General features: G+C 58.1%; 5 protein-coding genes across 5 annotated transcripts in view; 2 read left to right on the top strand and 3 right to left on the bottom strand.

Annotated features, from left to right (window-relative positions):
- The window catches only part of Klk14 (kallikrein related peptidase 14), a 4,114-nt gene extending 1,026 nt beyond the window's left edge, over window positions 1-3,088 (bottom strand). The window contains exons 1-3 of the mRNA XM_026406221.2: window positions 3,008-3,088; window positions 2,093-2,264; window positions 1-158 (exon numbers count right to left, since the gene is read on the bottom strand). The exon at window positions 1-158 is cut by the window's left edge and continues 96 nt beyond it. Coding sequence (XP_026262006.1) covers window positions 1-158; window positions 2,093-2,264; window positions 3,008-3,047 — 370 coding nt within the window. The 5' untranslated portion in view covers window positions 3,048-3,088. The remainder of the gene's footprint in view (window positions 159-2,092; window positions 2,265-3,007) is intronic.
- A 9,657-nt stretch (window positions 3,089-12,745) lies between these two features.
- Ctu1 (cytosolic thiouridylase subunit 1) lies at window positions 12,746-19,446 on the bottom strand. The gene is made up of 3 exons (XM_026406350.2): window positions 19,391-19,446; window positions 16,338-16,862; window positions 12,746-13,348 (listed from the first exon to the last, which is right to left on the bottom strand). Exons 2-3 carry the CDS (start codon window positions 16,843-16,845, stop codon window positions 12,822-12,824), a joined length of 1,035 nt encoding a protein of 344 aa, XP_026262135.2. The 5' UTR covers window positions 16,846-16,862; window positions 19,391-19,446; the 3' UTR covers window positions 12,746-12,821.
- A 10,941-nt stretch (window positions 19,447-30,387) lies between these two features.
- On the top strand, window positions 30,388-39,265 carry LOC144250504 (sialic acid-binding Ig-like lectin 9). The gene is made up of 7 exons (XM_077793336.1): window positions 30,388-30,823; window positions 31,009-31,287; window positions 31,505-31,552; window positions 32,421-32,678; window positions 33,275-33,371; window positions 33,725-33,806; window positions 39,077-39,265. Exons 1-7 carry the CDS (start codon window positions 30,388-30,390, stop codon window positions 39,263-39,265), a joined length of 1,389 nt encoding a protein of 462 aa, XP_077649462.1.
- An 8,431-nt stretch (window positions 39,266-47,696) lies between these two features.
- LOC144250503 (cell adhesion molecule CEACAM18-like) lies at window positions 47,697-51,607 on the bottom strand. The gene is made up of 4 exons (XM_077793335.1): window positions 51,511-51,607; window positions 50,102-50,461; window positions 48,616-48,897; window positions 47,697-48,028 (listed from the first exon to the last, which is right to left on the bottom strand). The coding sequence occupies exons 1-4, from the start codon at window positions 51,605-51,607 to the stop codon at window positions 47,697-47,699; spliced, it is 1,071 nt and encodes a 356-aa protein (XP_077649461.1).
- A 7,466-nt stretch (window positions 51,608-59,073) lies between these two features.
- Window positions 59,074-60,011, top strand: LOC144250502 (sialic acid-binding Ig-like lectin 9). Its single transcript, XM_077793334.1, has 2 exons — window positions 59,074-59,539; window positions 59,725-60,011. The coding sequence occupies exons 1-2, from the start codon at window positions 59,074-59,076 to the stop codon at window positions 60,009-60,011; spliced, it is 753 nt and encodes a 250-aa protein (XP_077649460.1).
- The last annotated feature ends 7,606 nt before the right edge of the window (window positions 60,012-67,617 follow it).

Genomic DNA, 67,617 nt, shown 5'->3' with positions numbered 1-67,617 from the left:
CGAGCCTGGCGGGCTTCTCTAGCCTCAGCAGCATCAGGTCATTCTCGTGGGTCCGGGAGCGGTAGCCAGGGTGTGGCACCTGGCGCGTCACGCGCAGCACCTGCTGGGTAGCCTCCCACCTCCTCAGGTTGTGCTTGCCCAGGGACACCTGAAGGATCCTGGCCCGTGACCCCCCAGAGTAAGGCAGCTTACGGTGGGCCTCGGCCTCCTCCTGCCTCCAGCCCACCCCACCCAGGTGACGTTTTCCCTAAGTCTAACTTGCTCCCCTCTAACTGCAGGCGGAACATTTTCTTATCCTTTTTCTTGGTTTGGGCATTCCCCCGCCCTCTCTCTTTGGGTAGCAGGCGCTGAACCCAGGTGCGTTCAACCACCGAGCCTCATCCTCAGCCTCCTTTATTTTCTATTTTGAGACAAGGTCTCCCTAAGTTGCTTAGGGCCTCACTAAGTTGCTGAGGCTGGCCTTGAACCTGTGATCCTCCTGCCTTAGCCTCCTGAGTTGCTGGGATTACAGGCGTGCACTACCTTGCCCAGACCCCGGCATCTCTTTTAGGCCATCCTCACTTGCCCTCCCTCTTCCCCTGAGCTGTGCTCTGGCTCTTGGCTTGGGTCTAAGGTGGTGACTGGAGTTCCCGGCTCTGTCCCAGGGTCTGTGCAGAGTTCTACGCTTTGAGGCCTTGATGAGACCCCAGGTCATGGCTCTGGGCTCTAAGTCAGGATGGATATGCTGGAGCAGGTTCATCCTAATCCAGCCGGGACTCTGGGGTCCTGAGAGCTTAGTTTTTGACTCTGGCCTACGATCAGGATTCTGCATCAATTCTGAAGATGGCACACTTTCCAGGTTCTGATGTGAGCTTTTGGGCTGCGGGTTCCATGTTTAGCAATGTTCCCTGAGCTAACAGATTCTGAACTCTGGTTTGAGTGCTGGGTTCTGGGTTAAGCTCTTGTTCACGACTGAGTTTTAAACGACCACTTGAGCTCCATGCTCTGCTGGGGCTCAGGGTTCTAAATATTGGTCTGAACTTTTTATTTTTTTAGTACTAGGGATGGAACCCAGGCTCTTGTGCATGCTAGTCAAGCTCTCTACCACTGAGCCACATCCTCAGGCTGCTCTGAACCCTAGAATCTAGGCCAGGCTCTGAATGACAGATTATAGCCTGGGCCTTTGCTTGTAGATTTGGCCTGAGCCGTCCACCTCATGAGGGGCTCTAGATGACCACCGGGTACCAGGTTCCAGAGGCTGGCTCTCACTGTGAGCGTCGTGTCCTAGACTTGGTGCTGGGCTCTGTCTCTAGGTGCTAGATTGAACTTCAGTGTATGGCATTCATCTGGTTTGTAGGCTACGTGAGCTTTAGCCTGCACTTGGACTTCAAGGCTGGGGTCTGGGTTCTTAGCTCTGGCCCGACGTCTGGGAGGGGCTCTGGGCTCTTATGGGTTGGGGCTGCATTCTGGTATTTAAACTCAGGTCTAAGGGAGCTGGGGGCCTGGACCCCTGGATCTGAGGGAACATCCCTGGGTTCTGGACTCCTGGGGGTTGCTGGGGGATGGACCTCCCCTTAACCTCTCAATCCCCGCCCCCCCCCCCCCCACCCCCCGCAGCCAGGTACTCTACTGCTCTGCCCCGCGGAGTCTGGTTCTAGATGCTCAAAGATGACAGTAGAGGACTGTGAGTTCAACCTTTCGTGGGAACCAGCTCCAGTTTCTCACTCTGTCCTTATGTTTGTATATCCCAGCTGCAAGATGGGTTCTGGATTTATGTCTAGACTGTAAGTTCTGAACTGGGCTCTGGGTTCCAGGTACAGCCCCGAGTTCAGTCACTGATCTGGAAGGGGTTACTGGTCTTGAACTGGAGCTGGGTGCACTGAAGGATCTCTGGTTATGTCTGGGTTTCTGAGCTGCACTTTGGGTTCTAGGATGCCAGCTGGTTAGACTCTCATCTGAGCTCAAGGTTCACGGCTGGAATCCACACTGTGAGCTGTCTTTCTTTTCGGGTGTTCTCTAGACCCCAAGCTGGGACCCGGTTACTAACTGGGTTCTGAGCTCAGGTGCTCGACTCTGAATGCACTTGGCATGAAGGGGCCAGGGGCTCACTCACGGGCGGGCACAGTGCGCGGCAGTGATGACCCAGCGGTCGGACAACAGGATCCCTCCGCAGAAAAAGCGGCGCCCGGCACCGGCCAGCAGTGCGGCCTGCCACGGCTGCGAGTTCTGGATGCACGTGTAGCCACCGATGATCTTGTTGTCATCCTCTTGGCTCCTTGCCAGGCCTAGGAGTGGGCAGGGGTGGGGTGGGGAGGGGAAGGCTGGTGGACAAAGGCTCCCCGCTTCTCTCAACTCTGCACCTTGTCCAGTGACAAAGCCCCTGCCTTCGACCTAATCCCTGAATCACTCATTCTTTCTGCCCCACCCAGTGTGTCCAGCATTGTCCCCATTATTGCCCCAACACAACCAGGGCGTTTTCTGACCTCTCCCCCACATCTCCTCCACAGTGTCTATAGTTTCCATGGCTACCTCCTCCTGCACCCACAACCCTTGACTCCATCCCCCATCCGTGACTCTCCCTTCACTGCCCGCCATCAGTCCTTCCTGAACACGTCCAGGGCTCCCTGTCTCTCCCCAACCTTCCCGCCAGTGTGGCCCCGCCTCCACCCGGACCCCACACACCCTGCCCCGCACCTCCAGCCCTACCCTCCTCCACCGTGCTGGGACAACAAGCCATTTCTTCCCTGACTGGACCAAGGAGAGCCCCATGGCCCCCCATGCTGATAGGACCTGGAGTTTCCCTCAATTCCTTATTCGTTTTCTCTCCTCCCATCCCTGCCTCTCTCCCCATCCCCACCCCTTCCCAGTATCTCTACAGCTGGGAACTTGGGCCTGCAGTGCACATGCGCCTCAGCCACGGCCCCAGACCACCTCTTTCTGGGGTCTTACCAGGCCCCGAGCCTCCTGCTTCTCCAGAGCCCTTCCCTAAGCGCTTCCCAGCGACTCCAGGGAACCACTCTTCCCTTACCTACAGCCAAGACCTGAAGTGCTGTCAGCAGAAGGAACATTCTGGGCCTGAGGGTCAGGTCCTGGCACGTGCAGAGGTAAACCGAGAGGAGGAGGAGGAGGAGGAGCTGCAAGAGACTCAGGGCTGGGAGGCACGGGCCGCGAGGACCACTCACACCGAGACCCCCAGAGGCCCCAGAGACGGGAGAGGGGCAGAGGGGAGAGGCCAGAGCCCCAGAGGGCGGGTCCAGGGGCTCCTCGGGAGGGAGGAAGGATGCTGAGCAGGCTAGGTCCCTCCTGCACAGGGCAAGCAGAAGCAGGGTGGTGTCTCTTTCGGTCGCCACAGAGCCTTTTATCCCTGGAGAGGCGGCCCTGCTCCCCACCGCCCTTCTGACAGGTGTCTTTTTTTATTGCCTGGTTTTCATTCCAGGACTGCCTGCTTCCCTCCCTCCTCTCTCCGGCCAGAGAAGCAGCCAGAGTTGTTAGGGAGAACCGCCCTGCTGAGAAGGACCCCGGGGCAGGGTGGGCAGGGAGCTCCCAGCCCGGGCAGTCGAGGATTTGGTGGTGGGATGGTGAAATCAGGGTGGGGGGGCTGGAGGAAGCCGCTGGGAGGGGCTGAGACCTACAGGGAAGAGGCCGCCCCAGGAGCGTGAGGCTGCAGAGTGGATGGGGATAAGCCTTGAGAGGCAGGGACAGAGAGGATGCTGAAGGCAGGGGGGACCAAGGAGAGAGATGGAGGAGGAAGAGGAAGGCCCCTGTGGCTGGGCAGGTGGGGGAGGCAGATGGAAAGAGAAGGGGTGGGGGGAGGGGGGGAAGGGGTGGGGGCAGGGAAGGGGTAGGGGGGAGGCAGAAAAGGGGTGGGGGACAATGGAAGAGGTGGGGGGAGGGGGAAAGGGTGGGGGGGAGGCAGGGAAGGGGTTGGGGAGGCGGGGAAGGGGTGGGGGAAGGGGTTGAGGGAGGGGGGAAGGGGTGAAGGGGGGCAGGGAAGGGGTGGGGGGGCAGGGAAGGGGTGGAGGAGGCAGGGAGGCCCTGGAGAGATGCGCGGGAGAGGAGAGCAGCAGTGCTGATGGAAGAGGCCGAGGCAGAGGAAGTGGTGATAACAGGAAGCAAAAGGCCGCACAGGTGAAGGGGACACAGATGGGGGACAGGGCTAGAGGACAAGGAGACAGAGGGGTGGATGGAGAACCGGTTGGAGATGGGCGGGAGGCACCACACTTGCTTTCTCAGTGTGATTCCTCGTGTCCTGAGACGGTGGGGACAGGAAGAACTGGGGGTCCCTGGCATGAACTCTGCAAGGGTTGGGGAGACCCAAAGTGAGGTGGGCAGAGACACAGAGACGGTCATAGACCCGGATGGGGGAGGTGGAGGGAGGAGGCTGGCCCAACCTGGTGGGACCCTGGAGCTGGGGGCTGCATCCTGGGGCCTGTCATCCTCGGCCCCTCCCCCAGCCTCTTAAATTCCCTAATGATTGTAATTTGTCTCTGGCCTCCAGCCCCAGGCCCATGCAGGCAGTGACTCAGGAGGCTGCCTGCCTGCACTCTCCCTGGCTGACCCAGGGTGGGGCCATGACCTGTCTGCATCTCTGGGTCTGGTGTCTGTGTGTATCAGCGCGTTCCCCCTGAACGGTCCTGAAAGTCCAGGAGAGTGAGATGCATTGACAGAAGAAGCCCCTCACTGAAGAGAGACGATCCTGGGAGTCTACCTGGTTCTGGGTCTTGATGCGGTGGTGGTTACACAAACTTACACAGGCAATAAAGTGACAAGACAACAGGAGAGCACGCTCGTTCACGCACAACCAAAGATGCATTTTAACAATGGACGTGGCATAAAGTCTGTAGTCCAGTTAGCGATATGGTACCCACGGTTGACTTCCTGGTGCATTACAGTACACCATGATAGGATTCGCTGTCACATATTCGTACACGTATGCAGTAGATTTCCTGATTTTGGTATTGAGCGCCATTGGAAGAAGTCAGGAGGGCACTTGGAATTCTGACCTGTAGGTGCCACTTCACATAGAGGACACAGGGCCTTATTATCTCAAAACAGAGAGCTAAAGACAAAATAGAATTCCTTAGCAGCAGGCCCTGGTGACCCCTGGGCGACCTCTGGGGATGCAGCCTCCAAGGAAGCTCAGCTAACTGTGGTGGGGCCCAAGGACCGGCCTCCCCTGCTGGGCGTGTCACTGCCAGGTTCCCCAGCCACTCCCTCCAGACTAAACTCCTGGGGCTCCACCTGCCACTGTCCTCGGCTGCTCGGCAGAATCTTGTTTGCCATGACATGGGTGCTCCATAGATACCTGATGAGTGAAGGCCAGTCCCCGCCCTCCAGGAGCTGGACACCCCATGGGATAGGAGACGGGCAGCAGGAGACTCCTGCTGTCCTCTGTGGGGGAGGGGACTGACGGCGCTCCAGAGCCACGGAGAGGGCTCCAGGGTCTGCAGACGGATGCGGGTCCTCTGGGGTCCTCCGGGGTCCTTCGGGGTCCTTCGGGGTCCTCCGGGGTGTGGTGTGTGGCGGGAGTGGGCGGGGCCTTTGGCAGGAGGATGAGGACAGAAGCAGCAGGGGCGGAGGCTGCCCGCTGAGGGCGCAGGTGAGAGGTGTCTCGGTTCTGAGTGGGGAGAGAAGAGCGGTCAGGATGGGCACTGGGGTGTGGCGCCACGCAGACCGCGGGCAGGTGGAGCACAGCGCCTGCCTGCTGTCCTCCGCGGACCAGAGCCGCGGATCCCGACCCGAGGGAGACCCACAGCTTCGGGCCAGCCAGGCAGGAGGGACTGGAGAGCCGGGAAGACACCAGGAGAGTGGTGTCCCGAAGCTGCGTGAAGTCCTGTCGTTGATATTTAAACTTCTAAGAAATTCCTAATTTTTTATCGTTGTAAGACGTACAGAAAAATTACCAATTGACCATTTCTTCAGTGCAGTTCAGTAGGGTTATGTTCTGCCGCCGTCCTGGGCGTCCACGTCCTCAGAACGTTTCTACCAACCAGCCACGTGCTGCACCCATTGAATAATCACATCCCTTCTGACCTCCAGCCCCTGCGCCCGCTTTCTATTCCTGCGAACCTGACCCCCTGGGCGCCTCATATGAGAATCGCACAAGGTTGGCCCCTGGAGTCTGGCCTGTCTCTTAGCACGAGGTCCTGGGGTTCACCCCTGCTGCAGCATCTTTCAAATGCCCTTACTTTTCAAGGCTGAGTAATATTCTCTTGAATGTACGGTCTCATTCCGCTCACCTGGCTCTGATCTGCTGGTATTACCTGCCTCCCTCCCTCTTTTCCTGTTTCTCTTCCTTCCTGTTTCTCTCTCTCCCACTTGTCTTTCTTTTCTCCCTCCCTCTTCTTAACCAATATTTATTGACCACCTGCTACGTACCTATCCCTCATGGTTCTAGGCACTGGGGAAAGAGTAGTGACAAAATACACCAAAACAAAACAAAACACCCCTGCCTTGTATTCTAGGAGAAAGAGAAGAGGAATGTAAGTATAATATTTCAAGTTATAAGGGCTTATGAGGAGGAGAAGTGAATGGAAAGGCCTTGAGGTAGAGAGGACCTGGCGGGTTTGGGGACCATCAGGAGACCAGCGTCGCTGCAAAGGAGCAGGAGAAGGAGGCAGTGACTCTTGGAAGTCCGGGCTCTGTACGGCAGGCTCTATCTTGGCCCCCACTTTACAGACTGGGAGACTGAGGTGGAGAGAGAGGAAGTCCCTTGGCCAAGGTCACCCAGCTGGAAAGGACAGGAGGCAGCATACAGCTCTCACAACTGTCCCTGGACTTCTCTGTACTGTCCCCCGGGACCTGCCAGCTTCATCTGCATGCTTACGTGTGTGTCCAACAGGATTTTAATGCAAACACCCAATCCTTCCCCTTGGCAGGCAGCTACCCTCTGACCCTCGCCCTAGGGACCAGGAAGCCCAGCTGGTCGGTCCTTCCCTGGTTGCACAAGGCTAAGCGGAGACGCCACTCCACCATGCAAACCCAGGCGGAGGGCTCTTCACCTAGAACAAAGGGGCAGATGGAGCAACCGGCTGGGGGTGCGGTCAGTCCTGGACCAGGAACTTCCATTGTTGGAGGAAGGAAGGAGGAAAAGGCGGGTGGGGTTGGTGGGTGTGGGTCAGTGGCAGGGAGTCGAGGCCAGGCCTTGGTGGGGGCTTCTGTTTTCTGCAGCTGGGTGGGTGGACCCCAGAGGCCGATGGCGGAGGTGTCCAGGTAGAACTGGCGACCACCTGTTGGAGGGCCCGTCCAGCAGGTGGATGCTTTTTGGTTGATTTTCTGGTCTTCTCTCCAGCAGCCTGGACGGGCAGGGAGAAGTCACCTGCAGGACAGGAGTGGTGGCTGCGAGGATGCTGAGACTGGGGAGTGGAGGGGGAGCAGGGAGGAGAGGTCCTCGGGGCCAGGAAGTGAAGACAGGGGGTTTGTGGGGGGCTGCCTGGGGAGGGCCGGGCGCCCCTGGGGGAGAACAGGTACAGCAGAGCCACCCACAGCACCGGGAGCTGGAGGCTGCGGCCGTGGGGCTTGGTGGTCTCTGGTGGAGCCCTTCTGGGGCTGGAGGTAGAGGGGGGCGTGGCGGCGGGGAGTGGTCTCTGCTGTGAGGTGACTGGGCTGGGGATCTGGGACCCTTTCCCCTGGGCTGAGGACTCCCAGTGCCACCGAATGCGCACCCCGTCTCCACTTCCTCCCGCACCCGTGGGCTCAGTGCTTGGGAGGGGATCCTGGGTAGGGCTCAGTCAGGAGCCAGGCCTTGGGCAGGAGCAGCCGTGCAAGCGGCACAGCCAGGACTTGCGTGGATCGCCTGGCGGTGAAAGGTGCCTCCTGTGTGCTGTTGAGGGCCAGGGCCCTGTTTGTGGCGTTCCTGATGCAGTGTGATTGGGTGTGCAGGGAGCGGGCGAAGGCCGTCTTCCCTGCAGACCAGACAGGCTCTTGGTTGGCAGTGCTTTAGCGCCCACCACACTCTGGGGCGCAGTCCTCCTGCCAGCCCTGGGGGGTGCCCACAAAGACACCCGTTTTCCAGATGAGGAGAAATGAGGTCAGGAGCCCAACCCTGCTCAGCTGGATTCGAACCCAGGCCCGGCTGACTGATACCCCCTGCTGCTGATCTCACGAGGCTCCGATTACTCAGACTCTCTCTGGGCGACCTCTGACGTGGTGTCCGAGTCTGCACCTGTATCTGCGACGTGCTAGGAAGCCTCTGCGTGCACACCTGTCCCACATCGGGGGGGGGTAGTGTCCCTGCCCCGCTCCCCTCCCTCTCAACTGGCTCCCTTTATTTCACGCAAGCCATGGTCCCCCCACCTGCCCCTGAGCCTCCCTTGTTCCTCTGCTCAGCTGCTCAGGCCAAAAGCTGGCGGTGGTCCTCTCACCTCCCACTTTAGCAGTTCCTGTCACCTTGGCTCCAAAATGGACGACGAAGAATCCACCCACATGCATCTTCTCGGCTGCCCTCGTCCAAGCCACCCTTACCTCTCACCTGCACAGGTGCAAGAGCATCCAAACTGGTCTCGCTGCTTCGGAGCTGGACCCCCACCTCCAGCCTCCACCCAGCCAAGGCCAATCTCCACCTGGCAGCCCACAGCTCACACCAAGCATCCCCCCCCCCCACTCCCTAGAACCAGATGCCTCCAAGGCAGCCACGTCTGCTTCCTGTCCTTCCAACCCCACCCTCCTTCACGTACGCCCCTCGCACCCTGACCCTTTTGGCTTTCTCAACATGGTGGGGGACCTTCCTACCCCAGGGCCCTTGTCTTTGCTCTTCCTTCTGCCTGGGACACACTTCCCACCCTCTGCCTGTGATCATTCTTTAACTCTCAGCTTGAAGGTCACCTTCAGATCATCTCTGGAGTCGACATTCTCCTCTAACTAGGCCTTTGGTGGTTTTCTTCTTCTTCCTCTGCCTCTTTTTTTATTTTAATTTTTGGTGCTGGGGATTGAACCCAGGGGTGCTCTACTACGGAGCTACATCCCCAGCTCTTTTTTAATTTGAGACAGGGTCTTGCTGAATTGCTGAGGCTGGCCTCCAACTTGCCATCCTTCTGCCTCAGCCTCCCGAGTCACTGGGATTACACTATACACCCTGTGCTGGCTCCTTGCTGATCTCATTTTGACCTATAATTGCTTTCTGTGTTTGCTTGTTTGTTTATCGTTGCTGTGCATTTCTCTGTGGCACTTGTCCCAGTGGGATGTCCCTCATGTTTTATGTATTGCCTCTGTCACCCTAACTCTGAGGACAAGCACATCTCCAGTAACAAGAGCGTCAACTCTGACGGGGCAGAGATCTTCACCAGCTCTACCCGTCGCCCAGCACTTGGTGGGTTCTCGGGAACATCTGTGGGAGTAAGAGACGTCTCTCTCACTGGGCCTCAGGAGGGCAGGGCCTTGCCTACCTGTTCACTGCTCTCCCTGGTGTCCAGTCTGGCACCCAGCACGGGGCAGGGGCCGGGTGAGATCAGGCAGCATCTCTGCACCCAGCACCTCCACCTCTTCAGGCCTGACAGTGGTCTCCCACACAGAGATGGAGGCTGGGCCAACTCTCCAAAGCCTGTAGGAGGAGAAAGCTTCTGACCCCAGGGAGGGGACGCTGGACTTCAGGCCTACTGCCCCTCCAAAAAGAATGAAGAGTCCCTGGCGTGTGCGTAGGGGTGGTGGTCAGCTACCTCTCCCCATGATGAGCCTCCTCCTGCCTCAGCAGCCCCTCTCCTGCCCTCCATGTTCACCTCCTTCCTCCGCAGGCTCCAGCCACCTGCCTGGTGCGGAACACCTGCTTAGAGGAGATGTTGGGTTTATGGTCTTTGAGTCCACACAGAGGTTATTAGGAAACACCCTGGGCTGGAGACCTCCAGCTCTTGGTGGGAACTTCTGATCTACCCCAGATGCCCCCACATCTGCTCCCACCTTGCCACACCCTCGGGTCACCCCCCTTCACTCTGGGTCCTCTGCTGCCTCTGCCCCTCCAGTCTTGCCCTGACAGCACAGGGCCCCAAAGGCTCCTCCTGGTGGACCTAGGAGCTGGCCCTGTCTGCTTGACCCCTTCCTGGAGCCCCACCAGCTCCGGTGCCATGTCCATCTGGGGCAGGGCTGACCTTCCTGCCTGGGTGCCCACCCCGCCCCTGCCCGGCCCCTGAGTCCCCCTCCCCCAGGCTCACTCTTCTCACTCATCTTCTGGGTCCTGGTGTAAACACCACTTCCTTCAGGAAGCACCGTGACGCACGGCTCTGAGCTGGGCGCCCCACCTCTGGGCTCTCGTGTCCTTCCTAACCCTCCAGGTGGCACGTAGCCCTCCGGCTCCTGCCTTGCCAGTGTCTGTGCCGCCTCTCCACCAGACAGGGAGCCCATTGAGGGCAGGGACTGGGCTGACTCAGCAGTTTCCCCACTCCTCTGCAGGCCCGGCTCTGGGAGGTGTCAGGAAATGCTTGCTGTGTGAACAAAGGGATGATCCTTATCATCGCTGCTCTGCTGGGAAAGCCGGAGCCTGAGACTCCATGCAGCCTAGTGCCCTGCCTCTTCCACTGACCCCTCCCACCTTTCTTTGAACCTCAGAGCATTCATGCTTGCTGTTCCCTCTGCCAGCAATGCTCTTCCTGCAGGTCTGCTGAGCTCCCCGCCTCATCTCTCACAGGTCTTTGCAGAATATCACCTTCCTCTTGAGGCCTCTCCTGTCCCCCCTGCTTCAATGTATAGGACGCTCCCCACCCCCACAGTGGGCTCCATCTGACATACTATATACGCTGTGTGTTGTCTCTCTAGAACAGGATTTTGTCTTGTTCACTGCTGTCAAATTGTATCCTCCACCCCTAAAAAAATCGCAGGCCCAGTCAACATTTGTTGAATACATGAATGAATGCAGGACTCTCCAGGGCAAAGAGGGCTTCCATTGTTTCTATGGGCTGCAGACTCTCCCTGTGGGGCTCTGTCCTGGGGCCTGACTCAGAGGCCAGAAGGAGCAGGGAGGAGAGGGCCCAGCTGGGGTCTGGGCAGGGCAAGGCCTGGCTTTGCAGTCAAGGTGTGGTCACAGTGCCTCCTGGCGGCCAGAGCTGAGAACAGCACCTTTCTCCAGAGGGCTTGGGCTAACAGTAGTGCTCAGCTAAACTCCAGGTGCTCTCAATGCACCCACGTTCACAGGGCGAATCAATGGCACACCTTCAACAAGAACGCTGGTTCCTGGCTCCCAGCAGGTGGCAAAGCAGAAGGCTCAGGAACCCTTGCTCCTTCCCTGATTTGCTGTCGTGTGGCCTTGGGTAAGTTACTTCATTTCTCTGGGCCACAGATTACTCTTCATAAAACTAGGAATAAAAACCCACTCCTTGCATCACTGAGTTGGCCAGGAAGGAAGCTCGTGCCTGGCGTGCGAGCGGCGACCTGCAGAGCCGACCGCGATCACCTTGCGCCCCCTACAGCTGCATTCTCCTCACAGCACCTGGAGCAATTTTTAGAAAACGACAATTGGATAGATTTCCAGGAGGGGAGCCCCCCAGAGACTGACTGTCACCCTCAGAATAAAACCCAAGTGCTTCTCTCCTCGAGACCATGCGTGACCCACCCGGCCAGTCATCTCGTCCTTTCTCTTCTCGCTCACCCTGGGCTGGCCACACTGGATTCACCACGCTCATTCTCACCTCTGGGCTCTGGCATGGGGGTCCCCTCCTTCTGGGGAGCTTCTCCCCAAGCGGCCTCAGGTTCATTTTGCTTGATGGCGGTTTCGGCTGAAACCTGTGGAGACGGGCTCTTCCCGTCTCCCTCTCACCTTGGCCCTTTCGTCTTTTCTTGCTGTCCCTAGTACCTGGCAGTTTTGCTTTCTGTCCGTTTCTCCCAGATGTGGACGTCCTCAGGCAGGGGCTCTTGTGTCCTGCACTGTGACCCCTGGCACCCAGAGCAGCGCCCGACGCGGGGAAGGTGCTCAGGGAATGTTTGTTAAATGAATAACTAACCCGATGTCAAATCCCCCCCCCAACCTCAGAGGAGGCGGGGCATCCTGCCGGCCCCCAGCCAGTCTATCAGGTGAAGGGAGCACCAAGGACCAGAGGATGAAGTCGAAGTGTCCTCTACCCAGGACTGGGTGGGAGGAGGAGGCAGGGAAGGCTTCCAGGAGGACCCTGAAGGAGTAGAGCAGGATGGGGGGAAAGGGAACATTCCCGAGGAGCCCCTGGAGGTGGGACGGAGAACGCCACTGCCTTCCCAAGGGGCTTCAGGGCCTCACACCTGCCAGCACCCTGGAAACCCAGAGCCCTCTGGTGGCCAAACATTATTACGAACATCCTAGTTGGCCACCATTCGCGGAGCTCTGAAGCCTCTCTGATCTTCCCTGTCCTCCCCACCCGCTGCTTTGAAGGGGAAGAATTGGGAGACTCGCTCAAGGTTGGGGCAGCCCACCTGCCCCTTCTCATCAAGACAGGGCAGGGAGGGGGCTTCTTCAATCTCGGAGAACTCTGGAGGGGCCTGATGAGGACCCTTCTAGCTGGGTAACCTTGGGCCCTCTGCAGCGCCTAGGCGTGGAGGCGGGGATGGAAGGAGGGGACAATGCTGGAAGGGAGGGGCATCCTCGTGGTGACTGGGCCCGCGTCTGTCACTTCACATGACTTTGCTCATCTCACTGCACGGAGCTCTCAGAGGCCACAGAGGAGCTCAGCACACAGTCCCCGGACCCCCAGTGGCTCTGAACGCAGGCTGCTCCCCCACTCCCTTGGCCCCAGGCCTCTGGGGTGCAGCTTCTACTGGGTTCCTGGGTCCTTGTCCCCTCTAAGTCCCTCATGGACGGCCAGGTACAGGCAGCTCTGAGTTTATTCACAGTGTTATTTACAGGGAGCCCCTCCCGCCCGGGTGCCAGGTCCCAGAGGGATCTAGAGCTGCTAGAAGGCCGTGAGGGCATTGGCGGCGGGGACGCTCCGCCGACCCCGTGGTGCCTCCTCTTCCAGCTCGCGGCGACCTTTGCCGATGGCCAGGCGGGGCAGGCCGCGGTTCAGGCCGTCCAGGAGCGCGCAGGCCTGGCAGAGCGCGCGGCTGGCCAGCGCCCCGCAGCGGGAGCAGGCGCCGGGGCGCGGGGGCCTCGCGGTCGGGGCCAGCGCCAGGCGCTCGGCAGAGTGCACCAGGTCCAGCACAGCCGACGGCCGCGCCGCCTCCAGGCGCTTGAGCAGGTCGCGAGCGTGGCCGCGGAAGGCCTCGGGCGCGTAGACGCACTCCTCGGAGAAGTAGTGCAGGCGGCGGAAGTGCGCGTACAGCACCACCTCCTTCTGCGACGCCAGCTGCAGTGGCCGGCAGCGCGGCAACGCGCCCCCCTCGCCCGGGGAGCCCAGCCCGCCGCCCCGGGCCAGCCGCCCCGCGTCGCCCCGCAGGAAGTTCATGAGCACCGTCTCTGCCATGTCGTCCGCGTTGTGACCTGCGGTGTGTGGAGGGGGGGGAGCACAGGTGAGGTGGGCGGCAGAGCACACGGAGGGCCACAGAACCCTGGGGACCCGCGGGGAGGCAGGAACCAAGGAGAGGTAGGGCAGGAGGGTGGGCACCCAGGCGGAGGCGGAGTGGACACAGCAAGAAACACACACAAGCTTCCTGGAGCGAGGCTGGGAAGCCGGCGTTGGCCACCTCCTGCTGCACATCAGACCCAAGCCAGCTGCCCTTTCACATGGGGAGTGACATGGGGAACTTCGGGGCTTTGCAGCAAAAGCCTTATTAGCCTTAGTTAAAAATAATCCAAAACCAATTCAAACAAATCAAAGTGCCATTTAACGGAGATTCTCAGGGCACTGTTTGGTGGGCAGGCTCCCCTTGCCCCATGCCCCAGGGGTCTATGTGAACCTGTGCTTGTTTGGTGACAGGGCAAAGGGGAATTAAAGTTGCAGGAAGAACTGGAGTGTTGATAACAGGCTTTGTGGAGGGAGAGTACCCTGGATTATCCAGGTGGGCTCCACGTGATCACCAAGGTCCTTAAAGTGGAAGAGGGAGGCAGAAGAGCCAGAATAGCAGATGTGAGGACAGGAACAGGGTCAGAATGACACTCTGAGGACTCGATCTGTCCCTGCTGGCTGTGAAGATGGAGCAAGAGCCGAAGCCAGGGAAGGAAGCCAGAATGCACTTTGATAGGCTTGGTTTTAGCCCAGGGAGACCCTTGTGGCCCTCTAACCTCCTGAATTGCAGGATAATAATTGTGTATTTGCCTCGGAATTTGTAATCATTTGTCACAGCAGCAACAGTTTTTGACACAGTGCCTTTGGCAATGTGATTGCAGTGTTTATCTTTGTTTAGAAACACCAGACAGAAATGTTCACATACCACTTAGTATAAAATGGGAACTAAATCTGTGCCTATTCTGCATCTTGCCTAGTTATGTTTAAGATTTTATCAGTGGTTCTCAACCAGGGGTGATTTTGCACCCCACCCATCCCAGGAGCATTAGCAACACTTCTAGTTGTCATGATTTGGGCTGGAGAGTACTAGCATGTAGTGGATGGAAGTTGGGATGCTGTCATGATCCTGCAATGCACAGGACAGCCCCAAACAGCAGTTACCTGCCCCCAAGTGTCAACCATGCTGAAGTGGAAAATCCCTGGTCCACGTGGTGAAACCCACCAAGAACTTTGCTCTAATTTTGTTTGCAGTAATAGTTATTTTCCAAAGACCTGCCAAGACCCATGACCTTGACAGCAGTTGTCTTTGCTCCTGGAAACTACATCTGGCTATATATGTTCACTGTCTGCAAGTCTGTTGACTTAAAGTTGGAAACCACATTACTCACGGGAGGCTGGACTTGCCCCACATCTTGTCATTACAAACCCACTTAAGAGCTCAGTAATTACAATAATTATTATAAAATGCCTTTGAAAATAGAGTGTATATCTGCAGAAAACTAAAATAAATAATAAAAAAAGAAAATAGAGTGTATAAACAAAAGGCAAAAAAAAAAAAAAATCACCTTACAAGTGAGGGATTTTTTTCTGGAAGCCTTCACATTTTTACAAGCACAATTAATGAGAGATTCTAATAAATTAATTTTAAGGCAACTTCTCATTCTTCCTTACACACCACTCTTATGTAGAAAGGATTACTCCTCCCCTTTCCCGCTGAGAGCTAGGAGAGATAGATACAGGGACCCACTAGGGGACGAAGCTGTCTGTCTGGTGCATCCTGGCATGGGGGGAGAAGAGAGATCCCCTCCTGCTTCCCCCGGACATCTTCTCTCAGCAGATGGCTGAAGCTGCCTTCCTCCTACTGACCCCCTTGGCTGGCCGTGCCCCTTCCTTGCCAATCCAGGGTGAGCTCCTCTAAGCCACATCACTTCCTCTTGCTTCCTCATTGTCCAGAGGCCAGGGTCTGACTTGTCCCCATCTCTATCTCCCCTCCCCTCGCTCTCCGGGCTTCAGTCACACTGGACTTCTTGGGAGAATCTCATAGTGGCCTCCACAGGTGGTTTCCTCTGCCTGGAACAACATCCCCACACTCCCTGACCCCTTCACCTCTTTACCTGGAGCCTTCAGATCTCAAGAGATTTCCCTGACTCTCTCCCTCCAGGTCCTAAGTCCCCTGCACACATGGGTCATGTACTCTCCTTCAGTGACTTTTATGATTGTCTACTCCTATTAACTCATCTAATTGTTAAGCCAACCCATGAATTAGGTACCACTGATACTCCTGTCTTAGGGATGAGAACGCAAATACAGAGAGGTTAAGGAGTTTGCTGTGGCTACGATTTGGATCTGCTGCGTAGTACAAACTCAGCAGCTGTGCCTTGAAGGAGTGCATGAGAGAGGGACTGAAACAGTCGAGGAAGAGAGGAGAGGTCACAAAGAAAAGGCGTAAGGGACGGAAATACTTTTCAAGGCAGTGAGGGATGGAGAGGTGGACCATGAGAGACCAAGAATGTTAGAAACAATGAAAAATAAGTAAAGAGCCAGGCGCGGTGGCGCATGCCTGAAATTCCAGTGGCTCCGGGAGGCTGAGACAGGAGGATCGCGAGTTTAAAGCCAGTCTCAGCAAAAAGAGAGTTGCTAAACAACTCAGTGTAGACCTCTGTCTCTAAATAAAATACAAAAAATAGGGCTGGAGATGTGGCTCGTGGTCGAGTGCCCCTGAGTTCAATCCCTGGTATCCCCTCCCCGCCAAAAAAGTAAAGAGCCAAGGATCTCATCTCCAGAAACTAACTTCTATACCCACCCCTTTGCCAAGCTGTGTAGGCCAAGATGGTGGCTAAAACCCAAATATTTTTATATCCTGCCCCAAACCGGAGCATGCGCATAACATGCATCCTTACTTGGCTACTCCTCTTAGGTCAGGCGCAGGGTCTCCTTTCCCACTCCTTGGGCATGCGCCCTGGTTCCCTCCCAGCGCCTTCTCACACAGCCACACCACACCATTTGTTTAACGCCCGCACTCACCTGTCACGATGTGCGTGGCTCCCACAAGGCGTGCCCCTTCCTCCAGTGCTCGGCGACGCAGGACCCCGCAGAAGGTGCAGCAGGAGCGGCTGCGGCCAGAGCCAGCTGTACTGCGGGCCACCGCATCCATTGTCCAGCCCCCAAAGAGGTCTTCGTAGGCCACGACAGTGAGTGGCAGCTCCCAGAGTGCTGCCTGGTGCCTAACAGCTGCCAGCGCCGCATCCCGGTAGCCGCCGATGCCCTCATCCACGGCCACAAGGTGCAGTGAGATGTCCAGCTGGGGTGCCAGTGCGCGCAGGACATGCGCGAGCACGGTGGAGTCCTTGCCACCCGAGGCACCCACGGCCACCACAGCGCCGCGTGGTAGAAGGCGGCCAGCGAGCACCGTGTGCAGCACCTCGGCCTCGAAGGCATTGCAGAAGCAGGCACCACACAGCGCCTGCCCCGAGCGCGGGCGCCGGAGGTTTGCCCGAGCCGTGTGGCAGGAGGCGCACGTTGGGGCGGGCATCTCGGAGTTGGCTTCTCCTGGAAGGGAGAGAGAAATGGGTTACGTGTGGAGTCTGGATGGTGGGGGGCTGCCTGGACAGCGTCCATGCTTGGGATGGACTAGGCACAGGTGCACACAGGAGGGAACTTCTTCCAGAGCTGGGGACAGGAGAGTTACACTTGAGTTCCCAGGTAAGGGAGATCATTGCCTCTGGTAAGGGTTCTGGAATTGCACTCAATATGCACCAAGAAGAGAAAGGAGCCAAAGGAGGTGATTTCAGGGGGAAAGAGAGAGACAGGTTATACTCAGAATTAGGTTGTGTCCCTTCTAGAGGGATGGGGTGCCTTTCAGGACCAGTTGCAGAGCCTCCCCTGTTACAGCCCTGATCAGAGGGGCACGGTGGAGATCATCGACCTGGCTGGCCCTCCAGGGCTGCTCAGAGTGCCTGAGAGGAGGTGCAGGACTCACAAGGACAGAGGGAGGTCGGGGCCTGCAGCTGTGTTGGAGGGAAGGTGGATAAACCTGAAAGACCAATTGGATTTCACTACTGGGGACTGGATACCGCCTCCAGGAATGGGTGCTGATCACTTCCTCTGAAAGGAAGTTAGTCACCTCTAGAGACAGGGGCAGCATGGATGGCACCTCTGTGGGGACCAGCTGGGGTTGCACCTGTTTTAAGTGCACAAGCTTCTGTGGCCTCACAGAGAGATGGATCAGCCCATCCTAGGACCCTCTCTGTTCTCCCCTTTCCTGCATCATCCATCCCCACCCAGCCAAGACCCCAGCCCTCCAGTCACACTTCTCTCGCCTGGAGAACCCAAAAATCTCAAGAGGCTCAGTCCCCCTCACAAGCCACCCTGGTCTCCAGCTTGGACTACTCAGTAGCCTTCTCACCATTCAGAGGTCAGGCTGCTTCTAGGATGTACCAGAATGTTCAGAATTAGATTGTGACTGTATATTTACTCTCTGTACCATGAGGACAGGGACAAGTGCCACTCAGATATCAAGTAGGCATCTCAAACCCTAAATCCTGGATTCCTTTAACGAAAAGCGGCTTCTCCTGTAGTAAAGGGCAGCTCCACCCTTTCAGTTGCTCAGGACAGAATCTGAGATCTGCACTGCGCTTTCTCTCACCACTTCTTGTCACTCTCCCTGTTGGTGGCTCAAAGCGGTGAAGTCAAGTCCTGACCTTTTCTTCATATGCACCAGGGGCACATCCTTGGCCTACAAAACCAGATATCCAAACAAAATACGGCAAATCCTGCATGACTATATAGTTTCAGGACAGAGTCAGAAGCCACATGCTTCTCACGTCTCCCCAGCTGGGACCCTGGCCTGGGCCTCTCTCTCCTGGACTCCCTTCCTCGACCTCCCCTCCTCTGCATAATGTCTGGTGGAGACCTGCCCGGTACCTTCTCAGTGTCTTTCCGTGGATCTCATCTCACGCTAGCCAATGCTGATGGCCTATGAGACCCTACCCCATGTGGCTCCCTTTCTCCAACCTCACCTCCTCCCACTCTCCTTCAGCCACTCTGGCTTCTGCTCTCAAGGGTGTCAGGAACATGCCCCCCTCTGCCCAGCGTTCTTTTCCCTGTCACTGAACCCACTTAGCAGCCCTCAGGACTCATGTGTTGTGACCATCAGGCAAGTGTCACAGCTGAAATCTTTTCTCCCCTGGTTTGGACAATCTGGACTTGCTCCTCCTGCCAAGTTTCTTTTGGGGAGTCCTCTTCTTGTCCACAGGTCCTGCCCGCACACTCCCTCCCACTTGTGAGGGGCTCTGAATATGATTTAAATACCCAGCTGTCTACCCACGCTGCTCCTGCAAATGGCCCGTGAGGTTCCCCACTGGTGCACTTTTCAGCCCCTCAGCCCCTAAGTGCCCCAAACCACCTGTTCTGTCCTCAGAGGGGTTCTCTGTCTCCTGAGAGCAGACATCTTCCAGCCTTTCTGTCACCCTGGACTCATCTCTCACCCTGTAAACCCACGGTCACCCAGTCCGGGTGGGGAGGGGTGAGACCCTGGCAGGAGATGAGGCTGTGTGAGTTGGCAGAGCCTCATAAACCAGGATGTGGAGTTTTAGTTTTATTCAGGGATGCGATGTGACAGGTCTTAAAAGGATTCCTTTGGCTGGTGCGAGGAAGAGTGTAAGGGGCAGAGACAGAAAGGAGGCCACTGAGAAGGCTGTGAGACATGACGGAGGACTGCCTGGGGCTGGGGCTCAGAAAGTATCTGTGGGATGAGGGCACAGTAAGGGTGACCAGACAGGCCACAGAGCCCAAGGATACCTCCGAAATGCAGCCTGGTCAGAAGGGCGGGTAGTGTGCCATCCCGATCAGCACAGCTTCCAGGGCAGAGGAGGGGCCTTCGGTCGGACCCAGCTGGGGCAGGGGCAGGGGCAGGAAGAAAGCCTTATCCTGACAAGAGGGACAGAGCGGCCTGGCAGTCAGGCATTGGAAACCGCGGAGGCAAGTGTCACACCCAGAGAGAGACCCTGAATCCTCCCACGGCACCGCAGCACGGAGGTGGGGCTGGCGTGCCTTGCCGCCGCGGGAGGAACACTCACCGTGCAGAACGCCACGTCTGGAAGTGCCGCGCGCCTACCACGCTAAGCCCGGCGCGGAAGTGGCTCCGAGACTACAACTCCCACAAGGCCATGGTATTGCGGAACTAGGACTCCCAGAATGCAACAGTCTGCCCAGGAGCCTGTGGCTCTGGAGCCGCTCTACTAACGTTTTCCACCAACCCTTGCAGTCCGGGCTTCCGCTCTGCCTAACACTCCCATAATGCACTGCTCGGCTTCTCCTGTGCGCCTGCGCGCGGGCGCAACGCAGTGGTCTGTGGTGTCGCTGCGGCAGAAGGTTGTCGCCGTTGGATCCCCTTGAGGCGAAACAGCTTTGTCCTGATTTCCTGGTTCTGTGCGACACTATAGGCTACAGAAATTATAGAACTTATGATTTGCACCCTTTGAGGTGGGGTTGCGGGGAGGGAGTGAAGGGGGTGCAGAGGCTGGGGACTTGTACGAGGCAGAACGCGCATACGCGGGGCGGAGTCTCGGAGGACGGGGACAGAGTGGGCCTGTGTTGGGGCGGGGTAGTGGTGCGTGTGCACAGGTGAATGTGGAGAGAGAGTTGAGATGGTGGGTGCAATTGAGCCCCCCCCCCCCGCCCCAGCAGACCTTGCACAGTGAAACGACTACCCTCTGGACCTGGGGTGGAGCTCAGGGTGGAGGACGTGGGTGAGACAGGTCTTGATGGGATCCCAAGATGCTAGAGACCCAAAACTGAGGGGTCCAAAGGCTTCCCTGGCCCGCCTTTCTCGAATCTCCGTCAGAACCTGAGTCTTCCCTCAGAGTTCCCCGATGGATGAGTGTCTCTCCCTGTGAGGACCCTGGCAGGGCTCCCCAGTGCCATCACGATAAAGCCACCTTCCTCAGACTGCACTGCAGCCCTGCCCACCTTCCACCTCAACATGCCTTGCTCTCTGTAGGGTCACTGAAGCAACTGATGCCTGGTAGAGGAGACAGTGGTCTGGCCCGTCCCTGCCAGGTCTCTGTCTTTCTGTGGCCCTGGGGACTTTGGTCCATGCAGTGTCGTCCTACATTTCTGAGGTGGCCTCTGCACTGGCCCTGAGGGAGGAACTTGGGGATGCAGAAAAGTAAAGATATAGTGAGTCTCAAAAGAGAAGTACCCATGAGCCACTGGAATGCCAAACAAGCCCTCCTGAGCCACCAACTCAGGTCCTCAGCCCCTGCCCTGTCTGCAAGGATGAACACAAGGGCAATGCACAAGGGCCAGAGAAACAGCCCTGCTCCCCTCTACTCCAGTCCCTAACTACTGTCCCTGTGTAAATATGGACACCCCAGACCAAGGTATTGCTGTTTCCCCCTGGAGATGGCCCATGCTCTCCCTTGAACTTGTATTTTTTACTCCAGAAGCTTCTCACCCCCACGATGGCCTGGCATTCTGTCTTGAACATGTGTCTGCTTTCATAAATAAATCGGTGTCTCTGACTGGTCCTCCACCCAATAGCTTCAAGGATCTGACTCCTTTCTCCAACCTCGACAGTCGTCTTGGGACTACTTCTTCAAATGATTATAGCATCTGTTGGAGTCATGGCCTGTGAGAGACCTTATGCTATAGGACTTAGTAAGCTGCACTCTGATTCAGACCCAGAGAAACCATGAGATTGGAAATATTTTTAAGATCCATTGAATCTTGTGACATTTGTCCTGACCCATACACCATTCATGTGCTGTGGTCCTCAGAGTGTGGCCACCCCAGGAGTCTGACCTGCAGCATGCCAGAGCCCTCTAGAAGTTTCCCTCCTCCATTCCCATGGACGCCAGTCTCCCTTATATTCCTTCATCCAAGGAGTTCGTGCGGCCCAGTGTCCATCCCTCTGCAGCCTTGGAGTCCTTGGTTCTCCGTTAGGTGAAATCCCCAGAGTCAGTGTGGCCAGGGAGAACTGTCTTATCCCACATTGCTTCTCTGTGCAGAGGAAATGGGAGGGCTGGTGGTGCTGGTGGTCAGAGCTGTGGGTGACTTGTGTCTGGATTCTGGTAACTATTGGGGAGCTGGTGGCACATCAGTCACCAATTCCTTCCTCAGATCCATGCTTCTTGAGTCCACATCGGCCCTCCTGCACCAGAACTTTCTTCTCTAGACGCTTCACAGAGACTGGCTAATGGCATATTCTGGTGAGAGGGCAGTGGTAGGGCATGGCATGCTACCAAACTAAGAGCAGAGTTGGGACTGTCACTAAGTGAGGGATGGTGCCCAGTGTGCAGAGAGGCCAATGCAGTGGCACCAGTGTATGCAAAAGAACTTGATGGCAGATGAGGAAGGGGAGGAGGAGAGATCAAAGCTCCCCATCTGGCCAGTTGTGGGGGGATTTAAATGACCCAGTGGATGGTGAAATAGGCCGGTTGTAACCTGGAGTGTGGGTGGCAGAGCCTACGTCTAGTGGCTGGTCCAGGTCTGACTGTGGGTATGCTACAACTGAGGGAGTTCCAGTCTCTCTCATCAGGTCTGGGCTCCGGCTGTTGGTGGCCCCCCCAGCTTTTAATCCAGGGCTGTGAGGCCCTGCTCCTGGGAGACTTTGGTCCTCTCGTGCCATCAAGGTAACTTTAGGCCGTCCTAGGTGCTGGGCCTCCACCCTGAGGAAGCCTGAACAGTGTCTCTGAGCAGACACGGACTTTGGCACTTTATGGCTCCGTATCAGGACCTCTGGGAACTGAGGACAGAGAAGAGACAGCTCCTCTCATCCTCCAGCCGCTGCCCACTCCTTCCTGGGAAGCCCTGTCCGGAGGCTCTGGTCCACCTCTGGCCTTGTCCTGCTCCTCCCCCCGGGAGCCTCCTCTGAGTCTCCACACCTGCCCGGCCTCCCTTCTCCCTCATGGCCCCCGGTGGCTCTCCTTCTGTCCTGTCCCGTCTGCAGGGAGCCTCAGAGGAGCTCGGTTTCCCTCTTGGTGATGGAGCTGCCACCACTCCCCAGTGATGACCCTAGGAGTCCCTGGGGTCTCTCTCACCCAACACACCCCACGACATGAGTCTTGCGAATGTCCCTTCCTGAAGGTGACTCACTTCCTCTGCCACATCCCCATGGCCTCCACTCCTGGTCGGTTGTATTCACTTCCTCTTCTTCTCAGCTTCACGCTGATCTCCTCAGCCCCGTCTCCCCTCTCTCCCACATGGGTCTTCCATACCGTCCCCTCGGGGTTCTTTAAGAAGGGCCCGTCCCTCCCTTGCTCTCACCCTCTGCAATTCTTTAGCTGACACTTGAGCCCTGCTCAGCCTAGTTCCCTCCTCTTCCTTCAGTGTCACCGTGCCTGGGTACCTCTGGGGTCATTAGTAAGTTCTCTGCCTTGCATGACCCATTTGTGAACACTGTCATGTGCAGCCTGGCCCTGGAGGGGACAAACCCTTAACAACTCCTCTCCTTTATCTGCCTGTGCCCACCCCAGGCATCCAGTCCTCACTGCCCGTTTCCAGGACAAGTCTTTGCCCAATATTCGATGCTGGATGAAGGTGTTTTTATCTAGTTTCCTCAGCAAGGATGGTGCTGGATACATCCTCCCAATAAGTGCTTTTGTAATTTAGAAAAATGATGCTACTGTTTACAGAAACTTCTCATCTCAGGTCTTTGTTCTGACCACAGCATTTTCCTATCTGCCTTTCTGTCTTTAGTGACAGTTTCAGTGCCCCCTGTTCTGTCCTGCCAGATGGTGAGTGTATAACAGGGATTAGGTATTTGGTGGCTGTCAGAGTGACTAGGTAAGTTTTACTGGTAGAACAAGCTCAGAGACTTTTCTGGCTCAGTGAGATCCCCCAGGAAGCAAAGCAGACCAGCTGGAGAACCTAGTGGTTTCTGGGAAGCAAGATGAGCCTGCTCCGTGTCCTGGGGAGACATTGTCTCATCCCCAGGGGTGCTCCCTGCAGGCACAGCCTGAGAACATGGGTAGAGAAGTCAGTGCCTCGGGTTTCGGGTAACCCAGCAAGACGAGCCCAACACAGAGACTCCCGGGGGACCGCCCTCCCCAGCAGTTGCCCCCCTCTTCTTTAAGGTGTGGGCGAGCTCCGAGGTCTTCCTTTCCCAGGAAGGACTCAAGACTGTCACGATGATCAACGTGTTAGCACCTAAATCTGGAGCATTTAGCTTTTCCTAGAGGAGAACATAGTAAGGGGGACCCAGCACTCAGACCCACAGCTCTGATTTCTCTCTTCCTTCTTTGAGGAGGTTCAGAAAGGAGGTGACGGAAGGCAGTGACACTGGAGGAAAGTCAGTCCTCTTTGGCACAAATCCATTGTCCTAAGCTTTAACAGAAACCAGCTTTGGTCACTTTCCCCAGCTCTTCCCTGGGCCTCTGGGGACATGGGCTCTGGGAAGGTGGCATTTTGGGGTCCTCCTTGCTCAGGTGGGAGATGGGCTGATGGATGCTGTTGAGGAGAAAATGATGGGGGGCACTGACAAGGTCTAATGGAGGTTTGAGGTGCGCTGATATCTGTTCTAGAAAGTCCTCCCGTTGCCAAGTGAGAAAGACCTGGAAAATGACGTGCAGAAGTCCTGAGGTCATCGCCCGTCACTAAGGAGTTGGTGGGGACATGAATTCCCAGCCTCCCGTGAGGTCAGCCATGTGCCGCACGCTTCTTCAAAACCAGGAGGACACGAGGAAAGCTGGATCATCACCAAGAAAGAGAACGTAGAAGACACAGACCACATCTCCAAGAGGCTCCAGACGACAGGAGAAATGCCCAACTGTGAAGACAGAAGTGCGCCACGATGACCAGGGCCGCTGGGTCTGGGGAGCAGGACCGGCTCTGATGGTGTCCTAGACTGTGCCTGTAGGAGGGCTGTCACAGAGCACAGCCGACATCAGGAAAGGGGAGTCCTCTGGTCTCCCCTGGATCCCCTGAAACTGTTGAATTAGCATAAACTGCTCCAGCAAAGTCTGGTGAGAAGCACCTTTTAAAGACCCTGCTGGGAGACCATCCTAAGGATAGTGACCCCACTTCTTGGTATTATGATGATCATCTCTGGAATAGATGGCCCCTCACCCATGAGTCCTTGTCACTCACTTGTCCCCCTCTGTGCCCATGGCCCATCTCCCTGAATCCTTCTCTCTTCAAGTTTGGAATTTTCAACCTGAGGCCAATGGGGCTTCCTGGAGACTCAGTGTTCCTAAAAGAGCAGGGACAACAGGAGAGTCCACGATGGACCAGGAAGGGGACGGCAGCTTTCCAGATCGCAGCCCATGGGCGAGGTCTGCTTGTTCCCAGATCCTTCCTGTCAGACAGGCCAGACCTTCCCGCCCACTCTCCTGGCCTGAGCTGGGTCCCCTGCCGTGGGCCCTGAGTCCTCTGCAGAGCTGGGTGGGTTTTAAGCCCAGGCCCCACCAACGCTGCTCAGCACCGAGGACAGCACCGCCCATGGCCCGGGCTCCCCAGGTCCCTGTCTTGGGAGGACAGTTTCACTGTGTGCTGAGCCACCTCCATGGGCCTCCAGACAGACAGGGTCAGGGTCAGGTTGGAAGGAGAAGGTTGACCCCAGGTCAGAAAGAGCAGGGCGCTGGCAGCCATTTCCAGGTCCTCGCTCTGTACCTGGGAAGGTGACATCAGGCGCCATGCACGCTGTGTTCTGGGGCCTGGTGAGTGGAGGAACTGTCCAGCTGGATGTCTCCTAGGAGTGGGGCCAGGACTCCAGGACCCTGAGAGCAACGGGGACCCCAGGGAGAGTTCAGGTTTGGGACACTGAGGGCCTGGTTCCTGGGGACAGACGTAGGAGAGGGAGCCCAGACTCCACCTTCTGTGCTGACTCTGGCTGTAGACGGAGGGGGCAGCATCCGTGGCCGTACCCCCACCCTGAGCAGGAACTTGCATCTCGTCCCAGACCTGCTCTCCCGGCACCACCGCCTTCAGTGACGTTCCAAGTAAGAAGGAAAGGGTGGGTCTCCGCCACCCCATGGCAGGCCAGGAGCCCCAGCTCACGTGGGGAAGGCTGGGGTCAGAGATGGGAAGTCCTTGTTCCCCTGCAGGCAGGTTCCTGTCCCACGACACCTTGACCAGCCGGTGACCAACTCAGGAGCTCTGCTCAAGTCCTCTCAGGTGTCACACACTGAGCTTGGGGGAAGCCTGGGGGGGCTGCAGGGCAGGGGCCTCAGCACCCAGTGCTCTGAGGGAGATGCTGGTGGGAATCCCAGGGGACTGTCCTCTGCCACCTGAACGTTCCCTTGGTAACACTGTACTGTCCTTACCCCACCCTGAGGCTCTGTTGCATTCTAGATTTGTTGTCCCCCCATAAATCTGTGGCTTTAATGGTCTGCCTCTGTGTCACCTACAGTGGGCACAGCCACCCCAGGGTTCTCAGGTTACGGACGTGAATGGGGTCATGGGACATTTGGGGACAGGAATCCCGTCCATGACAATACCTGGTAACACGCAGCCCGACTCCTACTTGCTTTGTAACTCTATGTCACCTGCTGTGGCTGGAATGTGTCCCCCAAAGTCCCCACGGGAAATGTGGTCCCCAAAGCCACAGGAGGAGGGACCTTTGTGTGTTGAGGAGGATTAGATGAGTTCATGGGGTGGGGACCCCTGCTGGCATTTGTGGCTTTGTCGAAGAGACCTCCGCTGGTGTGCTTGCCCCACCCCACCCTGTGGTGCCCTCTGCCATGTTGTGACACAGCAGGGAGCCCCCCCAGGGGAGAAGATGGGGCTCCACGCTCTTCATGTGGAGCCTCCAGAGCCATGAGGCAAATGAACTTCTGCTCTTTCTAAATCACCAGACTCAGCTGCTTCATTATAGCATCAGAGAAGAGCCTGACTCTGTAGTGTCTGCCAGGCTCTCTCCCCCACCTCATACACACACACACACACACACACACACACACACACACACACACACACACACACCCCTTAACCTAGGCACTGGGGATTCTGAGAGTACTGAGTCCTGAGATGGGCCTTACCCTGCCCTCTTTCCTGGGAGGATGGGGCACTGTGAATAGGACCCTAGAGGCCAGGTCAGAGGTCCTAGGTCACTGTCTTGGCATAAGGGACGACATTTTCCCTGGTTGTTCTCATGTTGCTGTCCATTTCAGTCTTGGCCACTTGGTCCACCTGGGCCACCAGTGCTTGCCCCAGCACTCAGTGATCCCTGCTCCCAGTGGCTGTCCCCAGGACCCTCCCTCTGGCCTGGAAGTTAGGAGCCATTGTGTCACACCAGTGAGATGACCAACAGATCCTGGTGACCTGTGACCCATCCCTGTAATAGCCCAGGCTTCCTGACCCTCCCAGCCCTGTGGCTGCTTCTCCTTCCGCCTGGTCCTGGGTCTGCTTTAGCCTGGAGCATGTGGAGCAAAGGATTCTGGGAATGCAGTTCCGGCCTGGCCAGGCTGACCGAGTGGAGACCTCCAGAGGGTCTTCACACAGGGCTCCTCGTGGCCAGCTATGAGCAGTCTTCTCAGATCAGTGAGCAACAAGAGCAGCCCAGTGCAGTCCCTCCTTCTCCCTCCGCTGTGCCCCGTGGCCTGCTGTTCCAGGCAGGTACTGCTGCCCATCAGCCCCAGGACTCATTGGATTATACGTCCCCTGCTGTGAGTGGGCGGGACCTGGGCTGGGCACTGTGGCTGGTGGTTGGCCCTGGGCTCTCTCAGGCAGCTGCACTGAGATGGTGGCCTCTGTCAGGGCGGGACATGTGACATCTTGGTGCTCCTCCACGTGGGTCTCTGTCCAGCAGAGGCCCAGGATGCCCAGGTGCCCAGGGATCCAGGGGTGGGGTGGAGGCCGCCTGACCTCCTCAGTCTCAGAACTTCTCAGCCTCCACGTTCTATGGCCAGAGCAGCCGTGGGCTCCAGTCACCCCAAGAGGAGGGGCTGTGGGAAGGGGATAACCCTCTAGTGACCGAGGAACCCCTTGTCCTGTGGGTGGGGTCTGGGTTGTGTCTGGAGACTGTTTCCCACAGCGGCTCACCCACCTGCACACCAGCTGCCCCGTCCCCCTGCCAAGGACAATCCCCCCTCAGTCAGGGGTGTAGGGAGGTGAAATGGGGACAGAGCCAGCAGCCTGGCGTGGTCCATAGGGCATTCCTGAGGGTGGACAGGACCGAAGCAGAGATCTGTCCCCTCCTGAGTGCCCCCTTCCAGGTGGACCTGGGCTCTCCCTGGCACACCTGACATGCTGACCCCTGACTGCAGACTCTTGGTCAGGCTCCTGCACAGAGCTGTGGGCATCTCCTGGGTCAGAACCCACTCTCATAGCACCACGGAGAGCACCCCAAGGCCTCCCATCCCCAAGCCAGAGCCAGTCCTGAGCAGAGGCAGCGCCCACTCTGAGCAGCGCCCTTTCCCTGCTGGGCAGAGTGGGAGTGGACACAGACGGAGCCCAGACTCACTGCTGGCTGAGGACTTCAGCAGAGGGGGCTTCAGAGGTGTGGGGAACTCAGCCAGGAATGCCCTTTGTCTCAGTGTCCCCTGGGTCACCTATGTCCCCAGGTCTGCCCGATGTCCCCCCCATGTCCCTCTGCCTGTGTCCCCTGAGAGTTCACCTTCCTCTCCAGAAGAGCAAGATCCCCCCCACCCCCAGCTGGTGCCCATCTCAGCCACCTGCCTGTGGCACTGGCATTGTCTGGGGACTTGTGTGTCCCCAACCAGACGTTGCTGTCCCTCAAGGAAACCACTGGACCTGTCCTCTTCACCCCTCAGCTGCAGACCTCAGGGCCCAGTGTGAGTGGGAACCACCTGGCTGTGGCATGAATGCAGCTTCTCCTTGTCCCCTGGACAGACTGGACAGTCCTTCCCTCCCCATCTGATGGGACTTCTCCTCCCCAGCCCAGTCAGCCCTGGTGGACAAGGTTTGATGAGGTGGCTGCCCCAGACAAGAGGCAAGAGGGGACCCACTTGCCTTCTGAGTCCTTGGGCTGTGGGGGGGAGGCCATCACCTGGGGCTTGTGCACAGCAGAGATCTGCTCCTCAGAGTTCTGGAGGCTGGACGCCCACAGCCCAGGGGCTGGCAGATCCCATGTCTGTGGAGGCCAGTGTCCTCCTCGACCCTGCCTCCTCCTTGTGTCCTCCTGTGGCCCAAGGGCAAAGGAGCTCCCTTGGGTCCCTTCTGTAAGGACACTAACCTCATTCATCAGGGCTCTGCCCCAGGACCAATCACTTCCCAAAAGTCCCCACCTCCTGTGACCCTCCCCTTAGCAGTTAGGATGTCACCATGTGGATTTTGGAGGGACACAGCATTCAGCCCACAGCACTCACCACTCTGACCTGGGGGTCTTCTTCTAAATTGGGGAAGTGGAACAAGAGGGCTTCTCCAGCTCTCTCAGAAGTTCCTCTCTTACATGCAGATTCTCTGTGGCTTCCCCAGCTCTCTCCTTCCCTTTCTTCTGTTTTTCTTTGCAAACTAGAGACTATGGAAAACAGAGGGTCCTGGCCAGCCCTTCTGACCACTGGGCTCTGCAGTTGCTTCTGCTGGGAGGGTGTCTGGGCAGCGGGGGGCCTAGGAGGGCTGCAGGTGGGACTGTGGCTGGCAATGCAGGGGGTGGTGAGGGGGGGGCTGCGTGTGGAACCCCACCCCTCCCCCCAGCCGCCACAGGGCACAACCCCACCCCAGGTTTGGGAGCTGGTTCTGGGGATACCTTGGAATGGACAGGTCCATGGGGCTGAGTGGACCAACACAGCCCAACTTTCTGTTGCACAGAGTCTCAGAGGAAGCCATGGTGTTGGAGGGGGTGAGCTCAGATGGAGAACTGCAGAGGAGGCCAGGGCTGCCCGAGGGGAGCAGGGGTGGCCACGGGGAGCAGAACAATGGAGGCCCTGGGTGCTCTGCGGCCTGTCCTGGAGGGCACTCATTTGGCCCTAATACATGGAGGTTTTGTTTTTTTTTTTTTTTTTAGCTGTAGATGGACACACAATGTCTTTATTTATTTTCATTTTCTGCTGAGGATCACACCCACTGCCTCACATACTCGAGGCAAGCACTTTACCATTGGGCTACAGCCCCAGCCCCACGTGGAGTTGTCATTTACCCACATGACACATCTTTCCCGTCTCCCCCAGAGAAAGGATTCAAGGAAAACCCACACAAGTCACAGGGCTCCCCTCCCAGGACCCCCACGACCTGCCCCAGCTGCAAATCACTCTACTCAGGCGCATGCTGCTGCTCACACGAAATCCTGGCCACCCCAGGGGGGACATCCACACTGGCAGTTCGTGCTCTGTGTCTTCTGTTCCTGGGACTCCTGGGGCAGAGCCAACCAGCTCTGGAGGCCCCAGGTCCACGTGCTCTGGAGTAACCGGGCAGCAGAGAGCATGGCGGTGAGGGAGCCGTCCTGGTGGCTGGTGATGGAGGAGACGTTTGCACCTTTTAAAATCTGCCTCTTCCCTTCCCACTGTCTTCCCGGTCAGTTCCCACCTCATGAGGCCTCAGCCTGGGTCTCTGTCCCTCAGGCCACCTGCCAGCTGGGTCCCTCTGCGTCCTTGGTGTTTCACCATAGAGAACTCAGCCCAGTGTCTCCTCTGCACAGTCCCCTGAGACCAAAGTCCAGCCAGGGTGGGAGCAGCCCTCCATGCTGCCCAGTGGATCCCACTATTGCCCGGGTGCCTAAGCGGTGACTCCTTGGGGACAGTGTCCAAGTCTCTTGTGCAGAGAGTATTTCACACCGTGTGGCTACTGAGGGAGGGAGGAGAGGGGACCTGCTCACCCCAGTGGCCTCCCTTGTCTCCTGACCCTACAATCGTCAATGGCCCTGGGGTCACTCAGGGCTCTGGTTAGAGGAAGCCCATGAGTGACACTGCAGAAAAGTCTCCCAAGAGGAAAGACGTCAACAGGGAGGGAGGGAGACAGGGTGACTCAGGGCACCTCAGGGCTGCAGGCTGGATGTGGTGGTGGGGGCTGGTCTCCAAGGGCAGAGGCCGCCCTGGCAGAGGCTGGCTGAGGCTCCTCCTCTAGGAGGCCACCGTCCCCTCCTGTCCCCTTCCCGTGGGCCTCCTCCTGTGGGCTCTTAGTTCCTCAGAGAGGAGCTCTGGGGGCAGACTTCCCCTGCGGCCCTGCAGCCCCGGCCGACATGCTGCTGCTGCTGCTGCTGCTGCCCCTGCTGCGGGGCTGTGGGCGGGTGGAGGGCCAGGGGGGTTATGACCTGTGGAGTCACACCCTAAAGGTGCTCAGGGAGGTGACAGTGCAGGAGGGCCTGTGTGTCCATGTGCCCTGCCAATTCTCCTACCCCGGGAGCAGCTGGACTAACAGGGACTCAGTTCATGGCTACTGGTTCCGTGAAGGGGACAAGAGCACTGATGCTCCAGTGGCCACCAACAAACCTGTCAGGAATGTGCGGGAGGAGACCCAGGGCCGGTTCCACCTCCTTGGGGACCCAAGAACCTACAACTGCTCCCTTAGCATCAGAGACGCCAGGAAGACGGACGCGGGGTCCTACTACTTTCGGGTGGAGAGAGGACACTTGAGACACAGTTACACAGATCACAGTGTGTCAGTGAATGTGACAGGTAAGTCACCAGATATGGGACAGCCTCAGGGAGGTCACAGGGCAGAGCTGGGTGGGACCCTGCCCTGGGGGAGCTGGGGTCAGGCATTAGGGGCTCAGGGAGCAGCTGGGTCAGAGCCTGAGCTTCTCTAGGGCCCCACCTCCCACCCTCCCTCCTGACCCTGCCTGTCCCCCTCTGCTCACCAGCCCTGACCCACACCCCTGACATCCTCGTCCCTGGGACCCTGGAGTCTGGCCGTCCCAGCAACCTGACCTGCTCTGTGCCCTGGGCCTGTGAGCAGGGGACGCCCCCCACCTTCTCCTGGGAAGGGCCCTCTGTGTCCTCCCTGGGCCCCAACATCACCCACTCCTCGGTGCTCACCCTCACCCCGCGGCCCCAGGACCATGGCACCAACCTCACCTGCCAGGTGACCCTGCCTGAGGCCCATGTGACCAGGGCAAAGACCGTCCACCTGAACGTCTCATGTGAGAGCTGGGCTGGGACACCTGGGTCTCTGATGGGCTGGTCCCTGAGGGAGAGGGAGAGGGGTCAGACCCTGGACACTGGGTGCTGGGTCCTGAAATCATGTGGCGGCTGGGCCAGGAGGATGCAGCCTCCACCCCTCCCCACCATGAGGCTCCTGGGACAGAGGCTGATGTCCCCAGCCTCCCACTGACAGGTCTGCGTGTCTCCCTGCCCCAGACTCTCCACAGAACCTGACTGTAACTGTGTCCCGAGGAGCTGGCCCAGGTAGGGAGGGGCCTCGCTGGGGCTGGGGGGGGCAGGGCCTCTTCAGCTCAGGGCAGGGCTCGGTCCCCTCACCCTGGTGACAGAGCCCCTTATTGGGGAACCCATTGACCCCTCCCCACCTAAGCCCCACATGTGCCTTGAGCTCCTGTCCCCACCCTCCCAGGCTCCCTGAGAATCTAGTGCCTGCCCCTCACCCACCAGGGGACAGGGTGACATTCACACAGCAGGCACCCTCTCAGCCTCCTCCTGGACCCGCCTCCAGCCTCCTCTTCTTATTCCCCAACAGCTTTGCTCTAAGTGCTTGTGGGAGGAGGGATAGTCCAGGGCACACGCAGAACACGCCCAGCAGTCTGTCCCCAGAGCCTAGGTCCCTCCCAGAAGTGGCCAGTGTCCATGCAAGCTGAGCCTTGGACTGTCCACCTGAGGACTGAGAGGCCACTGCATGTCAGTAGCACTCAGGGTCCATGTTCCTGGTGGTGAGGGTGTCCCACTGCCCAGATGGACCCCGTTCTGTGGGCGTCCTCTGCCAACCAGCACTGAGTCCATTCAGCCCACAGGAGTGAGCAGTGGATGGTCCTGAGCCTCCGTCCACAGCTGGGTGTGCACATCAGTGAGCTCAGCTCCTGAGCACAGAATACAGCTGTGCCACATGTTCTGGTTCAAGAGCTTGAGTCAATGTAGCTGAAGGAGGTACAGGAAAACACATCCGTCACAGGAACATCAACTTGGCCATGTTCCTGGGCCCAGGTCAAGGGTGTGTTTTCCTGTGCTTCATTCAGTCCATGAGTGTGGGGGTCCCCTCTCTGGACTCCAGGGTTCTCTTTCCTTTGCTCTCTGTCACTCTGACCCTCTGTCTCTTTCCCCACAGAATCCACAACCCTGGGGAATGGCTCATCTCTTTCCGTCCTGGAGGGTCAATCTCTGCGTCTGCTCTGTGTGGTCGACAGCCGTCCCACTGCCAGGCTGAGCTGGTCCTGGGGGAACCTGACTCTGTATCCCTTGCAGACCATGGACCCTGGGGTGCTGGAGCTGTCTGCAGAGCACCTCAGGGGGGGAGGGGAATTCACCTGCCATGCGCAGAACCCTCTGGGCTCCCAGCACATCTCCCTGAGCCTGTCACTGCAGAGTGAGTGTCACAGTGGGCTGTAGAGGGGCAGGAGGAGGGGACAGCACCTGCCCCACACCAGTCCCTGCAGCCACCTCCTTGGCTTGAGAGGGAAGCTCATCTCTGTCCTGCCCTCAGCTGGGGGCCTGGGACCCAGAGCCTCACTGTCCTCTCCCTGCTGGGCCACGGGGTGGGTGGTGGACCTTGGAGGCCAGGTGGGCCTTAGACAGGGGTCTGGGCAGCAGGGCCCTTGCTTTGTGGGCCAGGACTCATGAGGCATTTGCCTTGGGCACAACATTTAGGATGAAGCCAGAAGCCAGAAGCCAAGAGTAAAAACAAACCAAACCCCCGTGAGAACAGAACCAGCCCAGACACTGAGCGAAAATAGTATCACGATGCAATAATCAAAAAAGTAAAAGTGGATGGAAACCAATTCTATGATGAACAAAATACCAAATTTTAATAACCACATGGTGCCCCCCCCATCCTAGTTCTCCTGGTTCTGGGAGAGGGACCAGGAAGGCTCAGTCCAGGGTCCTGCAGGGAGCGGCAGGGAGGGAGGAGGGATCCTGGGAGCTGAGTCCACAGCAAAGGGATTCCCTCTGGTGCGTCCACAGGCAAAGCGGGGCCTCTATCTGGAGTGACGCGGGGGGCCCTCTGGGGCGCTGGAGCTGCCTCCCTGCTCTTCCTGTCCTGCACCCTCCTCCTCCTCGGGTGAGCATTGGCGGGCGTCGGGGAGGCCGGGCAGCACCCTGGAGAGGAGGAGGGCGAGCCGGGCCCGGCCCTGAGCTGGAGGGACCTGGGTGGCCGAGGGCTTGAAGCCAGGGCCCCTGAGGTCCAGGTGGGCTCTGGGGGAGCCAGCCACGCAAGCCCGTGTCCCGCAAGGGGCTCCCGGGCTGTCCCCACTCTCGGAGGCCGGAGCCTGCCTTCCCAGTAGGAGCCTCCAGGACAGGACCGTCCTCTCCCACGTGGCCACCCTCCTGGGCTCAGCAAGAAGCAGGGGTGGGGCGGCCCTCTGCCCTCTGCCCGCCCTGGCCCCACTGAGGCTCCTTGGTGTCCCCATTCAGAGCGCGCTCCTACAGGAAGAGGTCCGCCAGGCCAGCGGCGGGCTCAGGGGATACCAACGCTGTCCAGGGCCCGGCCTCTCAGGTGAGTGACATGGCCCATCCCCACACCTACTGGAGATGTCCCCAGGATGCTCTGCTGAGGGTGGCGCAGCTGCTCTCCCCTCTTCCCCGGGACAGCCGGCTGTCCAGCTGGATGCCCACACTGTGGGCTGCTGACAGCGCCCTCCTCCCTGCTTTCTCCCAGGCCAGGCCTGAGGGACCCCTCTCTGTTCTGATGTCCTCCTGTTAAGCCATTGTGTCACATCATGGCTCCTCAGAGCAGCGAGCACCAGCCCCGCACTCCCTGACCCCTCATGGTTAGGGGCTGGGATCTCTTCCCTGGACCTGTTCACCTCCCGCCTCTGTCTCCCTTCCACCTGGTGCCATCTTCCAGGCGCCCAGTGTCCACTTCCTCTGCACTTGAACACCTGTCTGCAGGGCCAGACGGTAGACCCTTGGCTGCTGACCCCCTGTCCCTGTTGTGGCTACTCAGCTCTGCTACTGTGGCATGAGGCTCTGCTGTGTCACAGGGTCTGTGCACATGGTGACCATGGCCCTGTGCAAGGCTGACCACAGGGAAAGTGAGCTCCTCAGCCCCTGGTGGCCCCCTACCTCCATCAGGTCAGGAGCCTGGGGGAGCCAGGAGCCACTTGCCTTCAGTGCAAATTTAAGGGGTGCCAAGAACATCTCAGGAATGGAGACAAATAGTGTTCTAATGAGCTGTCCTTTTTAAGCTCAAAATTAATTAAAGATCCATAATGAGCAAGATATCGAAAATGTAAATAGTGACAAAACTAGGTAAGCTAAAGTTAACTAAGGTGACTTAAGGTTGTCATTCAGTCCAGAGTCATGGTGCAGCGTGGCCCCATTCCCCTGAACAGAAGGGAAGCAAAGAGCAGGTTGTAAATACCCTCCCGGGTTCATCTCTAGCAGAGCCAGGAGGCACAATGACCTCAGGGCTGGTGGGGACATCAGATCCTCAACTTAGGAAAAGGCTGTGCTACATAGTAATGAAACGTGACCATTTCAGTTATTTTAAAGTCCTCTAAAAAGCTGACCATTAAAAATGTCACTAAAACATACAGAGTGTTCCTCCAGTTGGCTCAGCTGGACACTTGCACTAATGCTGGGTTTATTTTGTTTTCCATGAATTTTGGCATTAATATTAGTTTAAAAATCTTTTCATTAAAATATTTATCTCAGTTTCTGACACTTTTCTCCCCCTTTTTAATTTTTCTCTCCTGGTGAGTGCCCAGCTCGCTCTCCTGGCCCCGTCCTCCCCACAGCCTGCTCCCGCTCCCCACACTGGGCTCCTCTGCAGAGGGCTTTCACTGTGGTCCCCAGAACAGAACAAGGTCATTGATGCCTCTGGGCCTGGGCCTGCCTGTTCCTCCCTATCAGAGGCTCTTTGCAGTCCCACTATTCATTCCTGTCACCCTCCCTGCTCCAGGACCTGTCACCCTCCTCCTTTGTGTTTTGTATCTAGAGCCTGCTTTGGAGAGTTTGGGCAGCAAAGTAGCCTGCTCTGGAATTCCTTAACCCTCAGGGAATGTCCCTGAGACCTACCAGGGACCAGCTGTGCAGGGGCCAGGGACCCATGTATGAGACACAGCAGCAAACCTGAGGCTCAGAGCTTCTCTTCTAGACAGAGGGATGCAACAAGCCACCAAGCAAACCGATGGTGGTGCATGGGCACAAGGAGAGAGACTTGCTCTGGGGGAGGAGGGGTGCAGGACTGGGAGGGGCTGAGAGGTTCTGGTTTTTAGATCTGTCCTCGATGGTGAAAAACCATGCAGCGGGAGTTTGACCATCTTAGCCTTGTTGAAGTTAGAGCTGGGCAGCAGATCCCCGGAGCACTTCATCTCCATCCATGAGCACAACCCGCTGCCCTCCTGGCCCCCCCACCTTGCCAGCCCCCCTCCTACTCTCTGTCTCTATGCCTTTGCCTCCTCTGGGGCCTCACTGAGGTGGACTTGTCCAGCATTTTTCCTTTTGTGACTGGCTTTTGTCATGCAGCAAGTCCTCAAGGTTTGTGTGTGTTGTAGTATGTGACAGAAGGTCTTTCTTTTTAAGGGTGAATAATATCCACCACATTTTCTTTGCCCATTTCTGTTGATGGGCATTCTGGTTGCTTCTGTTTGTTGGCTACTGTGAATAATGCACAGCTGTGTGAGCATCCTTTCAAGATTCTGTTTTCTAGTCTTCTGGATATGTGCCCATCACTAGGATTTCTGGATTGTATAGTGTTCTATTTTTAATTTTTTGAGGAACTTCCTGTTTCTTCAGAAGCTACACCATCTTACATGCACCAGAAGAGTACGAGGTTTCCATTTCTCAACATCCTTGGCCACACTGTTTTTTGTTGTGGTTGTTTGATTTCCTATTATTTTCCTAATACTGTCCATCTAATGCATGTGAGGTGACAGTTCTCTGTGGCTCTGATTTGCATTTCTCTGATCACTAGTGACACTGAAGATTTGTGTGTGTGCTTCTTGGCCATTTCTGTGTCTTTTTGGAGAAATGTCTGGTCACGTTCTTTGCCCACTGTCTCCTTGGGCTGTGTTTAGTGCTGATGTGCTGCAGGGTCCCTTCTGCAGCCTGGCTCTTGGACCCTTATCAGATGGAAGGCTCTCCCAAGTTCTTCCCATTGTGGCGAGGGTAGTGATGAGGGGGCTCTGGAGTCTGTGGTGTGAGGTTCCAGGCAGAGGGAGCAGTGGGTGCAGTTACTCCAACAGGAGGCTGCCCAGGGCTGAGGGCAGGGCCTGGGCTCTACAGAGGGAGGCAGGTGACCCCAGGAGATCAGCTGGGAGAGGCTGAGCTTATGCAAATCCCCTCTGTTGTGGGGCTGTGCAGGGTCTGCAGGCCTGAGCACCAGGAGGGGTTCCTCTGGCTGCTGTGTGCAGGAGAGACCCTGTGAGTGTGTGTGTGTGCAGGAGAGACCTTGAGTGTGCCTGTGTGTGTGTGTGTGTGTGTGTGTGTGTTTGTGTGGTGGGGGGCAGGTATGTGTGTGGCTGTGGTGGGGGGCAGGTGTGTGTGTGCAATTATTCCTGCTTGTGGTGGGGCGGGGGGGGTGCTGGGGCAGAGGCCGGAGGTTATAAAGGAGGCTGGGAGGCAGTGCCAGGCAGGAGGTAATGCTGGCTGGAACCTTGACTGGCCTCTGGCTGGATCCTGAGGTCAGCTGAGTGGGACCACTGTGGACGGGGAGCGGGGACTGAGTGACAGGATCCAGGATGCTTGACTCCGGGATCTTTGCCCTGAGCAGTCAGAATGGAGGCGCCAACCACTGAGGTCCAGTCGAGGTAGGAGGGGACTTGGGGAGGGAAGGAGGAGTTCTGTTGAAATAGGTTTTAGCTCTGGACAAGGGAGGGGTTCCAAGTACTGACAGCCCCTACTCACAGTGTTTCCATGGACGACTTCTCAACTTTACGAACATGCAAAGCAGTTCCCACTCAGAGAAGCCATATTTCAGATTTAGCCTGTGGACCTTCTCCGGGACCAGGGATGGGAGGTACATGACATGCTGTGGCCCTGGGCAGGGGCAGCGTCCACACAAGCCACACCCGAGGTGGACCAGCGCTCTGTGGAGGCCTGCGCTGCCCTGTTGTGGATGCGGTGTTGAGTGGCTCCGCGGCTGTTCAAACTCGTTACAAAACAGGCTTCGCGTGAGCGCTCTCCCAGTGCCAGGCTCTCGTGAGTGTGGTGAGCGTGCTTAAAGGTCGGGAGGTAACTGGTGCTCCTGGGCCGTTCAGTGCACTAAGCCCACTTTTGACCTTGACCTTTTTAGTTATGTAGGTTTATTGGCTGTAAATTGAGGGGCGTCTGCACACTGTTGGCCTGAGTCTGTGGTCAGGAGGGGGAGCGGGAGGAGGGCTGCACGTCACAGCTGTGGATGGCGAGGGGCCGTGGGGACTGAATGTGACCACAAGGGACGTTGCAGAGAAGAATGTGATGACTCTGAGGTTTAGGGATCAGGAGGTGTGGACAGGACAGAGGGCTGCCAGGGGGGTGGATGGGCCTGGAGGTGTCCCGTAGCTCAGTGCAGAGGGCCTCTGCGTGGGAAGGTGTGCGGCTGCGTCCTCGGCTTCTGCAGAGTCCGGGAGGAGCAGGGCTGGGGGCCTCAGGGTGGAGAAGCAGCTTGAGTGTGAATCCTCAGAGAATCAGGAGGCAGGGGAGGAGCCAAGTCACTGTGGCTCTGTGGTGCCATCTGCTGTCCAGGGTGGGCAGAGAAAGGCCTAAGATGAGGGGGACCCCTGGGGGAGCCCCGTGGCTCTCTGCTGCCTGACCTGCTCTATTAGCTTCTCGCTGCTGCTGTAAGACTTGCCACAGATTTAGTGACTTCAAACAAAATACGTGTCACCTTACCATCCCAGAGGTCACAAGTCCAAAATGTGTTTCCCGGGAATAAAATCAGGGAGCGGGCGTTGGTCCCCTGGAGGCTCCGGAAGATGACATTTTCTTGCTTTTGTGTCTTGGGGTTCTGGGGACCTGGGCAGGGGGTGGGGCCTCTCTCCATCTGCAGAGCCAGCAGCATCGTCCAGTCCCTCGCGTCCCCCACCCTCACTGAAGTGTCCCTTGTGACTACCCTGGGCTCGCCCACACACCCAGGATCCCTCTGCACCTCCACGTCCTGGACCTAATTCCGCCTGCAAAGTCTCTCTCACAAGGAGATGTATTTGCAGGTTCCAGGGACTCACATGAGGACATTTGGGGGTCCTCTCTCTTCCTCTTGGGGGGATACCATTTCTTTGGCTGGCTCCTGCCCCAGCCCATCAGGCTGTAAGCATCTCGGGGCGGGCGCCATGTCTGGTCCAGGCCGGCCTCTCCCAGGGGTCCTGTTCCTGCCCATCTTATCATAAGGCACGATGGGTTTTTGGTTTTGATTAGTCCTTATTGTGACCACCGTCCATTAAGGAATGAGCTGCAAGAGGCCGGGCCTGTGTCTGCTGTGTCCACAGGGTGCACCGAGCCCCCAGCTTAGGATCCGGCACGGGGGCCCTCAGGAGGACACTGGGCTTTGGGGTCAGGGAGAAACAGATGAGACCCTGATTTTACCTGGGAGTTTGGGAGTGCTGCGTCCCTACTTCAACCTCGGTTTTCACTTCTATGAAATGGAGACGAAATCATCCCTCCCCCATGGAGCTGTTGGGGGAAGTTCACGAGGCTCGGTGCGTGGAGCATTCGGTGCTGGGGGAAGTGTCCATGAGGACAGTTCAACTCTGGCCACAAGGCTGTGTGCATGAAGGACACGGGCAGCCTGCAGCCCTGGCCTCCTCCCCACTGTCCACCCTGACTCTCTCCTCTCTCTCCGCTCAGAGCCGCCTGGTCCAGTCCCAGGCAGAGGAACGCTCCCCAGAGCCAGCTGCCCTGGCCGTGGCCACCCGCCCCTCAGAGGATGAGGACATCCATTATGCAGCCCTCAGGTTTCATGAGGTGAAGGCCAGCGGCCCGCAGGGAGAGCAGGCGCCCGACAGTGAGTACGCAGAGATCCACATCCAGCCATGAGAGGCTGAGACCGCCCCGGCTCAAGGAGGCCCAGCCTCTTCCAGGCCAAGGAAAAGTCAGGTCCCTGTAGAGGGACGCCTCTGGGTCCTGGGCCACACAGAACTGGAACCCAGACCTGTTCCCAGCTGCCTCCGTGCTGTGGCCACCTCCTCCTCCCCCCACCTGCCCACCCAGGGCCTCCGCTCCCCTCTCTGCTCCTGAGCTCAACTCTTTCTGACTCCACTGCAGTGAGATCCTGCTGTGCGTCTCTCTGGGCCTGTGTCATCCACCACACTGTCCTGCAGGTCCCCCAGGTGTCACAAGGACAGAACATCACACTGTATGTTGCAAGAGAGGAGTGTTGTTTGTGGTGCTGGGGACGGACCCAGGGCCCTGTGCCCGTGAGGCAAGCACTCTACCCACTGGGCCATGTCCCCGGCCTCAAGGGAGGATTTTAAATGTCCTCCCCACAAGGGAATGAAGGTGTCCCAGGTGATGGATGGCTAATTGGCCCAGTGTGTCAGTCCTCAGGGTGTGAAGCCATTGAACATCACATTGTCCCCGATAAATGCACACAGTCACTATTTGTACATTAAAACAGAATAAAACTTTAAAAAGCCCTACAGGTGAGGAACTGAGGGACAGAGTCTCTCTGAACCTGGGCTGAGACGTCCGCCTGCCGGGTGGGGGTTAGGGAGTCAGGCCCGTCAGCAGGGCCTGGAGGTGGGTGCTGAGCACCTTGGGTCCCTGTGCTCTGAGCAGCAGGACCTGCGGGCTCCTCCTCTGGAGGCAGCAGGGTGCACCTGCCTGTGCCCTTGGCCACACGTGGCCATTCCACAGCTTTCCAGGAAGTGACCGTGCCTTAGGGTCAGGCCTGCGCAGCTCTGGCCTGGCCTCCTCCCCTCCTTCTGGCCTTGGGCTCCCAGCTGTCCTTAGCCTGTCACCTGCATGCAGTCAGGGGTCATTGACACAGGGAGCTCTCTGCTCTGCTCGAAGCTCCCCGTGGCTCCTGGGTCCTGAGTGGCCCATCCCAGCCTCCTGCGGCTTCCCTCCACGCCCTCTGGGTCCTCACTGCTGCCCACGCCTCCCCTGGCCTTTCTGAGCCCTTTTCCGTCGGTCCCATGACGCATCCTTTGGTCCCTGGACACTGGTTCCCCCTGGAAGGCTGTCCCCCTGGTCTCCTATTCCTGTGAGCATGGAGCTCCAGGGGTGGAGCTGAGAGGGGAGGGAGCAGCCATGGTCTCCCCCCTCCAGGGCCAAATCAGGGAGTGGGAAAAGTGTCCCACTGTTTGAGGGTTATCCCCAGAATAAACCACGTGACCTAAAGTCTTACCGACACCTGTCACCCCAACAAGGGAAGGAATGGGTCACGGCAGTCACTTCCCAGGTAGGCGGGAAGGCACGGGACCCGAGGACTGGAGGGAGCACCCGAAGCCCTAAACCTGGGTCCCAGCCCATTCACAGCAGCGTCACAAATATCAAGGGACAAGGATTGAGAACCGTGGAATACATCTGTCCCCACCCCACAGAGCACTGCCGCAGGAGCGGAAGGAAGATGCAAGGAATGCATGGGGGACACCATGTCCAGGGGTTGGAAGACCCCTAGGTGAGGTGTCACCTTCTTCATGTGGGTTTCAAATACCCAGTCAAACCCTACCCTCTGAGTGTGAGTAGGTGCACGTGTTAGTAGACGCAGGTGTGTGAGCAGACGTGTGTATGTGGATATACAGGAGGTGACGTTCCCCTCCATGTGTATAAATGCACAAGTGACTGTGAGTCTTCATGGAAATATAAAGGGCCCAGAATAATGAGACCATCTTGCAGAAGAAGAAGAGCTGAGGGTCAGAGTCCTCTCCAGGCAGTCACCAGGCAGTGCAGTGGGACGGTGGACTCCATGAATGGCCCCGCACCCTGTCAGTGGACTTCAAGTTCATTCCCTTGGGAGAGGAGAGACTTTTCAATTAGTGGAGTAGAAGGAGAGGATCAAGGGTTGGAAAGGTGGAAACTCTGACACTCACCACGTCACACCCGAGAAACGTCTGCGTTGGGTCAGGGACCTGGAGGTGAGCGTGAACCTGTAAAGCGTCTACACTGGGTGGTCAGCGAGGTAGCTGCCAGCCCCCAGGCCTGGGCACTCCCAGTGTGCCGCGTTGATTAGGCCAAAGAACACAGTGCTTCCTTAGTGATCTTAATACTTGATATTTTAATGTATGTGTTAAATAAAACATCATTAAAGTGATTTCACCTTTGACTTTTTATTGTGACCACTCAGACACTAAAACCCACATGTGGGCCTTGCGTCTTTCTGGGGACAGGTGGGGACCTTGGGCACCGGGGGCCTGCTCTTCCGGGTGTTGTGCCCTGTGCTGAGGCAGGCTGTGTGGTTACTGACAGGCGCAGACGCTCTGCCCTGGGTTCCTGAGCTTCCTGGGAAAAGCACCAGCCTCCCCAGGGACAAGGTCCCATGTGCATGACGTGGAGTGGCTGCTGCCTGGCCCCACCCAGGAGCCTCTCTGGGCTTCCCTGGGGGATTCATAACCTGCCCCCTGCCCCTGCGGAGCCAGGCGTTGATCCCCAGTTCCAGGAGACTTCTGCACCTGTCTGCAGGGACAGACTGGGGTGTCACGATGGCAGATCACAGGGTGTCCTTGCTGGGCCACAGGTAGCACTGCATTCAGGTATCAGCTTTCCCCTTAAAAACAAACCCAACACACGTGCATCCACCTTCCAGGGGCTTTTATGTGGCCTGGGCTGTGCTGTGGGAGTCTCCAGCCAGGGGCTTTGCTGTCAGTGCACTCATGTGCTGGAGCGTCCTGTGAGATGACCACCCCACAGCAGATGAAGAGACTGAGGTTCAGAGAGGCTGTGCTGCTGTCTCAGGGTTCCTGTGCTGCTCGGGGTACGGCTGGAATTGGAATTCCAGCCTGATTCTGAGGTCTCTTCCCGTCTGACATGGAGGGAGGCAGAGGGGACACATGTGCAGGGGACAACATTCCTTGGTGCTTCTCAGGGAGAGGGGCAGCTGCCGAGGTGAACCTGGAGGCTCCTACCCACCCTCTGAGCTGCTCTTAGTCCTCCCCCGCCATTGTTTGTTTGTTTGTTTTTAAATCACAGGTTGTTCCTTCCCCCCTGAAGTGTCCACCGTTGTTGAGTCACCCTGGTGATTACAGGACTCTTGGGGGTGGCCTGGTCAACCTCAGGGTCCTCAGGCTGACGTGGTCCATTATCTGATCAATAGATAATGCTGGAAAGTCCCCTAAATCATGGGTCCCTCAGAATCGGCATCTCCTGGCCTCATCTGCTAATTAACAGGGCACAAGGTCGAGCTGTAGACCTGGGGGTAGCTGGCCCGGGAGGGAGAGTGGCCTGGGAGTGACCGCCTGGGACAGTGGGTGGAGCCCGGGGGTCAGGACCTCACTCCTGCCCTTTGGGACCCTCTGCTCCCTGCGCGTCTTTCCTGCCCCACCTCCCGGGCTGTGCCCAGTGGGCAGTGCAGGGAGCAGTTTGCGCTGTGTTCTGAGACTCATGCCACCGTGAGCAGCATGTCTGTCCCTTTGCATGGCCAGAGGGTGCCCTGGACGAGTCCATCCCGGCTCACTCACTCCCGTGCTCTTCCTGGGGACGTCTGGGTGGCTTCAGTCAGGGGTGTATGGAGACAGCGGCTGTGACCCTGTGTCCAGTGCTGTGGGGGCAGGGCCACCACGGAGGCAATGACAGCAGAGTCCAGGGCTCCAGGCCTCCTCCCAAGTCCATGGGGACCAGCAGGAGGGAGGGAGGGATGGAGGGCCTTAGGGAGCATCAGGGTGTCTTGTCACCCTGCTCACTGACACCCAGAGCTGTGGGTTGCAGCCGCCCCCAGAGACGTGAGTTCAAGTCCTGAGCCAGGCTGTGACCGTGACTTGGGAAGGAGGGTCCCCGCCCTGTCACCAGGTTAATATGAGGTCCTGCTGGATTCGAGTGACCCCAGACCCAGTGCCTAGTGTCCTTATCCCAGGAGGAACTTTGGCAATGACCACAGAGTCCCATGTCCAGGCTCCAGGCTCCAGGGCCCTCTGGACAGGGACACAGGGAAGCAGCCAAGTGGACATGGAGGGCAGGATGGACCGCAGCAACCCCGGAGCTGGAAGAAGCAGGCGGAGTCTTTCTAGAGACGTCAGAGGAGCCTGGCCAGCCACCCGCGAACTCAGACCTGGCCTCCACAGGGAGTCTGGGCCCCCTCCCCGGGCCTCCCTGGCCAGCCCTGTTCTAGCTGCTGTCTTGCAGTACCCTGTGAAGGGGGGTCTGTCAGGCAGCCCCCGAGGGCAGGGACCCCTGAGCTGGACAGGCGGCCAGCAGAGGCCCGGGATTGGCCTCTGAGGAGTGTCTGCCCCCTCCCTCCTTCCCATCCCCTTCCCCTGAGTCTCTGTCCCTTTGTGGTGCCATGTGATCAGCACACTGAGTTAGACCTTTGGGGACATTCAAGAGACAGCTCAGAAGAGCCCGATGTCGTATCATGGACCTGGGATCAGGGTCCGTAACTGCTCCAACTTTATTGCCTCTTTTTTCTGGTTGTGAAGAGAACAGGCCCTTGGTGAGGGGAGAGACCACTCAGGAATAAGCAGGAAAGTCCAGAGAGAGGGATTGGCACAGAGACAGCCTGCAGACCTGAGCCCCCACAGTGTGTTGCATGTGAGACACATAAACTGGGGACACCCCATGCCCACACTGCGCCTGCCCCTCATGTCCACTGACCCATACGTGTTCCTACGGGATCCTATCAGCTGCCGCTGTGCGTGGAAGGTTTCCACCTTAGAATTCAGCACCTGAGGTCTCCAACATGGCACAGAAGCTCAGCAAGTGCAGCGCCCAGGGAAGCGACTGTCTGTCTTGGGCATTTGTGGGCTGCTCCCTTTCCCGTCCTCGGCAGTGTTGACCTGGGGACCCTTCAGCCCCTCTGGTGACTCCAGGGCATGGGGTGATGGAGATGAAGTGGGAAGGGAAACACTGAGGCAGATGGAGAGGAGGTGAAGGGTTAGAGTCAGAGCTCAGCCCAGGACCCGCCCAGCCTGCTCCCATTGGTCAGCTCTGACGGACCAGCAGAGTGGCCAGTGGCCATGCCGCCCATGATGTCATCTCTCAGGTCCTAGACGGGGTCTTCAGTCTTGTAGGAGCCTCTGTCTTCAAGCTCCCTCCCCTGACTGTCCCTCCAGGGAGACCCTGAGGCCTTTCCAGTGCGGTTGTCCCTGGTTGGGACTCTGAGCTCTTCCCCGTCGCTCTCCACTCACCTCCTTGCTGGACGGGGACTGTCCTCCAGGTCTCAGGTCAGGGAGCCCGATTCCTCCTGGGGAAGAGTGAAGGAGTCAGGTCCCAGGTCCTTAAGTCCTGGGGACACTGAGGCCTGAAGGAGCCCAAGGTCTCACCAAGCCCCGTCTCAGGGGACCTAGGGGCTGGAGGAGATGGACTGCGGGCGTCCCCTCCACTCTAGTCCTCCACATGCCCAGACCTGACTTTTAATACCAGGTTGTCTTGACGTCAGAAGAAGGATGAGCAGGATCCACCCTGGACGGTGCCCATCCCTGTCCCATTGCAGGTGAGGGTCAGAGGTGCTGAGGATGGTCTCCTGGGGAGGGTCCGGGACCCCTGGCCACGTGGGCTCCCTGCTTCCCTCCAGCCTCCAGCCCCTGAGATCAGGAGGGGCCTGCTCCAGGAGGGATGTGGCCTCAGGTGGGTCCCCCTGCTCAGCGGGAAGCTCTGAGACCTGGTGTCCTCTGAGCCCTGCCTTGTGGAGGTCAGCAGCCCGCCTTTCCCCTGCCCTCCCAGGCTCCTGGGCTGCCCTGCCCTGCTCCTCCTCCTGCGTCCTGGACACTCTCAGTCTCCTTCCCAGCTGCCTCCTCTCTGCCCTGTTGAGGATGAGGTTCTGTCCCCACCTGGGCCTTTCCTTGTCCCATGCAGGGTGCTTTCACACGGGGTGGTGGGGGGGATCATTTGTGGTTGTCTCTCTACTTTTTATTGATAAAGACGTTGTTTTTTACTCTTCACAACATCTCGTGTAACTGGCCTAGAGCAACTGTCCAGCAGAACCTTTGCAATGGTGTAGAAGGTCTGTGTCTGCATGTCCCATGTGGTGGCCACTGGCCACGTGGGGAGGCCAAGCACTTGACGGATGGTGTGACTGAGGACCTGAATTTTTTCTTATTTAATTTTTAGCCATTTTAAATTTAAAGACCTGCATATGGCTAGTGTCTCCCATATTTTTAACTCAAGCCTAGAGACCCTCCCTTTAAGGTAGGATAAATTTAATATTCAATGAAGCCAGGACTAAAATGTTTTCAATGTTTAACGTTTAAATTAGAAGACTTTTCAAATAATTGTGATCTCAAGGTTTGCATTTCAGTTAGGTTTAAGTTTAGCTTTAATTTTAAAATGAGGGTTTGTTCAGTGGAGAAGAATTTTGGTGTGTGGATACCTGGGTGTATGGGCGGGTCATTGGGGACTGAACTGAGACTGGACATGCCAATTCCAGGTGATGAGGACTGGCTGGTGGCCGTGGGTGACCAGCATGCTCTACCACACACTCCTGCTGTGACGTGCTGCCTCACCACAGGACCCAGGACAAGGGGACCAACAACCAGGACTGACTTCCCAACACTGTGGCCCAACGTCAACCTTCATCTGTACAAGTTGCCTCTCTCGGGTGTTTTGTTGCAGTGACAGAAGGCTGACAGTCACCATTGTCACTATTATTACCACTGTCACCGAGAACGTCTTACTGTTACAGAACAGCATCACCATGGTTGGCAGAGTCACCATCATCAGCACCATTGTAACCAGCCTGGCCATCACCATCATTGCCAACATGACCAGTGTCACTGCTATTTATTAACACCCACTCCAGTGGTTCTCAGCCAGGGGAATCTTGCCCTCCACATGGACTTCATGGTGCCTGGAGAGATTTTAGTGGACTCATCTGGGGGTGGGGGTGGTTTTTATTACTGGCCTCGAGTGGGCAGGGCCAGGGACCTACAATGCACAGGACAACCTTACCCCCACCTTGAAGAATTTTCTGTCCCCAAGTGACGGTGGTGCCAAGGTGAGGCACTGGTCCACTTTCTGCCCAGGACACTGGGATCCCTGTCCTCCAGCGCATGTCCAATGCCCACATCATCCTGCAGGGCAGGTGGACTCTCAGCGTCCCCCAGGAGGGGCTGGGGAAGCTCTGGGAGAAGTGGCCTGCTCAGGGCCCCTGTCCAGCTGGTGCAGGGCGGGGTCATCACCACACCATCCCATCTCTCCCTGCCTGTTGACCTCTGGCACCCGTGTCCCCACTTGCTTGGCAACATGTGACCACTGGGTCCCTGTGACATGCTGGATGCCTGATGTGACCCTCCCACTGTCAGCCCTGCCCTGGAGGCAGAGACCGAGACCCACAGTTTAAACACAGAGAAACTGGGCTGAGGAGAAGGGGTCCCTGCAGCTACCTGGAGTCGTGGCCAGCGCTCACCACCCACCGTCTCCCTACTCTAGTCCTGGGTTCTGTCACCTGCTCCAGCTCCTGGCCTGTGTCCCCTCCAGCCCTGCCTTCCCTTCTGCAGCCAGAGCTGGCCTTGAGTCCCAGCCCAGCCAGGTCCCCCCTGCCAGAGCGATGGGCACCTGCGGAGGTAGAGTTGGACCAGGCCGTAGACCAGGATCCCACAGAGGAGGCCGCAGCCCAGGGACGTCACCAAAACGAGGAACACCACCAAGGGGCCCGAGATGGAGAAGCCAGGAGGAGGCGGAGGAGCAGGCGAGGGTCCTGGGGAGAGAACACCGGGTCAGGACCCCACTCAGTGCTCATTCACCCTCCTCCTGTGCCCACCCCCCTCTGTGCTTCAAAGTCTTATCAGCGCTTCCTCTGGGCACAGCACATGGAGCCTGGCCCGTCCGGGAGCCCAGCACGCTGTGGGGTGTGAACCAGTGTCCAGCCCACATCCTGCCCCTGTCACAGCTGGCTCTGGGGTGACCGGCTGGCAGCCCCCTGGGCCCTTCCTTGCAGTCTCACGCTGTGTGGGGACTGTCCTGACACTGCACATGGGGACCTGAGTCTGGAACCTGAGCTGCCTGCTCCTGCTCCGTGTGATGGCCAGGGCAGGGCCAGCATGTGACCTGGGTCTGAGACCCCAGACTCCTCCTGCTCCCTGGCCTGTCCTGGGCTCTCTGGGCCTGTTGGCCTCTCCCCTCGACACAGAAAGCTGGATGTGTGGACGGGGAGAAGCCCTTCCCTGTCTCAGACTCAAGTCCACGATTCCGTGACAGGCACACAGGTAGGAGGGTGGCCAGCACGGGACACGTGCTCAGTAAATGACAGCCCCCACTGTCCCCAGGGTTCTCCTGGCCCCTATGTGAGGGTCTGGAGCATTCAGAGGAGGCAGCTTTGGCCCTGGACGCTGAGGACAGGGAGGACACCATGGAAGCCGTGAGCATGGGGTGGCACTGTCTAGGCACAGCAGGGAGGGGAGACCAGGAGAGGTGACCTGGGAGGGCTGTGGCACTCACGTGGAGGCTGGATCCTGACGTCCTCGTAGAAGGCCATCTGGGTCACCGGGTTCTCTCCGATGCATCGGTAATTGCCCATCTGCTCCCAGGCCAAGAGGGAGAAGTTCAAGTTTGCATCCGAGCACAGCAGGGAGCCGTTGTGGAGCCAGTGGTACTTGGGACTTGGGTGGGAATCACAAGAGCACTCCAGCTGCACCTGGGAGCCGATGCCAGCAGTCAGGGCGCCGTCGAAGCCCTGGAGGTTGGTGCACAGGCTCACGTGGTCAGGCCCATCTGCAGAGACAGGGCAGGAGACCTGCAGCTGCGCTTCTGCCCTCTCCAGCCAGGAGGGCCCCCACTCTGTGCCCCAAGCTGCTCAGGACCCCCTGCCACCAAGCAGGGGAGCCGTGTCAGCGACTTTAGGAGCGATGACAGCGTCTGCCACCATCAGCCCTAGGGGCCCCTGGGTCCCAGGGAGATGGCCTCCTGTGACAGCGCAGGTGGGTGTGCCGCAGGCCAGGGCGTGTGCTGGTCTCTGTGCACCTCCACAGGCTTGGAAACTTAATCAACGGAATCACCTCAAACTGATCCTCTGAGAACCGCTTTCTTGTAAGCAGCCCCCTCTGTCCAAAGCCAGAGCTCAGGGACCTCCCAGGGCCCATTGCTAATCACAGAAATGGGGACACGGGTTCCCCTTGAAAACCGAGTGCAGCATGGTGCTGAGTGGGGTGGGGGCAGTTCCGGATCCAGAGCAGAAGATCCGGAGCCGGGATTCGAACCCGGACCCAGCAGGCTTGCCGGCTCTCCTGGTCTGCCTGCCTCCTGGCCACGTCCCAGGGAGGCCTTGCCCCTGGCCTCTCGCCCACCCCCAGAGCACTCACAGGCCACAGTCAGAGAGACGGGGTCACTTTTCTGAAGAATGTCGGGGAAGCTCTCGTATCTCTGTGTGACGCACTGCAAGGTCCTGTCATGGCGGCTGACCCTGCGGATGACCAGCGTCCTGCCGTCCGCAGATATGGCTATGCGCTGACTGGCCGAGATGGGCACGCTGTTCCGGTACCACTCGATGTGGGAGGCGTTGGTGTGGCATTCGGCCGCCACGGAATCCAAGTTCTCCACCACGGAGCTGGCGTTGGCCGAGATGACCGGTGGGGGCCCCAGCTCTGGGTGAAGCAGGAGAAGAGGGTTAGGTGTGGGGACTGGCCCCAGCTCTGCTCTCCCAGGGTGGTCTTGGGGTGTGTGGAAGAGAAGCCAAGAGCTTGGAGCTCAGAGGGTCGGAGAAGCAGGGCGTGGGCCACCAGCTGCCCAGGTGGGCCCTTGCCTGGGCCCCTGCTGCCCATCTGCTGCAATATGATGAGCTCGTGGCATACGACGGGGACTGATGGTTTCTGAACCCCACACCAGGAACCCCCATCCGAGGAGCCGTGAGAGATGGCATCTGGACCCCCCATGGGCTCCTGTTCCCTGGGTCTGGTTCACTTCACAAATGCTCCCTCCGACCTACAGCAGCCACATGGTGGGAACCTCCCCATGCCACGGAGGGGACACTGGGGGTCACAGGGAGAAGACACCTGGCTCAGGGCTGTGCCGTGCTCTGAGTCAGAGGCAAACACAGCTCCCTGTCTTCCCCGTGGACAGTCTCCTCCCCTGGAGCTGTCTGGTGGCCCCTGGAGCTGTCTGGTGGCCCCTGGAGCTGTCTGGTGGCCCCTGGGTTAAGCTCTGTAGAATGTCCTCCCTGAAGCATGGGAGGGGCTGATGGCTTGGGTCCCATCTGTAGTTAGGTGGGGGGTGACATCCTATCACTGCTTTTTGTTATATAGGATTCCGTCTCAGCCAACTAGAGAGGGATTCCCACTGACCCTAAGGCCATATGAGAAATGCCCGTGGACAGAGCCAAGGCGGGTGATCGCAGTGTCTTCTAGGACCCCAGGGCTCTGCTAAGCAGCCACAGGAAACAAATTCGGTCATCAGCCTGCAGGAGCTGGACGTGGCTACTTCCCCAGCTAATCCTCTACTAGGGACCAGCGCTGGCCAGAGTCCTTGGGAGACTCAGAACAGAGACCAGCTGAGCGTCACCTGGACCTCTGTCCAGCAGGAGCTGTGTGGTAACGCAGGGGTGGCCTTAGGCAGCTGGCCTGTGGCTGGGTGTTATGCAGCAGTAAAAAGTCACACTTTCCCACAGTGAGACCAGAGCCCTGGAGGTGGCCAGCGGCCCTGTGCGCAGGGGAAGCTGGGGGCCATCGCCAAGGCTCCCTGTGCCATGCCTTCCGAAGACACTCAGCCTGCATGAGCTCCAAGGTGTCCCCTCCTAGAGCCCTCGGGTCCAGTTCCCGTCTGTGGTGGGCAAAGGGACCACCTGCCATTCACCTAGAACCTCCAGCCAGCCAGTGGCTCTTTGGGTCCCATTGCCAGTGTCCACCTGAACCGTGTAGTTCCCCGTGTCATTTAAGGTGCACTTCCTGAAGGACAGGTAGCCTTTGCTGGTCACCATCACCAGGTCGCTGTACAAGGGCCCAGGAACCTCGGAATCGGGGGGCCTGAAGCTGATGATCATGGTCTCCGCGCTGTCCTCTGCGCCCCGGTACCAGCTGTATTCCTGAACACCCTCGGGCACGTTCTCCAGGGCCAGCACATTCCTGTGTCTCTCAACGGCAGTGAGTGAGTCTGGGCTGATGAGGAGCTGCCCGGAGGCCTGGCAGGGCCCACAGGCCAGCAGGCCGGCTGCCACTGGTAAGAGAAGAGGAGAGACTGAGTCCTGAGCCACCCAGGGGTGGCCCCCGGAATGCTGTGTGCGAGGGACAGCGACTCCCTGGCCTGGCCCTTCCTCTCCGCTGCCCTTGGCCGCTGCCTGGTCCATTATTTCCTTCGTCATCTCCTAGCCCGCCCTCCCCCTCGGTCCCTCAGCTCCCATCCACCCTCCCACGACCGTCACGTGGACCTCAACAAAGCCCAATCGTGACCCTGCTGTCACCTCCAGTGCCTCCTGTGGCCCAGGGTTCTCAGGGTCAGTGCAGCACATCCTCAGGACTTTCTCAGCAAGAGGTGATCAGGGGTCGCCTCCTTTGGCCTCACCTGCCCCACTCCTGCTCCATACCTCTGCACCCCTTCAGTCCTCCATGTATTGAGTTTTGGGGGGTTTTTTTAGTGAGAGAGAATTTTAATATTTATTTTTTAGTTATCAGCGGACACAACATCTTTGTTTGTATGTGGTGCTGAGGATCGAACCCGGGCCGCACGTATGCCAGGCGAGCGTGCTACCGCTTGAGTCACATCCCCAGCCCAATGTATTGAGTTTTGAGAAGACGTGGCTTCGGGCTCTGCCCACTCACACGGGGCTCTCTGGATGCACCGCGCTCTCCCAGTGCCATCTGGGCCCCCGCTGTTCCCCTCCCTGACACAGCGCCTGCTCCCCCCTGCACCCTCACTTCTTGGCTCTGATGTCCCCCAGCCTGGGTCAGGAGCCCCTGCCAGGCTCTCCCAGCCCCTGGACTTCCCTCATCCCAGCCGGGGACACTGGGGCTCTCAGGGCCTGGTGACGGGTCCCTGTGTCACCCTGTGCCTAGAGGTCCAGGGGGTGCAGGGCCGGGCACGTCTCGCTGAGCCCTGAGTGCGCAGCACCCTGAGGGGAACCAGGGTGCTCGGCAGGGGCTGTCTGGGTGCTGTTACTCTGAGACGGTCCACACTCGTCCAGGTTCTCGGGAGTGGGTGTGCCTGTGGGTGGGACCTGTTACCACCCAGGACTCTGGCAGGTGTCCCCCGCTCTTTGCAGCCCACACCTTGGCCATGGGAAGAGGCAAAGGAGCCTGAGACCCTGCTGCAGGCCTGGGTGGGGGCACTGGCCATGTTCCAGGCCTGCGTGGGGGCACTGGACATGTTCAGGGACAGCACTTGTGACCACCAGTGAAGGATGACTGTTGTACAGGTTCAGGGCCCAGAGGGCGCTGGGAAGGAGGGGTTGGGTGGGATCCACCTGGAGCTGGCGCAGGGCCAGGCAGACAGGCGCCAGGGAGAGGTGGTGGCCGCCGTGGGTGGTCCAGGTTCAGGGCTCTGTGGTGTGGGGACTCAGAGCTGCGTGTGTCCCCGGGGCTGCGTGTGCCTGCGCATGCGTCCTGTGATCTGTGTGCGTCTGTGGCCTGTGTCCATGGTGGGGTGCCCAGGTGTGTGAGCCCAGGAGGGTCCTGTGGGGTCCTTCCCCTCCCTCCCCACAGTCCTGGGAGTGGGGCTGGCCCTGGACGGGGAGGTTCTGGCTCCCTCCCAGCCTGACTCCCCCCGACCTTCCCTGGGTCCTGGAAAACAGGTCTGGTCCCGCTTACCCACTAGGAACAGGGGCCTGCAGGGGCTGCGCCTGGGGACGGGAGGGTCCATGAACTGCTGGGGGCCCCAGGGAGAGTGTCCCCCAGAGCCCGCAGCCTCTCTCCTGCCCGACCTGCGTCTTCTGAGCTGTGCTCTGTCCTGTCCCCTCTTCCTGGTGCTGGTCCTCCCAGGGTGGACTCTGCCCCGCAGGGCGGGAGTCGGGGAGGAGGGCCCTGGGAGGAGGTCATTATCTTTATGGCCTCCTGTGGCCTGAGCTCATTACTGGACTCTAATTTTTCCCGTGTCTGTGTTATATTTAGGGCACAGACTTGCTGCTGGTGAGCCAGGAGACACGGAAAAGCACCTTGAAGAGGAGCAGAGAGCACTTTACCTGGGGCCTCGCTTCCCTTTGATCTGGGCTTCCTTCCAGGCTGGGCCCACGTTTTCGGCTGTGTCCTCTCGGGTTCTGGCCGGCTGCTCTGGCCCCTCCACTCTGTTCTTCCCTCCCTGTGTGGGGACAGTGGACATGTTCAGGGACAGCACTTGTGACCGCCAGTGAAGGGTGACAGACCTCCTTCCCCAGGGCCGTGTGGATGGCTGCAAGGTGTGCGTCAGACACCCAGACCCAACTCAGTGCAGGTGCGTTCCCTGCCAGGGGACCACAGGGTGGGGGTGGTCCCGTGGGTCACCACAGGGCTGGGACGCTCCCATCGCCTAGTGACCGCGCGGCCATCCCCACCTCCTACCACAGGGCATTATCCACGTTTCTGGTGGGGCCAGTGTAAACCAGCCCACGTCCCCAATGCCACCCCCATGCCAGGTGGGTCAGTGACTTATGGTGCAAGGTACAGAGGTGACCAACCCTGTGTTGGGGCTTGTTGCAGTAATTCACTTGCAGGTCAGCATGGGAAAACAAAGAAGAAGAAGAAGCAGAGCAAGCAAAGCAGCAGCAGAAAAAAAGTCCTTTATTGTGTACAAGCAATCTTTTTATAGTATTGTGAACAAAGAAGGCAGCCTTCCAACATCAATAAATCAGGTCTTTCAGCTAATTAAACATAGCACACAGAAGTTTTACTCTCTAATCAGAAGTGACCCGCTTCTCATGGCTAATCTACTCTCGGCCTGGAGTATGCTGAGTTCTGCTCTTTGTTTAGAACAGATAAAAAATTTTTCTTAGCGCCCTCCTAGCCCACTTGGCAGAACATCCCGTTTGCAGGCAAGTCCTCCCAAGGTCAGCAGACACCTCGCTTTCAAGCATGTCCGCTGTTACCTATCTAAACCTTGAAGAAGCCTCTCGTTTGCGAGCAGACTCTCCCAGGGACAGCAAACATCTCGTTTTCCAGCATGTCCGCTGTTACCTTATCTAAACCTTGAAGGAGCCCCTCGTTAGCGAGCAAGCCCTCCCAAGGACAGCAGACACCTCGTTTGCAAGCATGTCCGCTGTTGCCTTCTATATCTTGACAGAATATCCTGTTTGCAGGCAAACTCCATCAAGGACAGTAATAGTAACGCAGTCACATCTGATTCTCTACAGGGCTGATGTGTTCCCTGTGCTCAACCTCAGGTCATCATTTCAGCCTGCACGTCCACTTAGAAAAAACTGACTCCCGTGGAAGAGAGTGCCCCTCACGCCTGCAGCCTCCCCGGCCCAGTTCCTGTGGGTCTTGACCACATCATTTTCTTTCTTCTTTTTGTTTTGTGTGTGATTTAATCTGATGTTCTGTTTATAGTGACCCTGGAAGTAATAAGCTCCATATATACAATGTCACTTGTTACATATAGTGTCTGTGTGCATGTACATAATGTAACTGTTTGCAGTCCTAGTGTGTCTAGAGGAACTTGTTACACATAATATAACTTGTTTCATAATGTGGATGAGTGTGCATGAGTGTGTGTGTGTGACTAGGCAGGTCATAGGCTACACCATGCAGGTGTGTGTGAGTGCACTCTAGGCTGTTCACACTATAACAAGCTGCCCCAGGACACAGTTCTTGAACCCAACAGGGTCCTTAAGGAACATGGGACTGAAGGCAAACAGGGTACAGGAACGGGATGTCCCTGGTGACGGATGGTTGTGTGAGACCTTCAAAACCCAGGATTGCACCGTGCAGAGGGAAGTCTGTGGCTAGGTTGGTGACTCATATCAGCACCCAGTTATGAAAATCATGAACTCCCAAACCTGGCTCTAAAGCTGTTATGGTGCAGTGGTTAAATCTTGCTGTTGTTCATAAACCTAACAAACTCGGATCCTCACAGGTGGACCACACGGATCTCAGCAGGCATCATCCAGAGGATGCCTCCACCTCAGGAACTCACGCTCCTTCCCCAGGGGACCCCCGACTGGGCCTGGCCCACCCCTTCTTGGATCCTCCATGACTTGGAGAGTCTCATCTGAAACCCTGTCCCTTTAGTCAGGAGTGGTGGCCTCCAGTGACCACCCAGGGACAGGTGGGAACTCAGTGAGAAGCCCCAAGGAAACTTTAACTCCTTCTGGGGTCTAATGTTGTTCCTTTTGTTTATCAAAATAGCAAAACGTCACAGTCCCTCCCAGGGCAAAGTGCAGCCCAGCACAGCCAGAGTGGACCTGCTGCACCCCTGCCCCTCCCTGTTATCAGGTTGCAGCTGCAGGAACGGTAACTCATGATATCTGGGGACAGGAAGGCAGGGGGGTTCTCGCCTCCCCCACCCCATCTGGGCAAGCCCCGTCACCCCCAAAGCCTCACGCCACCAGGTGAAGCCGGGTGTGAGGTGAAACAGCCTCCTTGACCTTGTTGTGCATCCTCCTGGGAGGAATTCCTCCTGGAGCAGGAATTGGATAAAGATGGGGAGAGTCAGGAGCCCCCCACCAGCTTTCAGAGAAGACGAGGCTCAGGGGACAGTAGAATAACATCACCAACCACAGCACTAACAGCACAAGTGTGCCCTGTGGCTCTCTTTCCTCCTTAGTGAGACGGTAAGTCTTGAGGCAGGAGGTCTGTGGCGGGCAGGGTCAGAGCCAGGCAGCAGGAAGCACTGGGTGGAAAAAGAGGATGGGTCCCGGGAGGCAGAGCTGAGCCCTGTAGCCTGGTGGGCAGCAGAGGGTCCTCATCACAGTACCCACCTGCATTGGGTGCACAGGGGGCTCCCTTCAGAAGGAAAGCTGCCTGACCTTCCTGTGGCCCCAGGTCCTCGTCTTAGAGTGGACACCTCAGCCACTACCTTTATAAACCCGAGATCTGAAACCAGGCAGAATAAAGTCAACGACCAGAGGAACAAGAACCAACAGCGGCGAGGAAAACCGAGGGGGAGACGGGTCTTCTTCATGGACACCTGGAGTCCAGTCCACCAGAGCCACGTCTACCCGCAGATGTCCCAGGCAAGAGTACGGTGCATTTTTTTTTTCATTTAAGAAAGCATAAGGTCATATTGGACGGGTGACAACTGTGAGAACATTGATTCCATGGTGGTGGTTCCTGGACCTGGCGCACACATTGTGGGAGAGGCTGTGACAGCAGATGTGCAGTCCAGGAGGCGAAGATCCAGAAACAGCAAATGTCCAAGGGCTGCTGAAGATCGTAGCATGTCTGTCCTGACAGGTGACAGTGACATGTCCACACCAAACCTGTCCCCATCTGGCCAATGGTGTTGTGCCCCTGGAGACCTCCAGTGAGCTCTGCCCAGGAGATGGGGGTCTGGTTGTGCCCCTGTGCTCTCTTTTACCTGCTGGAAGCTGTTTATCTATGTGCACCACGTTTTCGATGATTACCAAGAAGAAACTCCTCAAACCTACCAAGGCTTGGCTGACTCCTGCGCTGTGAGCCTGCAAGTCTCCATGACTCACCACAATCTCTCTCTACTTCTCTTTTGAGCTTCAACTTCCTGGGAGCCATGCAATAACCTCAGCACAGGCAGGAAGGAAGGAGACAGTGTTGGTTTTATTTGGCACACTCCACAGAAGCGAATCCAGACTGCATTTGTGCTGGGTGTGGGGGTGCACACCTGTAATCTCAGGGCTCGGGAGGCTGAGACAGGAGGATCGCGTGTTCAAAGCCAGCCTCAGCAAAAGTGAGGTGCTAAGCACCTCTGTGTGACCCTGTTTCAAAATAAAAACAAAATAGAGCTGGGGATGTGGCTCCGTTGCCGAGTGCCCCAGAGTTCAACCCCAGGTATTGTTGTTCATTGCCATCAGGAATTGAGTTTTCAACTGTAGCCCGACGCTCCTCTCTTCTCCAAGGAGCATTTCACAACAAATCTTACTCCTTGTTCCCAGCAACTTGACACTTTTTCTGAGAACTGTCTCTGAACAAAATTGAAATGCAAATCTTTGGATGACTGTTTATGCCTAAAAGAAATTAACTGTGTGTCTTCATGCCTTGGAGGGGTCAGGGTTGTGGAAGTGGGTTCCCTTCCTTGGATATTGTCACTGGGCTTAGCATGTGTGTGACTAATGCGTGTGTCCCAGTGTGTGATGTGCTTTTCATTCTAAATACTAGGTCAGTTTTCCTTGTACACAGGTTTCCAATCCTCTTGGAAGATGTCTCCAAAATTAAACCCAGAGGAGAATTTTAAAGTCACAAATGAAAAATATCGTCAGAATGGAATGCAAATATTTTTTTCATGATTAGACATCGCTATTAAATACAAATAGGTGATAAATATAACAGTCAGATTCAGTGTGCTAGGGGCACATCTCTGTGATGAGAGTGAGTCTGCCTCTAACAGGTGGTGGAATTGAGAATTGCTATTTATTCTCTGACCAATGATAAACTTGAACGTTCATCCAGGACCATTGCTGAAAAGCCTTTAGCTGAGCTTCTCTCAGAGACCTGGCCCATACTCCAAATCAGTCCTTTAATTTACTTTTTTACCTGCTAAGATCCCAGATGCACGCTTGACTTCCATTTTTGAGAGAATAAAGTGAACAGCTCAATTCTTCTCCAAATGCTTGTTCCCAGACTGAACAGGAGGAAAGCACCAGGAAGCTCCAGTAGAGGGCGCCCTACAAATCACCTGCCCCTGCAGCTCAGAACCCCCCAGGCCAGCCTAGCCCAGGGAAGCCAGGACACAAGGCTGAAGGCGATGGGGCGTCCTGGGGGGCCAGGGAGGAGGGCAGTGGGCAGCACAAATCAGCTATGGACTTGACTCATGGGTAAAGGACCGATAATGATGTCTTCCCTGTAGCCCATGTTCCATGCCAAAGTGAGATGTCCATCACAAGGGAAGGGGCAGGGCGAGGGGAAGGTCTGGGCCTTCCAGTGTTCTGAGAGCCAAACCAGCTCTGAAAACGAGTCTCCTCTGTTTTAATTTAAATCAGATGTATTTTAAACTGCCACCTAAATCGTAAATCTGTAGACACTGATGGGAACCACATGCTGTTCAGCACCTGCAAACGCTGCATCGTGTTGGAGATGGGCCAAACTCAGCTCCTGGGACACTCAGCAGAGACCCCGTGTGGGAGGAGGGGCAGGGCACGTCCAGACACTGTTAGGCCCTCACCTGGGCAGCCCTTGGCTCAGGCAGGTGACTATGACATCAACCCACAGAGAGGACCTTCCTGGGCCGCCCTGTCCACCATCACACCCAGCTCGGGGCAGAGGTTTGCGCTGAGGATGGAGGAGGCAGGACCCTTGTCCGCCCTGGCAGTGGGCAGAGCAGAGCACAGGGGGGTCTGTCTGGCGAGGGCCCTCTTGGTCCCCGTGGCCCCTGCTCACAGTGGCCTCCCGTGGTGGGAGGGCCAAGGTGCTTCTCTACTCCAAGGACAGGGACCCACTCAGGAGGGCTCCACTCTCAGGCCCTGATGGCCCCCGAGGCCCCCCCTGAACTCCGTCACCTCAGGGTTAGGACTTCAGCACAGGAACAGGTGGGGGACGGGGACACTCCTCTCAGAGCATCAAGCAGCTGTCAGCAGCCGCAGGTGTGGGCTCCATCGGGGACAGCGTGACCAGGTGGGGCAGACCAGGGTGCTGGGAGGTGAGAGAGGAGAAAAGACCTGCAGGCGGCTGAGCACCACCTTGGTGAGAAGGGCAGGTGAGCAGGGAGAGGGCGGGCGCTGAGGAGGGCCCGCCCAGCTCTGCCCCTGGCCAGGTCACCCCCCTGGCAGGGCCCTGTCTCTGGGAAGATCCCTCCAGTCCCCGGAGAGGACAGTCCACGTCCCGTCTCACATGAGGCCTCGACCACAGCTAAGTGCTCGTTGGCAGCTTGTCTGAGTCCTGCCCTGGGAGGCCCTCGAGGGCGTGGACGGAGCTGGCTGCTGGGCTCTGAGGCCAGAGAGCAGAAGCCACTGTGTTCACTGGGAGTGAGGGAGGATGGCTGCCTCCACCCGTCACCAGGACGCTGCCCGCCTTCTGTGCCCCTCGTGCCCACACCTGGCTGCACAGGCTGCCTCTAGGGCTCCTCCACCTGGTGCTCTTGACCCTGCTGACCTGATGCTGGGGACTGCTGTCTGCAGGGTCAGATGTAGCCGCATCTCGGCCTCCACCCACTAGGGGGCAGCAGCTCCGCCATGTCCCAGTCAAATATTCTGAAGTGCCTGCCCAGGGGGCCAGGGGTCCTGGGGTGGAATTGAGCAAGGCTGAGAGACAGCCTGGACCACCCTGTGACTTCCTCATGCCAGCCCAGGGAGGGGCCACTTCCTGGTGCATAATAAGGGGCACAGCAGCACCTCAGCCTGGGCAGGAGCACTCCTAGACGTGGTGTCCCCTCTCTTGGGCCTCAGGGGACCTCAGAGGTCCCTGTCTGACCCCAGACAGGATGTGCATGGCTGATCCTAAAGGAACGGTGGGCCGTGCACACATTTCCCGCCCAGGCCCCTGGGATCCAGGAAGCCCAGAGGAAGGGGCACACGGGGCCCTGGTCCCCCTCTGAGTGGGTCTCTGGGCCCTGGAGGTGGGGTTTCCGTCCATTCTGTGCAGAAGGGCAAGTTCCCCTGGAGGGCGGGCCTGAGGGTCCTCTTCTGTCATTGCCCAGGCCTCGGCCCCTCCCCAGCTTCCGTGGGTCCTGCAGCTTCCCCTCCGCAGGCTCTCGCTGCTCTGCTCAGTCCCAGGAGCCCAGGAACCTCTGCCTCCCAGATGCTGTGCCTGCTGTCCCTGCTGTGGGCAGTAGAGGGGGCCTGTGCAGTGGGGCTGAGGAGTGTGCCCCGTGATGACCCTCAGCATCACCAAAGGCGCTCCCCTAAGGACCCTGGATACAGCATCAATGTGACCAAGTCCGTGACGGTGCAGGAGGGTCTGTGTGTCCTGGTGCCCTGCAGCTTCTCCTACCCTGGCTCAGGGAAGGGCCCAGTTTCTGGCTACTGGTTCCCTGCAGGGACCAATACACACCACGGCTCTCCAGTGGCCACCAAGAATCCTAATCGGAAAGTGAATAACGAGACCAAGTATCGGTTCCACCTCCTCGGGGACCCAGGAACCAACAACTGCTCCCTGAGCATTACAGATGCCAAGCGCAGTGACAGTGGCTCCTACTTCTTCCGGATGGAGAAAGGAGAGTTAAAGTGGAATTACTGTGACAACAAGGTCTCAGTGCATGTGACAGGTAAGACTCCAGCTCCAGGGCAGCCTCAGGGAGGCCACAGGACAGCGCTGGGTGGGACCCTGCCCTGGGGGAGTTGGGGTCAAGCATTAGGGGCTCAGGGAGCAGCTGGGTCAGAGCCTGAGCTTCTCTAGGGCCCCACCTCCCACCCTCCCTCCTGACCCTGCCTGTCCCCCTCTGCTCACCAGCTCTGACCCACACCCCTGACATCCTCATCCCTGGGACCCTGGAGTCTGGCCGTCCCAGCAACCTGTCCTGCTCTGTGCCCTGGGCCTGTGAGCAGGGGACGCCCCCCACCTTCTCCTGGGTAGGGCCCTCTGTGTCCTCCCTGGGCCCCAACATCATCCACTCCTCGGTGCTCACCCTCACCCTGCGGCCCCAGGACCATGGCACCAACCTCACCTGCCAGGTGAAGTTCCCTGCAGCTGGTGTGACCACAAAGAGAACCATCCAGCTCAATGTCACCTGTGAGTAATGGGCCAGGCACCTGGGTCCCAGGGCATATGAAGGTCAGGAAAGGAGGCTTAGGTCCCAGGGCTGGGGATACTTTGTGTCTATATCCTGGGGACTTGGTTGAGTCAATGACCTTGGAGGGCACAGGCCTGTCCCTCTGTGTGTCTGTGGTCATGGGGTGTGTGTGGGGAGTGCTGCCTCATCTTCAATCCAACTAAAAGGGGAAACAAACCACCTTCCTGTCCAGATGCTGCAGACAACCCTGCAGTCAGTGTCTCCCCAGGGGCCGCCCAGGCAGGGGGGGCCTCCCCGGGGCTGTTAGTGCTGTGCTCTCTGAGCCAGGCTGGTTGAGACCTGGCTTCCAGGTGTGGGAATACTGGAGAGGCTGCAGGTCCCCAAAGGAAGTCCCCCTCAGGCCTCCGTCCCCAAGTATCTTCCTATATTTGCCTAAGGACATTTGAGGTGACCAACAGCTAGCTCTTTGCATACCCCTAAGGACTTTCTATGTTACCTTTCAATCACTGAATGTCTTGGGGACATTTGAAAAAGAGTCTTTGTTTTGGAGAAGTTGAAGGTTTACTTCAAAATCAAACAACAGGTGCAGATATTTGCCATGCACCGCGGCCCCTGGGTGTGCACCACCTCCCAGGTTGTGTGACATCCCGCTCCAGAGTGGGTCATTTACTGTAGTCTACGTACCTACGTGGACACGTCACTGTCACCTGGAGTCCTCAGTCTCGGCAGGGCCACCCTTGCAGTCCTACGTTCTGTGGGATGTGACCCCATAACACAGTCACACAGAAGAGCCCTGAAACCTCTCTGGGACTTTCTTGCTTTTCCTGTCAATCCTTCCTCCCTGGGCCCCGACCTCTGCCCAGAGATCAGCACCACGGCCTCTTCCCATCGCAATGGCATCTGGTCCCCTCGCTGGACAGTGAGACCCCAGGGCAGGGGTGGTTCCCTCAGGAGTCCTCCTCAACCGTTGACCTCCACTGCCCAGGGACACCCCGACTCCAGGTGTCGAGGTCCCGGGAGGCTGCCCAGGTCTGACCCGAGGCCTGACATGGGTTCCCTGCTCCACCCTGCTTCTCGTCCCTTCTGCAGGCCCAGGGAGCCCTCTGACCCTGAGTGACAGGGCCAGCAGAGAACAGGAGAGAGACTAGGGAGGAAGGGAGGGATGAGGTCCATCAGGGTCCTGCAGCTTCTCTGTCCCCATCCCTGTCTCTAATGGAAAGTCCTTGTCCCCCATAGCTTCATGGCCCCACTGTGGCCAGGTCTGGGGTCTGTGGCGTGGAGACCCTGGGTGGAGAGAGACTGGGGTCCCAGGTCTGGGCAAGAGCCTGGGTGGACAGGAGGCACAGGGCGAGCTGTGTCCTTCTCCTAAGGTTCCTGACAGGCTGACGTCTTCTGAGGGGTGGGAAGACTTAGGGGCTGAGCCCACGTGGGAGGTGAGGGCCCCCGAGTGCTGGAGAGGAGGGGACACGTGCCTGGTCACCAAGATTGGAGGTCACCCAAGTCTCTTCTCTCTGCAGGGAGTCAGGGGACAAACGCAGCAGCAGGAGTGCTCTGGGGGGCCATCGGGGGGGCTGGCGTCATGGCCCTGGTGGCCCTCGGTCTCTGTCTCACGTTCTCCATGTGAGCCCCAGCCTGGGGTCGGGGGTGGGTCGGGGTGGAGAGGGGGGATCCAGGGTTGGAGGGACCTGGAGGGGGTTCTGAGGGCCTGGGACCAAGATGGGGTGCAGTGGTGTTGAGGATCCAGGCTGCAGCCTCTGGGCAAGCCTGTCCCCTCCCAGCCCCAGCCTCAGATGCCCAGGAAGCAGGGTGGAGAGGGGACCTTGTTACAAAGTCCTATGGTGAAGGGCACCAGTCGACCGCTGACCTAAACCTGCCATAGTCACCCACTCCAGGCTATGACAGTGACCCCACCGTCTGAGCAAACCAGGCTCAAAGACACCCGTGTCCCCTCAGAGTGAAGTCCCACAGGAGGAAGGCAGCCAGGGCAGCAGAGGACATGAGTGACACCCAGCCCACCCTCCAGCCAGCCTCCCTGGTAAGTGCCCTGGGCACCCTGGGATCCAGCCTGTCCCCAGGGCATGTCCCCAGGTGGCCACGGTGATGCCCACTCAGCATGCCTAGAACTGAGCTGGTCACCTGTCCCTTGTTTTAGAGTTTAGGTCTCAGTGTTGACACATGGCAAGGCCAGTCTGCAGGGGACGATGGCCTTGTGTGAAGACAGTGTGTGACTCCCAGTTCCTTGAGGAACGGGCAGGCCACGCCACGCAAGGCCACTCGTGGAGCAGGAGGGCTGGTCAGGGGACAGGGTGAGGGAAGACGTGGGCAGGAGCCCATGCTGAGGGCCTGGGGGAGACCAGGCGGGCAGCGGGTAGGACTGGCTGCTCTGTGTCAGCAGAGCCTGGGGTTGGGGTGTCTCTGTTGCCTGGCGCCTTGCCCTAGGTTATTAGGGTACGTGATGGTCGTCCAGAGAGGAAGGGCTCCAGGAGGATGGGGTTGGTCTGGGGTCTGGTACCTGGTCTGCAGGGAAAGGTGCATAGTGGGCGTGTCCTCTGCTGTCCCTGGGGATGGGCTCTGGGAGAGGCAGTGTCTGGGTGGGCAAGGCCCTGATGTCAGAACCTCAGAAGTGCGTGGCCAACACATCCCTGCACCCTTCACCTGCTGGGTTCCACATCTCTGATGGCACTCCTGTCCCCACAGCCCAACAGAGACCTGGCCCCTCTCCACCCCAGTCCCCCATCCTTCTCCCTCTGCCCACCTGCACCAAGGTACTCCTGTTCCTCTGAATTCAGCCTAAGGCAGCCCTCCCCCTCAGCCCAGCTCCCCCCAACTCCTTCCTGCCTCACACCCCTCCCCCAGCCCATCAGCAGGACCTGCACCAACTGTCCTTGTCCCCACCCAAGTTTGAAAAGCACTGCTTCTCCTCACTGCAGGAGAGGAGCCCCTGAGCAGCCTGCCCTGGCATTTGGGGCAGGAAAGGCAGGGTCACGGTCAGCACTGTGGACCTAGACCCCAGAACTGGGCCTGCAGCAGAGAAGGGCTGGTCTCCAAACCCTCCAGGCAGCTCGGCCCCTCTCCATGGCTGCCCAGGCTCCTGTGGGCACCGCTCCCCACACCTGGTGGCAGCCGCAGTTCCCGGGGCCTCCCACCTGAGCTCCACAGGACAAGGACCTCGGTGGCCACCTGTCCCCTGTCCTCTGCAGTCGCCATTGGTCATCACCTGCTACTCAGCAATCTGCACTGGTCCCCTCTGACACTGACCCACAGGGCTCCCTCTGCACTGCCCCCTCCTGTGCACCCAGTGCTGGGCACAGAGGCCCAGGACCCAGTGGCATTTGGGATGGAGGGTGCGTGAGGGGAAGCCCCCCTCTCTGAGTCAGTTCCCGTGTCTGTGAGACGGCAGAACAGGGGTCTGCACCCAGGTCTGGGAATGCAGAGCAGGACTGGGAGCAGCAGGGGACTCCTGTGTTGTGAGGCAGCAGGCCACCTGGGCAGGAGGAGGAGGGGCAGGAGGGTCCTGCCAGGGTGGACCCCGCCCAGCCCCTCCAGCTGCCCACCCTACCCTGTGTGACCCTCTGTCCTCTCCACACAGGGGTGTCGGCAGGAGCCCCCGCTGCCTGGCCCTGCTGACCCCTGCGGCTCCTCAGGAGCTGGCCCTGGCTTGAGGCAGGAGCAGGAGCTGCACTACGCCACCCTCAGCTTTCACGGGGCCTCCCGCCACGTCCACGGGGCAAGTCCTGCAGAGGACACCTCCACCCAGTACTCAGAGATCAGGGCACAGGGAGGGACCAGCAGGAGCCTGTCTCAGCAGTGGACACCTGCTGTGGAGCCACACTGAGTGACCACGCCCTCCAGTCCTGATGCCCCAGGCTCTGGCCAACCCTGCATTCGTGTGGCCTGGACAGAGACCCAAGGGGACAGTAAGGAGGGCTTCTGTGTGGGGCGTGTCCCTAGGGTGGAGTCACACTCACCTGTTCCCTTCTAGTCCTGCCCCTCTGCCCTTTTATGGATAGAACTTTCTAAGAACAGAGTCCCCCAATAAAAGATGACTCCAAATGTTCTCTCTCTCTCTCTCTCCCTCCTAAGTCTCTTGTGACTTTCTCTTCGTCTCCCTTTTGGAGAGCCTGAGACCAAGAGCCAAGGAAGCCATCCTGAAGCTTGTGTGAAGGTAAATTCTGTGTTTTATTTTGTGTCCCTGCAAATTCACACGAGCCATCTTAGTTCAGCTGCCCGTGCTGGTCAGGGACAGCATCCTACACTTCTTGGGACCCAGAGGCTGATGACTGGAGACTGACACCCCATAGAGTAGGGGTCTGCAAACAGCCCTCTGTGCATTTCCTGCTGTAATTACATTTTCTGAGAATTTACCACCAGAGACCTGGATCACACCTGTGCTCCCTCCTGATGAACTGTGTGACACAGGACAGCCACTCTGCCCCTCCGTGTACCAGATTCCAGGTCTGCATTAGTGTAACAGTGACTGTGAGGTCAGCAGAGGTGCGTGCAGCATGCACCTGCAGGAGCCCATGACTGTGCATCCTGGTCCTTCCTGCTGACCTTAGTCCAGAGGCCCCTGAGCACAGACACTGAATCAGCAGCTCAGGCTCCCTCTGCCCACACCCTGCAGGGGGCGCTCTCCCCCTGACCTGCACCCCCTCCCTCCACTCCAGCCTCCTTCTCTCCATCCCTCCTCTCTCCTACTCAGCCTTCCCAGCTCCTTTATGTCCTGCCACAGGCAAACTGCAGGCTAGCACTGAGAGAACTTTCTAGAACTCAGAGCTGACCACAGGTGGGCTAAAACCTCCGAGCCCTTCAGAATGAGCTCAAGGGCAGATGCTGGGTAGAGTGGTGAAGGAGAACTCATGACTGTCCTTCTAGAAAGCCCCATTATAATAATGAAAGCTAGTTCAGGACGTAACTGCCCAACATGCACCAAGCAGCACCAAACCATGGCAGGGACAGCATTACCCAGAAATTCATGAGGACCAGTAAATAATGGTGGACTCTGGCCATGAGTGAAAAGCACCTGTGGCCTGGACGCCACTCCCAGGTCCTCAGCAGGGCGGCTGACTCAGGCTCCTGTCCAGGCTGGTGCCAGGCGTGACCAGCTCAACTTCACTGCCGAGACACTGGGAGGTGGCTGTGAGGCTTCTGGTCCTGAGAAGTTGGCACTGTCCCATGTCCCCTGCTCCTCCACCTCAGCACAACTAGGAACCTGTAAATGGTGCAAGACACAGAGGGACTCTGAGAAGTGGGCGAGGCCAGCTGGTCTGGGACCCTGGACTGGAGACAACAGAGGCAGAGCCTCTTCTGCCCCTTCAGCGGCCACCACCCCACAGTGTCAGGTCCCTCAGGACCCTGCCCCCACGCCTGGCCAGCAGCAGAAGGCAGCCACGTGGGCTCCTGGTAGAAGAGGATCCTCTGATGGCCTCAGGCAGGACCGACATTTCCTGGAAGGGGAACAATCAGAGCTGAATCAGTGGTCACAGGTGGTCCCCTCTCCATCAGGCCTGCGCCAAGGCGACTGGTATTTCTGACCCTCAGTTTTCTTCTTGGTCAAAATCATGAGGCTGGTGTGAAGCAAGATGGTAAAGGGGCAGCTCAGGGGCCAGCAGAGGGCCTCATCAAGCACAGCCCCTTCCCTGTGGCCCAGCCAGCGGGGCAGATGACCTTGCCCTCATGAGGACATGGCCTGAGGGGGACAGGCAGCTGCAGGGGGTGCTCAGCACAGCCCACCTCTGATGTCTGGTCCCCCGTGACTCCTCCTGTGCCTCTGCAGCAGGCCTGGCTGTCCCTTCCTGGGCCACACTGGGCTCCTCAGGCTCTGGGCTCAGCCCTCTGCAGAGCTGGGGCAGCTGAGCTGATCCTGACCCTGTTTCAGCACCACGGTCAGTGGCAGCCCCTCTGCAGGGATGTCCCTGGGCCAGAGTCTCCTGGTGGATGGAGGTCCCTGAGCAGAGCCTTGGCCACACTCCAGTGCAGAGGTGGGGTACAGAGGGGCCTGGTGACACGCTGTCTGTGAGCTGGTCAAGGATGTCCAGGACCCTGTGGGTGTGTGTCCAGGCTGGGGCTTCTTGGCCCCGGGGGTGTTAGCTAGGGATTTGGGCTGTCCTGAGGTGAGGGGGGGTTAGCCAGGGACACCTCCAGTGACCAGGTGGGAGTGGCCGTGCTGTCTTGGGACAGCATTGGTAAGGAGCATGAGTCACCCACAGTGGCATTTAGAGCACTCCCAGACCCTGGGAGAATCGGGTTGGCTCTGGTGAGCAGCCTGCTCCAGGCAGCCCACACCCGCAGGGCTTCCCCCTCTTTGTCTGAATTTACTCCCCTTTCCCCTCAGAGGTTTCCCTCTGTCTTCTCCCATTTCTGTCTGGAGAGTCCATCTTTCCAGGTGGCCTCAGGCACCGCAGGCCCCAGCCCAATTTCTGCCCAGATGCTTCCTGCAGTTTCTTCTCAGCCCAGGCTGACCTGAGCCCAGGGTCCTGGAGGGGCAGGGAGTCTGGGTGCCACTGAGCCCTGGGCACGGGGACCTCATGCCTGCATCCCCCACCTCCCTGTGCCCCTCTCCTTCTGGTCCCTGCCTGCGTGGGGGCCCACCTGGGCCAGCTTCCTCCTCACCTGTGGCCTCCCCAGGATCTGCTCCACCTGGAGGCCTGGGGTGCTGTCTCTAAGGCCAAGAGCACAGACCCAGCAGGGACCCCGTGCACAGAGGCACAGCTGGGTTCCTTCACTACTCCATCCAAGGACGATTTCCCCAAAGAGGGACTCCACCATGACTGTCACACAGGGAAAATTAACACACTAGATATTTTACTTTACTCATCACTAATGAGAGAACCAGAAAGGAGGGAATGAAAACCAAGTGTTTTGATAGGAATTTGTGGATGAACTAGGAAACCAGCTCACTGTGTGGGCACCAAGGGCCTCCAGGAGACAGAAGGCAGGTGCATGTGTGGGAGGAATGGTTTGCCTGGAACAGCCAGGCCAGGGGAGAGGGGAACTGGCCCCCTGTAGGTGTGAGGGGTAGAGAGGCAGGAGGCTAAGAGGGGGGTCCTGGGTCCCAGGCCAGCAGGGAGCCCAGGAGCACTGGGAAGTGGATCTGTCCCTGGAGCCCTGTCCTAGCCCTGCCTGAGGGTCCCATGAAGGTGAGGTGGACTCACAGGATGTTCTGAGAGTCCCTCAGGGTGTCTGGAAAGTTCTTCTCATCTCCTGGTCCACCCCAGCCCCAGAGGAACATCCCTTTGGAGAGTGTCCCTTCTCCTGCCAGGTCTCCAGGCTCCTGGGGGGACCAGTGTGCTGAGGAAGGGGCTGAACAGGAGGGAACCAGAGTGTCCCCGTGGGACAGCTGTGAGGGCTGTTGGCTGCAGAGCTCACCTGGTGGCTCAGTCACCACCCATGTCCCCAGAGAGCAGGAGGAGGATGAGGATGAGGAGGTGGTGATGAAGGAAGAGGTTGAGACTTGGGTTTCCCGAGGCCCCAGAGCAGACAGGGTAAGAACATGACTAAGGCTGAAGGGACAAGGGGTGGAGTGGGACAGCAGACAACCCCTGACGCTCTGTGGGCACCTGTCCCAAAGTGAGACCTTCTAGGGGAACAGATGGGCTGCAGTGAAACCCATT

This window comes from Urocitellus parryii, chromosome 15 (assembly GCF_045843805.1).
Source record: "Urocitellus parryii isolate mUroPar1 chromosome 15, mUroPar1.hap1, whole genome shotgun sequence".
Lineage (NCBI taxonomy): Eukaryota > Metazoa > Chordata > Mammalia > Rodentia > Sciuridae > Urocitellus > Urocitellus parryii.
The sequence above is the reverse complement of the archived record's forward strand: the minus strand, read 5'-3'. Positions and strand labels throughout refer to the sequence as shown.

Coding starts and splice junctions, on each gene's coding strand:
- Ctu1 (XM_026406350.2), bottom strand. CDS start 16,845: ATGCCCGCCCCAACGTGCGCCTCCTGCCACACGGCTCGGGCAAACCTC. Junction 13,349..16,337: donor AGCCACGCACATCGTGACAG/GTGAGTGCGGGC, acceptor CACACACCGCAG/GTCACAACGCGGACGACATG.
- LOC144250504 (XM_077793336.1), top strand. CDS start 30,388: ATGCTGCTGCTGCTGCTGCTGCTGCCCCTGCTGCGGGGCTGTGGGCGG. Junction 32,679..33,274: donor CCTGAGCCTGTCACTGCAGA/GTGAGTGTCACA, acceptor GTGCGTCCACAG/GCAAAGCGGGGCCTCTATCT. Junction 33,372..33,724: donor TGCACCCTCCTCCTCCTCGG/GTGAGCATTGGC, acceptor GTCCCCATTCAG/AGCGCGCTCCTACAGGAAGA.
- LOC144250503 (XM_077793335.1), bottom strand. CDS start 51,607: ATGTCCAGTGCCCCCACGCAGGCCTGGAACATGGCCAGTGCCCCCACC. Junction 48,898..50,101: donor TGGCTGGCTGGAGGTTCTAG/GTGAATGGCAGG, acceptor TGCTTCACCCAG/AGCTGGGGCCCCCACCGGTC. Junction 48,029..48,615: donor CGTCTCTCTGACTGTGGCCT/GTGAGTGCTCTG, acceptor CTGTCTCTGCAG/ATGGGCCTGACCACGTGAGC.
- LOC144250502 (XM_077793334.1), top strand. CDS start 59,074: ATGCTGTGCCTGCTGTCCCTGCTGTGGGCAGTAGAGGGGGCCTGTGCA. Junction 59,540..59,724: donor GGTCTCAGTGCATGTGACAG/GTAAGACTCCAG, acceptor TCTGCTCACCAG/CTCTGACCCACACCCCTGAC.